A 58,670-nucleotide genomic window follows, 5' to 3' on the forward strand; every position below is an offset into this window, starting at 1 on the left:
CGAGCTCCAGGTCCAGGTTTCCAGTCAACCACGTCGGCAATTAATAATCCACTTTTTTCTTCTTTCTGCCTGATTCGGGAATCTAAACGAGCGGAATCCTTTCTCTGTACTGTTTGTACAATTAACTGTGGCACAACCACCCATTTTTATGTCTTTAATACAGTCAATAATAACATTGTTTTACAAGCATGCTCCACGGTAATGGATCAATTGCAGACGACTTTTGATCCAAGATGGCGGATGCGTCGGCTCCTTACTATAAGGGTCTTACCAAAAGTATTCTAAAGTTGAGATTTTAGAACTTCAATTGCGTTATAATTACCGGGGGTATGTTTAGATCCCTCCACCTAACATCATCAAAAGTCTCTAAAATTCATGAATACCATTTCTTCCCCTACCACTACCTGACATGGCCTACACTCCTGTCTTAGATTTTGCAAAATGTCTAGGAGAAGCCCTCCAATGTCCTCCAAACATCACCAAATAAAATCGACTAAAAGTGCCTTTTCGAAATTTCAGTTCGGATGAGTTTTTAGGAAGTGAATTTTGAACCACATTCCTTCCCCACCATTCCTTTCCCATTTACATTTTTAGAACTTCAATTCCGAAATATTGCCGGTGCAGACTCCCTCAAAGGAAGGGCAATCGCCCCTCCCTTGTGTCCGTCATTGTCTTGTAATTGCCATTTTCAATGAAATGGTCGACCGTTGGCTACTGGCAACCACTTATCTAGATATTTATTGCGACGTTTTAATGAATTTCTATATTTATTTTTATGACTAAGATCGTCCATAGTAAAACGTTTGCTCACTGACAAACACGTTTTTTTACAAAAAAAAAAAAAAAAAAAGAAAGAAAGAAAGAAATCCAAAGTGGTCAAAGTACCGCAGCTGTGTAAAAGTATCACAAACTATCAAATAGTAACAACGAAAATGTTACTTTCGTCTTTCTGTATTCTTTAGACAAGGGAAAAAAGCCATAAAACAGATGGGAAGTCTGTAATGACAGATTAAGCAGCATAAAAATAAAATATTTTATTGTTTCACAATTTTCCTTCGTGTCTGCCTACACACGAAAAGGCACTTTTACTTTTCAAACTATAAGAATAATGTTCCATTCTCCACAGCTATGCAAGCGATCTACACCTATACCTTTACTGTTACTTTTTGTCTTCTTAGCCTTAGCTTCTTTTAGTCATACTTCGGTGATTTACGCGCTACGCGTTGTCTAATATGTTTCTCTGTATTTCGTGGCAAAAATCAATTTTCAATGAACGCGGCGGCAATATTAAAGTTTTACAATTTTAAGTTTGGATTAATCTTACGATCCAGATTTTTTCTCTACTGACAATTTTTGAGCAGATACTTTGAAATATTTCTATTTTGAGTAGTAAGCATTGATAAGCGTTATAATTTGCTGCAACAAATACGCGAAGTAACAATGTAATAAGCTATATCTTTTATCAGTTGTGTTATGGAGGAATATTTGTCGTAAGATGTGGAAATCTTTAGTAATAAATTATTTTAATCTTTGTGAAGGACAGACGAACAAAAATGAAGGCATATTTTATCCCGTTTCCCATTCGTCTCAATTCGCTGAATTAATTTCTGACACTTTCTGCGGATTTACCATAAACTACTGCCCAGAAAATATTTTTTTTTTGTTTTTCGTTTTCTATCTTTCTGTGGAAATACATAAGTTGGATATGATTTCTTCATTTCAACATATCTTTTTTTAGATGTAGCTGGACATACAACTGCAGTCCAGCGTTGAATTTCCTTTTAGAAATTCAATATTTGCTCCAAAAGGATGTCAAGGAAATCCCATAATTAAGGTAAGATTTTTTTTTACTTAAACTCCATTAACTTGCAACAGATGTGGTCTTTTTTTTGTTTTTTTTTCCTTTTTAATCAAAGTTTGAGTTGAGTGCTAATGTTTCTTTCGCTCTGCCTTTTTTTTTTTGTCTTTCTTTTTAAAATTGTATTTGTATTGTAAAAAAAAAAAAAAACATGTTTACGTACGTCTCTTACAACAAGCGCATAATTTCGTGGATAGAGTTTCTTCAAATATTAGTAAAGCAAATGTGTAGCACAAAATACAGAAGTTTTCAAGTGGAATGAACATTTAACAATATAAACCTACAAATAATTGGAAGTTTATCCAGAACTAATGAACTTTCTTTCTCATATAAAAACACACTTTTAGATCATGCCAATACATTTTTATTAAGTATTTTACAATCAATGAAATCAAGATTTATTTTTAAACGGAAATAGCTATCTTTACTAACAATAAAGCGGAAAGTATCTCTGTCTGGATGTCTGAAGGATGTCTGTGACGCGCATAGCGCCTAGACCGTTCAGCCGCTTTTCATGAGATTTGGCGCAAAGTTAGTTTGTAGCATGGGGGTGTGCCCCTCGAAGCGATTTTTAGAAAATTCAAATTTATTATTTTTCTATTTCAATTTTAAGAACATTTCCCGGAGCAAAATTATCATAAAATGGACGAGTAAATTGTTATCATGACGTGGAATGGGAGAGCGAATGAACAAAGCCAATTGGTGAGAAATTCGTCATCCATTATTTGTAAATATACTGGCGAACCGAATGACCTTTTAATTTTCAACTACGAGCAAAGCCGTGCGGGTACCAATAGTTATAGAATAAAACTCATTTATTATAAGTGACTGCAGTTCAAACAATGCCAAAACTTCGCCATTTGCATTTATTTAAAGTAGAATTTCTGTTTTTTTTTTTTTTTTTGGTTTCATACGGGATTATATGGAGGAGGGATATTAATGAAATCAAAAATATATGATTTGAAAACTTAAAAAATTTGCTACTTTTGCAGGAAAGAAAAAAAAAATGCTTACATTTAAACGTGCTTATGTATATCCAAGCAAACATTATGCAGGAAAAACGTAGAATCAAGCTACAACAAAATGTGGAATGCTCATGAAGTCAAACCAAAAAGAGAAAATATACATATAATCCAACTGTAGCAATCAGTTCTATTGCCAAAGCACTACAAAACTTAAATGCACTTTGATTGATCAATATTAAAATGAAGAAGCATTTTTAGAAATTCTTTAACTAATAATGAGAACTAGTTTGGGTGCAGTGTGAAAGTGTGATAATTTTACTGGCTTTTGATCGGAGTTGCAAAATTAAGACATAGTCTGCGTCATGTGAAAATGAACACTTATTATGAACGAACGATCTGCTAATGAAAAAGGAATATCGTACAAAAAGCACAATTCTAAAGCTAATTGTGCCCAAAAGCTAATAATACTAATGTTGGCAAACGAGGATAAATTCAGTTTTATATACGGTTAATAATATTGAACAATTATTTCACATTTAAGAAAAAAATATTTTTAAATGTCCTCCTGTCGTGCGTAATCTTATATAATTAAAAACTGAGCGTATGTATCTATGTAGTCGTTTATGTATGTAGTCATCTATGTCCAGGGGTGATTGTGAGTTCATCAAAAAATACCTGAAAGTTTCAAAGCGAGAACGGGGGGGGGGGGTAATATTTGGCCCCTATTACTTAAGTGCACCTTTGCCATAGTTTTAAATAGTTCTGAGTCAAAATATTGTGTGCACATTTAATTAAATTTTTAATGGATTACAAAGTTACTTTTGAGCTGGTGTTATACAAATTATCTTGACATTTGTCCATCTTAAGGGATAGTTGTCCATCTTAAGACTCTTGCAGGTATATTTGATGAGTATCATATAATTTAAAATAAATTGCGGAGGTAGGCAGATAAAAGCAGAACGAAAAAAGAACATAATTCCGGTATTTTCAGACATGAAAATACCGGAAATACGTCCGAAAATACCGGAAATTCGGTAAAATACCGGACCACAATCACCCCTGTCTATGTCGAAGTTACTTCTCCCGAACAACAGTGAACTTACCATCGAACCAGGTATCGATGGATTCATAATCTTCCCGTCTTTGTGTTTGGCTATTTAACATAATCCTACAATGATAACTAGCAGATATATCAAAAACTGTTAATTATTACATTTAGATTTCGGCTTAAAATCCCTATTTTTCGAAGGCTTTCCTCCATTCAAATTATTATTGAGTGCTTCATCTCAACTGTCCGCAACAATACTTTTATTAAAATTTATATCGTGAAGAATATCATTGAGACGAAATATCTGTTGCCGTTTTTGTTTCTCGAATATGAACAAGTAAAATTCTTGATTTTGTTTTAAAGGCTTTTCTTGTAATCGGGGGATTTAAAATGTTTCCTTTTTTGGTATTTTTCCGCACTCTGCCGCAAAATTTTAGTGATGTTTTTCTTTTGTTGAAGCCTGACTATTAAACACGCGTCACATAACAAAACTTTTATTTCCGAGGTAAACCGTGCAAAGCCGGGCGACGCAGCTAGTTAGGCAATAAAAGTCGTTATAAATAGTTCATCACGTAATTTTTTCAACGATAAACTAGTTTTTTGAGCGAAACTCAATTTACTGCGCGTTTCGCGCGACAACCATTATGTTTTGAAAAACTGCAATAAAAATGGTATTTAACATAAAAGATTAAAACTTTTTATCATTTATTCTTATCCTTTCCCAGAATATATAAAAAAATACACTACATCTGTTTCCGGGCTCAGAAACCACAAAGTTTTGAATTATTAGATCTAATTTTGATAGATTTTCCTTTCTGTCTACCTTAGTATAGCATTGACATTTCAAAAAATTATTTGTATGTTAGTAGAAAATTTTTATTAATAGATGTTTTCTTTTTTTTTTTTTTTTTGTATTGTTAGTTTTGTTTATACGTGCATTTTGTGACAGTTATACACTCAAAAAATATTTTTTCTGAAGATCGTAGCCTCAAATTCTTCTGAAATGTTGTATATCTGACACTATGGATTCACCTTCAAGTATTTTTAAATCTGTTATTCATTTGCTTTATTTTTTTCCCGAGAACACAAGCTAAGATATTGTCTGAATTCAAGTATTTTATCAGGCGCGTTATTACCACGTCATAGCAGCTATAAGATAAAACTGACATTAGGCAACTCTCCAATTTTCGATTCCGTTTTATTCCCTTAGTGATTGCAAAAAAACACTCTTCTACGTTTTTTATAAAACCATTTCTCATAGACGAAGCTATGTTTCTTTAATGAAACGAGCTGATGTGTGCCTCACCTGACTTCCTTTTACTCCAATTTAATGTCATTTTCCCATTATTGGTAATTTTAATGTGATTCAATAGTTCAATCTCTAAATATCACCAACAATGTCCAAATTAAATACAGATTTTTAAAAAAAATCGCCAAATTTGTCGTCGCCGACCAAAAGACTGGCGATATACGCCAAGTGTCCGCCAAATTGTAACACCACTTGACTTTTGAGTTTACATCGAAATTAAACATGATTTCCTCCCAAAAAGGAGCAAAAAAACGCCCTTAAAAGCACCCGAGCAACCAAAAGGAGAGGTGCACAACTTGACCCCACTAGGAGTCTACGTACCAAATTTCAACTTTCTAGGACATACCATTCTTGAGTTAATGAACATACATACGCACATACATACGTACATGCAGACGTCACGAGAAAACGTATTGTACCTAACTCGGGAATCGTCAAAATGGATATTTCGCGTGTCTATACGTTCTTAGGCACTTATCCACGTGTGGTCGAGTCGAAAAAAAAACTCAACATTCATTCGAGGGTGAATAAAATGGAAATTAAGGTCGATTTTTGAGTGAAATTTTTTTTGCGAATACAATCACGGGACGCGGGAGCGTCCCGCCCCGCCAAGGAAACCAAACGCAGCAGCCAACAGGAGCAAATCCACCGCCTAAGACGAAAGGAAATAAAAGCGACCAAGAACAAGATTACACGACAGAACGAATTCGGGTTTTTTGGGTTTTTCATCCCTCTGTATCTCATCCCCATGAAGACCCCCCGGAGTTGATTTTTGGTACACTCAATCTCTAGGGGCCCCTGACGCCGTAAACCAAAATACAATCCCCTGGACCATCAGGGGGAGGAAGTATTAAAGTTATAAAATCGCTGTTCAAAAAAGTTTTCGCTTTCTTTGACAGGGCTACAGCCCAGGCGAAAAAAGGAATCAAGCTGAAATTTCGCACACACATTCCTTGTGTCCTACTGATGTGTCATTTGACACCCCCTCCCCTTCCCCCTCTTTTTTACCCCCTAAATTGTACCTTCCCGGGGTTCTATCACAGCCCCCCCTTGGGGCTACGGTAATGATTTTTTGTATTCATATTCTTGGGGAGTCATTGAGTACATATACAAAAATTCAACCCCCAGGGACATCATGGGACGGCGTAATTGAAATTTGAAAGTCACAAATTTTCCCTAAATTCTTATGTACTTACTCTCAGCTCATAGGGTTTGTTTATCTCGGACTGCAATTGCAAGGTTAGAACAGATCTAACAGTTTTTACAAAGTTGTCTTAGGAAATGAAATTCAGTCAAGATTACAACATATCCAACAGTTGCAACTAGACGTTAAATCGTGGATATGACAAATTTGCCACAGCGACTGCGCATGCGCGCGGATTTGGTTCATTGGACTTTCTGTTTTTAAGATTCCATGTTGTTTGTTTATATTTAAGCATAGAAAAAAATTAATGAATGAGATTAGAATGCTGTCCTCCCCCACCCCCCGAAATTTCCTTCCCCCTGTTTTTCTGTTTTGATATATTTATGGAGGAAAGAAATTTTAAATGTCGGCGCGAAACTGGGGCTAAACCATTACAATATTTTACGTGACAAAATATATGAAACTGTACGCATATGAATACGGCACATATAACTTTTTAATTGAAAGCGAAAAATAGCACTTTTTTATTGGTTTGCTTATTTTCTACATTAATGGATTTTTCACAAACAACACATAATGAATTGAAAATATATGAAATACGTGTGTGGATATCCGTGCTTTGCAGTAATTTGTTAGCTGAAAATGTTTTTGCAATTAATTTAAGCAAGACTTTTAATGAGCTTAGTCTGCGCACAACATGCGCATTCGCTATGGCAAATTTGGGATATCCGCGATTTGACATCGAGTAAAGTTGCATAGATCTTCTGACACATTCAAATTTAAAATATTTAATGGCTTAGTTTTTTTTTTTTTTTTTTGCTTGGTGATAACATGCGTTATTTCGTTTTTTAAATGAACTTTTAAACAAAACTAGGTATTAAACAAGACAAAGACTTCTATCAAGAAAAAGATAAATCACCAAACAATTAAAATTATCTCAAAAAACGTAAAATAATCCACGATTTAAGAAAAAATGTAATTAAACAAAAAGTGAAAAGCTAGATTAAAATAGCCCTCAAGCTGTAAAACATTTAAAGAAACCTTCATGAGAATGTTGAATAATCTGTCAAATAAAGAAACTGTAATAGAATTTATTGCGAAGTTGTAAAATACTCGAAAACAATATAATTTAAATATAGTATTTTATTATCCAAGAAGTTTTCTTTGCAACAGAGAGGATACAAGAATTGCAATAAAATTTAAACCGCCCAATTCTCGCAAAATGAACATAGAATCTTAATAGCCAGAAAATAATTTGACGTGAAATTAGGCTAGCCATTATTGTTCCTTAAAAACACAAAACAGCGTTGTTTCAATTGAAAATTTTCTGACTTGAAGTTCTCAATTCTCCCATCTTCAACTCCTCAGAAATATGGATAGATCTTTTAAATTGTTTATCTTGTTTGGCGAGAAGCTTTTTGCTCACCAAGCAACCACTTCACTTTGAAAAGCTTCCCGCCAAACAAGATAAACAATTTAAAAGATCTATCCATATTTCTGAGGAGTTGAAGGTGGGATGAGGTTCTAATGGAAGTAGCTGTGATGAAAAAGGAGAAGAGGGAGGATGATAGTTTGGCTGATACTTGGCGGGCAAACTAGATATCATAACTTTTTATGGCTGAGGGTTTTTGGGTTTACGATGCAGGTTTTCTTTTTTGTGCGGAAAAGTTAAAGGTTTTCTTGGCGGGGAAATTTTTACAACAGGGTTGTTTTTGATAAGATACTTCCTTTTTTGTAAAAGGAAAAAAAAAGATATATTCTGCACATTATTTTATCGCTTATGTGAAAAAATAATATTTAGTGGATGTAAACTTTTTTTTTCTTCAATGCTGGTATAATTTGTCAGATTTTTGTTTCTGAAAAGTTTCAAAATGAGTCGATTGTTTTAATGAGTTAATGCGTAACTTTTTTTGTGTGTAACAATCAGCACCAGGCTGGTTTTTTTAATCTAGTATTATAAAAAAAAAAATAACAACCAAAACGGTGATATTTAAACAGATCGTTCACTCTGATGGGAAAACACGGAAAAACTGTATTAGAAAAAAATGTACATATTCTGTGTCCCTTAGAAAGCGTCGAACTCAAATAGTTATGCAGTTTCACTTCAACAGTAGATCCGTTTGCTTTAAACCTGTTTTCGGAAAAGCTATTAGTCGATTAGGTCGAAAGGCAATGACACTAGAACACTTACTATGCATCCTATTGAATACGTCAAGTTTTGTTTTGTTTTGTCAGTCTAACGTCGTAGCGTCCTAAGAAACTTCCTGCAGCTTATATTGCTTATATCCTTAAAAATATCGACTTTGGATCAATCATCAATAGATCAGGTAATTAATTTACTTTGCTTTAAAGACTGGATTAAAGCTAAAATTTTACATAGGTAATGACTCATTCTGTTGCGATTTTCTTTATTAAAGAAAAACATTTGCTGTGCTATATTTTTCTGTGTCCTATGCGCGACAAAATTTATCGCCGAAACTTTTTTGTCATCGCATTCTAAAGTTTTTCATAAAAGCGACTGGGTTCATTACCCGCTTGAATGTACAGAGGTAGAGAACCTACTGCTCTAAAGCCACACGTGGCCTTTTTACAAGGAGACGGCACGACCGTGGGATCGGAGATTTGCGTTATTCTTTTTTCTGGTGAAAGAGGACCCCTAGTACCTTACGTGGTTAAAGTAATGCGACACAATACTTAGAATATTATGAGAAAAATCGATTTAAAGTCGCCATGGAGTCTCATAGACGCCTTATGAATTTAAAATGTCAATCCTCTGACGTGCCGCCGCTAGCCTAGTTGGTTAAGGCGCGATCTGGTTAAGGTGCTCTGCAGTTAAAGCGATCGAATCCCTCTCTGGACCTTTCTTTTTTTTCTCTTCTTCTTTTTTTTTTTTTTTTTTTGCTATCACAACAATTAGTGGTAACGCTTTTCTCCCCTATAGTACTTTCTGAAATTTATTTTTGCTAAAGAACGCAAACTTTTCCATTCACTGAAAAACATTCTTGCTCGATATCCTGTACGGTTTGTTTTGCCTAGTAAAGGTTTTTTACCTCTGGTCCCTTTACGGTTATAAGGGACACCTGCTCATAGGACATTCGGATCTTTTTTTTCTTTTTTTTTTTTTTTGTTATCACAGCAATTATTGAAAGATAATTTCTCTTCCCTGCATAATTTTTAAAAATTTATTTACATCATTTTTTAAAAAATATTTTCTTTTTCTTCCAGCAAAATAATTAAAACAATTCATATTTTTCATTCTAAAGTATGTGAGGAGGAATAATTTTTGCGACATCTTGCGCAACAAATGAAAGCGTATTTTTTACAATTGCAGGGAATTTGCAATATATCAGTAGAAAATTATTCCTTCATTAACATTCATGAAAATATTTCGAATAGTGGACAATTTAGACGCAAACCAGGCGTATTGAATCATGACTTGCAATATTGGTGACAATAATTGATGATGAATAATTGAAAGAATTTTTATACAATCTTCCCGGGAATTAATTTCTCTATTTTGCTGTAACAACTCGCTGCAATTTTGCAAGCGCTTTATGAAATTTTTGACTTGTCTGTAGAAGTAAACATTACAAGGTTGCACCAAGGGTACATGGATTCTTTTGGAATTTCCTCTCTTATTCCAGAAGAGCGAGCAACTTCTTCAGCCAACATTTTTAATTTTGATTGTACGATAACTTTGTGTTTAATGAAATAGACAAGTAGGTTCACGTTCACTACGAAATAGAAAAATTAACTGCAGTGCAATTCTCACAGGGTCGAGCAGTCTTATGCGCAGATGTCCATTATAATCGTAAGGGAACCTCAGGTCAAAAACCTTTACTAGGCAAAACAAACCATACAAAAGAATGAGCAAGAATGTTTTTCAGTGAGTGAAAACGTTTGCGATCTTTGGCAAACATAAATTTTAGAAAGTAATATGGGGTGAAAAGCGTTACCACTAATAGTTGTGATAGCCAAAAAAAGAAGGGGGAAAAAATAAGAGAAAAGAAAAAGGCCCAGAGTGGGATTCGACCGTGCTATCTCCCGCACAAGATCGCGCCTTAGCCAACTAGGCTAGAGGCGGCTTGTCTACATATAACATTTTAAACTCATAAGGCGCCTAGAAGACTCCATGGTAACTTTAAATCGATTTTTCTCATAATTTTCTGAGTATTTCGTCGTATTACTTTAACCACGTAAAGTACTAGGGGTCCTCTTTGACCAGAAAAAAAAATTGACGCAAATCACCGACTCCAAGGTCGTGCCGTCTCCTTGTTAGATTGTTTGTGAAGCCTTAATAAAAATTCTTATCATAATTCATATAAGACTGTATTGCTTTATCACTAAGATGTATATGTACATTCAGAACATTTCTCGGATCGAGTAAAATATTGGATGAGCTGAAAAATGAAAGCAAAAAATTGTTGAATACATAGATGTCTCGGATTCTATAACACAGGAATACACCAAAAGATTTTCGGATTTGCAGAAAATAAGAAGCACCTACGGAAATACAAACTGAATTATTTGAGTAAAGTTAAGTTAGGGGACCTTGTTTAAGGGATTGAACTTACTTTAAGATTTATTTCAAATCCCTTTTATTGGCTAATTAGGACTCTCCAAAAATGATGTAGAATCTCCTTATACATCCCCACGAAAACATTAATTATAGTTACTTTCCTTTTTTGGAAGTACTGGCCAGAAATTATTTTCCTTCATGGCAAAAATTAAATCCAACTTATTTAAGTAAACTACATATGCTGATGTGGTTGATCAATAAAAACTTCATGGTACAAAGTTAGATCTAAATATTACGTAACATTCAAGTGAGAAACGAAAGTAAAGACCTTAATAACTTTCACTGGATTTTAAAATTATTTTTTATGTGTAGTATTGATATACATGAGATTCTTTTAATTTGAATAACATTATTCTCATTGAGATATGGAATTGATTGATTTTGATGGTGATGTAATTTGATGGTGACGTTAAAAAAGAATATTCTAAACATTTCTACTTCGTTATTTTTATTTGAAGTTTCATTTAACAATGCGTTGTTTGGAAATACCAGACGGCGCGGTAATGACAGCCAGAGATTGCAGTTTTGTTCTTATTAGAACTCATCAGTCTGGAGCAGTGAATAACCGAGATAGAGGCATATGATATCCCATTGAAGCTGAGAGTGTAGCAGGGGCGGATTGAGGAGAGGGTTAAAGGGTCCGCTGCCCGCCTGTGACAAGACTTTTATTATGTGATTACTATTACTTCAATTTTTTTAGATCCGAAAATGTATTGGAAATAAGATTTTTTTTTTTTTTTTTTTTTTGTTGGTTCTGTAAGGAATTTCTTCTTAACGCGTCAAAACTCAAAAGGATTGACTGGGTTCATTTACTCGGTAATTGCTATTTTGAGATTTTTGTTCATTTTCAAAATAACAATAATTTCAAATGAGTTAAACGTTTTTTCAGAGCACCCTTCCACCTCAAACCAATATGTGTATTTGTGTATTGTTTATGCTTTTCCCACTATTTTATAACTGAAATCTCATCTATTCAAAGCTTACGGTAACGTGACCAGTAGGATGGTCACAAGGTACATGGGGGAAAAACTTTTTTCGACTAATCTTTTGCGGCATCCCCCCTAAAATGTGCCAATAGACTAGAAAATGTGATTTAGAAAGTTTCAAGTCATTTCGATGATATTAACACGTGCCGCAAAGAGGCTAAAGTTACGAAAATTGGCAATTTTTAGCAAAAAATCGTAGTTTTTCATCTGTAAAACCAAAATTATTCATCCTAGAAACTTCATTCTGGTCTCATTTTATAGTTATTTTATTCTCTTTAAGTCTAATCTCATCTAAATTCTGGTAAAAATTGATTGAACGCTATTCAGAATTTTGCAAGTCAGGTCGTAGCTAATATCCTCAAAATCGCCTAAAAAGAACGAATCATTATAATATAAATTGTATTGCTTCTTTTAGTTAATGGTTGTAACACCCTTACAAAATTAAGCTATCAGAGCAAAAATAGCAACATTATCAGAAATATATGCAGTGAAATCCTGTTACAACGAATACCGATACAACGAAATATTTGTTTCAACGAAAGAAATTTTTCAGCTCCGATTTGATTCCCATTACGTTGCTTGAATATCATTACTACTAATAACTCGTTACAAAGAAGAAAATTTCTGGTAATTTGAAATTCGTTGTAACAGAATTTCACTGTACTATAGTTATGTCTCTAAAACTCAAAGCTAAAACAAACAACTGCATGTAAAACTTATGAAATTAGCTGTAGAGGCCATAAATACGGAACGTTGCTTTCCTCCTCGATGGTCAGCTGTAAACACTAGCATAAAAATCTCAGTCCTGTAAGGGTTTTCGATCCCCCAGAGAAAGGAAAAACTACTATTCCCAGGAAAGTGGCCTGTGTTCTTAGACTTATTAGGGCTTTCGTTAAAATGACAGTCATTTTATGGCTCCTTTCTGTAGTACAAACCGGCGTTTTGTGAGTACAGTTGTTACAGAAAAAGTTTTTGTATTTAGCACCACATCTTAGATGTTGGTTTGAAAGCAATTTTGATTTGCAAAATAGGTACGTCCATTAGTCCTCAACCGGATGTTTTTCATGAATTTCAAGATGAATGGTATAGATAAGAGGCAATTCAAAGCAAGTATAGAAGATTAAAAACAAAGTAAGCAATCCAGGTGCAATTTCAAGCTTTCTTTTTGAGAAATAAAAACAGTAGCAGCTTAGGGAGGCCTATAAGAAGTTCATTCCACTTTGCTTAACTTATTTAGGGAGTCTTTCTCTAAGCAATGTTACTTTTCGAGTACCTGGCGCTATTCATCACACAAGATGGATGGCAAAGACCATATGACGTAGTGAGAAGCAAAGAGATGTAAGTGTATTTTTTAAAGTTCCTTATAAAATGCGTTTAAAGTGCAGATCCTAAGTAGGCTTTCATTGAACTTTTTTTCTAAATCATGCTATATAACAGTCCCTACCAGAGCTACTAGTACTATCTCTTGTCCCTAAGCAAATGAGACGTTCCCCTATTATTTGTAATGATTATCTCGAAAATTTAATTACATTCCTTTACTTCTCACTGCCTCGTATGCTCTTTAAAAATATATCTTCTCAGGGATTAGTTTTCCTTAATCGATTTAAAGATAAAAAGTATCGAAGATATTTGGTTGTTTATCAACAGTATTTACAGAAAAGTATGGTTTATTGTCTGTGATCCAGCTTTTGGTCTCCAACCAAGATCTACAGTTAGTAAAATCTTTGGTTCAATACAAGAGTATTAATTAAAATATTATAGGCACAGAACTACCTAACGTAATTACTCATTTGTGGTCCCTGAACTCAGAGAAGTTTGCATTTCCCTTTTTTGATGATACTTTAGGGATAGAAAAAGAGATCAAAACAAAGCAAGCTGCAAAATTAAAATCCAAAGTTGGAGATAATGAAGATGATTGTGATGATAGGGATACAAAAGCACAGCTCAAGCTGAAAGAAGCTTAGTTTATTGGACAAAGAAGTAGATTTTTTCATGTCTCCTCAAACTTTTTAAGAGCTACAATTTTTTACAGAAATTCGAAATCGATACAAAGTTTTTAAATACTGATCTTGATAAATAGTGTGAAAACCAATATTATATTAAAGCTAAAAAGATAGTATACAGTTTAAGGGTTGTCAATTGCACAGCTGAAACAGGTGTAAAAATTATTTCTAACTAACGACAGTTTCTATCATAAGTTATGTCCGAATGCAGGCACATTTTTCTACATTCATCAAAATACGTCATATCGAAGCCATTACCACTTTAACTTCTCAATGAAAAATAATAACATAATGATGTATAATTTAACAATGTAAGCAATAAAATGCATTAGATTTTTTTTTCTTTTTTTGTAATTTTTTAACTCTACTTTCTCTTCTGAACTACTTAGTTATTTTATTTTAAATAAGCAATTTGTTGCATTTAATTTTTAAAGTACCTTCAAATGAAGCCTTTTTAATGGATAAATTAAAATCAACAAAGAGCAAATAAATGTAGTTAAATATTGTAATACTTTTAGATCTTTGCATGAAAATTCCTTATTGATGATGTCTTCCATGGCCTGACCTGAAAAATGCCCAGTACCATTCTATAAATTTTGTTTAAAAAATGGATAAGATAACTCATCACGAAAATAAAGTTTCCTATAAAAATAGACCTGAACGAAGTTTCTAGGATGAAAAGTTTTGGTTTTAAAGAAGAAAAACTACGATTTTTTGCTAAAAATCACTGTTCTTCGTAACTTTGGCCTCTTTGCGTATGACTTTTGATGAAATTTTGAAAGAATATGATCTACGGCTTGTAGAGAAACCTAAGCTCTATGCTCCTTCCCAACTATTATTCCAATAGAGAGCGCTGCAAGCGCTTATTGAATTAAGTAAGTTGATTATGGAAAAATTTAGTGGCAACTCTGACAGTGGAAGAGAGGAAATAGATTTCGAAACACGAAGCGCAAGCTCCGTGGAAGTGAGTAATTCGCTGTTTAGAATAAATGATTTGGTTTAATCACCAATATGTAAATATGTACATAGTCTTCAATAAACATGTTAAGTTCACTTCGAGTCGTGATAACTTGAACCTATCACTGAACCACCGGATCTACATAGAATTGCACATTTTTTCCCACATGGTGCATCGGCATCGGAAAGATGAACTGGTAAACTTTTAGTAAGTAAAGCATTTGGATAGCATTTTTATGCGAAGACTGCAAAAGGTAGGAACTTTTGAGTTATTTACATTGTTGAAAATCATTGAAAATGGAACCAAAATCATTTATACAAAAAAGAACTGTTCTTCGCTCTTCTACTACGGTTATAGTAAAAAATGTTGATAAATACATAGAAGAAGAGCAAAATGAAGAACTAGAAAATTGTTTAGAACTGTTAAATAGCAAGGAGATAGAACTTGATAACTTAGATGAAAAAATACAAATTTTGATAGAAGACGAGAAGAAACTAGATTTTGATATAGAAACTTCCATGAATTATAAAGATAAAATAACTTTGACGAAATGTCGGATAAATCGTTATTTTAAGGAATTAGAGCAGCGAAATGAAAATAAAACGTCCATTAATAACGTATCAAATAATTCCTCTCTTATCGATGAAATTCGAAACCAAACACAAAGTAACGTACGGTTACCAAAAACTTCCATCCAAAAATTCAACGGTGATTACGGTGATTGGATAAATTTTTGGAATTCTTTCGAAGTAACTATTCACAAGAAAAATTCAACTATTTGAAAAGTTATTTGAGCGGAAATGCTGCTAGTGCTATAGAAGGTTTTTCGATTTCGGAAACAAACTATGATTCTGCGATAGACATTCTCAAAAATAGATTTGGTCAAAATGACTTGATAATTAACACGCACATTTCCAATCTCTTGAGTTTGACCCCGGTACAAAGCTCAAATGAAGTTACGAAATTAAGAAAATTATATGATAAAATTAACGTACAAATAAGAAGCCTTTTTTCACTCAACGTCCAACCCGAGAGTTACGCGAATATGTTAATTCCTGTTTTGATGAAAGTGATTCCTGCTGATATCGCTCTAGAATTTCACCGCAATAGAGAGAATTCAACCAATATAGATTTGAATGCATTTCTAAACTTTCTCCGTTCGGAGATAGAATCTCGGGAAAAAATCGCTAGAATAAAACTTCCGCCTTCGAATAGCAATGAACAGATTAACACAAGTACTTTGAATAATAAGCAGTTCAGAAAGATCCCTTCCAGATCACAGCACTTTACAGAAAACAGATGTCCTTCAACACATGAGCTAATTGCTAAAACGTCAATAAATCTTGACAAGTGTATATTTGGCTCAGAAGATCACGAGTCGGAAAAATGCGTAAATCTCAACGTGGATGAAAAAAGGAATGTATTGCGGGGGGATGGCAGGTGTTACTTATGCCTTAGAATGGGGAAAATCACAGAATATCTGCTTGCCACTTTAAGGCAACTAAGCGTTGCAAAATTTGCAAAGGAGCTCATTCCGAGGCGATTTGTTATAAATCTCATTCAAAGTTAAAATATAATGACACCGACAAAAAAGAAGCAAGTTCACTTTCGAGAAATAATGATAATCAATTTGAAAAAAATAAGGAAATCATTTCTGCCGTATCACATTCTAAATCCAATTCGATGCTTTTGCAAACTTGCTCGGTAAAAGTCAAAACAAAACAAGGCATAAGTTATCCGCGTCTTCTTTTGGACAATGGAAGCATGAAGTCTTTCATTACACAAGAATTAGCTAATAAATTAGATCTTGAAGTAATTAGAAAAGAAAAATTATCGGTTTACACTTTTGGAATTACTGCGCCAATTCAAAAGACTTACGACGTCATTAGATTAGTACTTGAACATAGAAGTTCCCCTAATTCTAGAATAGAAGTTGAATTATTGGTAACCGATCACATATTAGGTTCGGACATTCCTCCGCCAAAATCAAAAGAAATTAGACAAAATAAACTGCTACGAAATTTGATATTAGCGGATTCTCTTGACAGTCAACAACCTGTTGGCATTTTGATCGGAGCAGATTATTACTACAATATAGTAACGGGTCACATTAAACGTTTGAACAAAAATCTTGTCGCTGTAGAAACTATTTTTGGCTGGAGCCTACAAGGACGAGAAGGAGAAGATAACTTTACTTTATCATTTAATGTGATAGTAGAGGAAGATTTAATCTCGAAACAAATAGAAAAATTTTGAGATTTGGAAAATTCCGGACTCATATGCGAAAATCAAAATTATAATTCAACCGAAAATGAAATCCTCAAACAGTTCGAATCTGATGTAGTATACGAAGATTGTCGGTATAAAGTTAAATTACCATGGAAAAGTGACACATCAAGATTGGATGATAATAGAGAAATCGCGGAACAAAGGTTCAACCGACTTAGAAATCGATTCAAAAAAAATCCGCAACTATTTTCTGAATACCAAAACATAATACAAGATTACTTGAAACAGAATATAATTGAACCCGTCACAGACGAAACAGATAAGGAAAATATCGTGTTTTATTTGCCTCATGGGGAAGTAATACGTGAAGATAGAACCACAAGCAAATTGCGAATTGTTTTTGATGCGTCATCACATGACTCAAACTCCGAATCTTTAAATGACTGTCTCCACGTTGGCCCAAATTTGTATCCGGAGATATTCGAAATTCTGTTAAGATTTAGATATTATCCAGTAGCATTTACTGCAGATATAAAGCAAGCGTTCTTACAGATTCTCTTAGATAAAGAAGATCGAGACGTAACCAGGTTTTTCTCCACTGACTCCCCCACCAGTGACAATATCATGCCTCTTGTTTATCGCTTTTCAACAATTCTTTTCGGATTAAATAGCTCATCATTTTTACTATCAGCAACTCTCAAACATCACTTTAAAAAGTATAAACAACTCTACCCTGAAACAGTTAGTATTTTAGAAAATAATGTTTATGTAGATGATGTAATTTTAAGTCGAGACACAGTCAGAGAAGCCTTGACTACTTCTTTGGAAACAATCCACATATTCAAGGAAGCGAGCATGCAACTACACAAATGGCATACTAATTCGAGAGAATTACATGAACTTTGGAAAAAAGAAGGCATAATTTCAAATGCAAATTTTCAAATTTCTGATGCTGAAAACACCTCCTTAAAAGTTTTGGGCATGGCGTGGGATAATTCCAGGGATTTACTGTATTTTGATATTCGAAGCCTATTGTCATTTTTATCGAAGCCAATTGAGACAAAAAGGTTTATTCTACAAGTGTTAGGACGAATTTTTGACCCAATAGGAATTTTGGGACCCTTCACTGTAAGAATCAAACTCTTGATTCAGAAGATTTGGGCATCACATATAGATTGGGACGAGCCACTTCCTGAAGATTTGATCTCCCTATGGAGAAAATGGTGCGAAGAGTTGCATCAAATGAATAAATTCAAAATCCCTCGACATTATTTTTTTGAAAGTTTGTGCTTAGACATTGGAAATATCGAATTACATTGCTTCTCAGACGCTAGCACAGTGGCATATGGTACAGTTGCGTACTTACGTTTCAAGACGAATGATAAAGAAATTCAAACGACGTTCATTGCTTCCAAAAATAGGGTAACGCCATTGAAAATACTCACCTTACCCAGATTAGAACTAATGGGGGCATTACTATCTGCCAAACTGGGAAATAATATAGTGAGAATTTTGAATTTAAATATTCCTTGTTATTTTTGGACCGATTCAAGCATAACGTATTTTTGGATCAAGAAACAGCCCGATGCATTTAAACCCTTTGTTAAGAATCGTGTTCAGGATATTCAGAAGTTGACGTCACCAAATAATTGGGGACACTGCAGAAGTTGTGATAATCCAGCGGACTTAGTCAGCCGTGGAGCAAAGATCTCAAAGTTGATTAATGAACCCCTTTGGACACAAGGTCCACCTTGGTTGAGACTTTCGCCTGACCATTGGCCAAAATTGATCCATGAGAAAATAGTAGAAGAATCTCAGCTAGAATATAGAAAAAAATCCCTGGAGACACATGAACTTGAATGTATAGTCGAAAATAGAGAAGACCCAGTTGATTTATCCAAATATAGTGACTTAGAAAAGTTGTTAATGGTTACAGCATGGACAAAACGCTTTATCGCGAAATTGAGAAAATCTAGTAACATACAAGGAGCTCTAATTACAGAAGAGCTACAAGAAGCAGAAAATTTATTGATACGATGTGAACAAAAGAGACACTTTGGAGAAGAATTAAAATCTTTAAGTGTGGGTAATTCGGTTGAAAAGAATTCCCCGTTGTACAATTTCGCCCCCTACATCGATGAAAAGCAAGTCATGAGATTAGGAGGAAGATTGGAGTTCTCAGAGTTTTCTTTGGATAATAAACATCCAGTCATCTTGCCTACAAACTCCGCGCTAACAAGACTGATAGTACTTAAAGAGCATGAAAAAAAAATGCACGGAGGTACATCTGCTACTCTAGCCAAATTTAGATCTCGCTTCGGGATCCCGAAGGGGCGCCAGTTAATTAAAAAGATCATCAAAAAATGCCTGATTTGCCAGAAATATTTAGCCAAACCAGCAGATCAATTGACAGCGCCTTTACCGAAAGATAGAATCCAAGAGTCACCACCATTTTCCATTTGCGGAATTGATTTTGCGGGACCTGTATATGTAAAGAACTACAAAGATATGCAAAAGTCGTATATTGTTTTGTTTACCTGCGCAGTAACTCGTGCCGTACATCTTGAACTTGTGTCAAACATGTCGACACAAGCCTTTTTACTTGTATTCAGAAGATTCTTAAGTAGAAGAGGGAATTGCAAAATCATTTATTCCGATAATGCTAAGACGTTTAAGAAAGCTGAAGAAGAAATGAGAAAGTTTTCTAAAATATTGGAAGATGATACATTTAAAAATTTCATAGCTAAAGAAAGAACACAATGGAAATACATCATCGAAAGAGCCGCATGGTGGGGAGGATTCTATGAACGCCTTGTTAAATCGGTTAAGGAATGTTTGCGAAAAGTAATAGGAAAAGCCCTTCTGACGTTCGAGGAAATGACAACGCTTCTAACAGAAGTGGAAACAGTTTTGAACTCGCGCCCACTATCTTACACCTACAACGAGATAGATGAACCTGAAGCATTAACTCCCTTACATTTTTTAAATTATGCAAAGAATGACCACAGCTATCCAGTTCACTTCTCTGATCTCATCGCCAAAACTTCTCCTGACCAATTGAGAAGAAGAAAGGAGTATCAGACAAAACTGTTAAAGAACATTTGGCTGAAATGGAAAACCCAATATCTTCTAGATTTAAGAACTGTACATCGCTTGGATTGCAGTAAAGAAGGAAAATCTCTCAAGATAGGGGACGTGGTACTTCTCGAAGGAAGTAACAAAAATAAGTTCTTGTGGCCTTTAGGTATTATTACAGAACTCTTTAAAGGACGTGATGGACTTGTTCGTGCCTGCACAGTTAAGACAAAGGACGGACAATACAGGAGGCCGATACAACTAGTGTATCCTTTGGAAATGATCAATGGACAGTGAAAAAAAAAAAACTTTTGGAACTTTAATTTTTTTTTCTTTCCTATATATTAGTTAAACGATTTGATAGTTTAGAACTTTAATTTCTTTATTTTTGATTTTTGAATTTATCTAATTATTTTTCATTTGATATTCATTACTTATTGAAAAGCATAATAATTTGAATATGGTATTATTTGTTTCTCTAAATACTTTTTTATATTGCTATATTTATTTTTGTTGTGTAAAATTGTTATTGTTATATTTCAATATATTTTGATTACAAAGAAAATGTAAACTCGAGGAGTTTAGGTGGGGAGTGTGTAGGGAAACCTAAGCTCTATGCTCCTTCCCAACTATTATTCCAATAGAGAGCGCTGCAAGCGCTTATTGAATTAAGTAAGTTGATTATGGAAAAATTTAGTGGCAACTCTGACAGTGGAAGAGAGGAAATAGATTTCGAAACACGAAGCGCAAGCTCCGTGGAAGCGAGTAATTCGCTGTTTAGGATAAATGATTTGGTTTAATCACCAATATGTAAATATGTACATAGTCTTCAATAAACATGTTAAGTTCACTTCGAGTCGTGATAACTTGAACCTATCACTGAACCACCGGATCTACATAGAATTGCACATTTTTTCCCACACGGCTATGCCATTGGAAAAAATTAGAGGAGAAGGGAATATTATAAAAGGTTTTGATCTCTTTTGTGGGGGAGGGGGGTACTCCATCACCTTTGAGGGGCTTAATTGATACTTTTTACGTAGGAGCTATAGCTGGCCTTTGAGAATTGATCCCCATTACAAAAATTTCTGGATCTGCCACTGGAGTGTAGCTAGAGCAAATCTATTTTACCAGCGGGTGTCCGCATCATGGTGCAGTTCGTTTCGTGAATTGAAGGCAAAGCTTGGGTATTTCGCAATAAGTAACCGCCCTAAGCCAGGACTACGGAAGAACTACATGCAAAATATCGTAGCAATAACACGAATAATAACTAAGTTTAGTACTTAAATTTTCAAATGCAGTCGGATTTTTTGGTTAGTTATCATTCAAAATATTAGTATGCGTCAGTAAAAAAAAGGTGTTCATAATAGAGTAACACCTAGCATTATTTTCATTCATTGAATTCTTAATTTGAAGAAGATAGTTTGACTCTTTGATTTGAAAAGCCAAAAGTTATAAAGGTTTAACTTTGCAAATAATTCGTTAAAAACAAGTTTTATTTCTTTAAAGTTTTCTCTTGAAAGTGTCAATGGGAATGTAGAGATTTCATTTTATTAGAATTCATCAACAGTATTTTTTTTTTTCACTTTCTGAACGATAATAAAAGGCTTTTTTTTTCAGACAAAGATGGCAACAGATCAAGTTCTTGGAGTGACAGATTGGGTCATTTTATCCCTGATGCTCATAATTTCTGCAGGAATTGGCGTGTTCTTCCACTTCTTTGGAAAAAAGCAGAAAACAACAGATGACTTTCTTTTGGCGGGAAAGAACATGTCCATTTTCCCGGTTTCATTCTCATTAATGGCCACTTTCATGTCAGCTGCCACAGTCATTGGAATTCCGACTGACATCTATCTATTCGGGACTCACGTAGCTTTCAAAACAGTTGGTTTTTGTATTGGTTTAGTATTGACGTCATATATCTTCTTGCCAGTGTACTTCCAAATGCAAGCCACAACAGCATATGAGGTATAAAAGCCAGAAATGTCCGTCATTTCTGTTCCACTATGTTGTTAAAGATTTTCTTAAGCGGTTTAGTCACTAAAGTAAGAACTAACAACGTTGTTTGCATTCCTATTGGTTCATTATAGGTTTACTAGTGGTATCCGCACGGCTTTGCCCGTAGTAGAAAATTAAAAGGTCCTTTGGTTCGCCTGTATATTTACAAAAAATGGACGATGAATTTCTCGCCAATTTGCTATGTTAAATGGCTTGCTTATGATACGGTTCCACGTTATGATAATTCCGTAATTTACTATTCCACGTTGTGATAATTTGCTCAGTAATTTTTTTTTTTTATTGGAATAGAAAAAGAACAAAATCGAATTTCCGAAAATTTACTTCGAGGTGCACACCCCCATGCTACAAACTAACTTTGTGCCAAATTTCATGAAAATCGGCCGAACAGTCTAGGCGCTATACGCGTCACAGATATCCAGACAGACAGACAGAGTTCCAGATAGACTAAGATTTTGTCGGATGTCTTTTCATCCAAAAGCTCATTACCTTTTGCATTGAAAAAGGCGTTCCTTGTAACGCCGAAACACGTGTCTGCAGTAATCCGCAATTTGTGCTTTTTGACGTTGTTATTTCTTACTTTACTTTTCAGCACAAAAATATTTATTTATCTTGTTTATCTCGTTTAGTCATTAAAAAAAAAAAAAAAGTTTTGTCAATTTCCTTTAGTTAAAAATAGTCTCATATATTTAACTTTTATTACTCTTAGTGTCTAAACTTTTACTTGTCTTACAATCAACCATCAGACATGTATTGTCTAACTTTCAAATTATATTTGCCTATCTTGTAATTTTCGTATATTGTTTTCCAGTGATTTTTAAGTCTCGCTCTCAAAGCTTAAACCACATGATAAGTATCCAACAATCAACTGCTCATTAAAAGAAAAGTAAAATGGATTTCAATTTACCAATTTTTCTCCACGAAAATTCTGAACAAGTGAGGAAGCAGAATAAGGCAATGCAGTCTATTAAGGACATTTTTTGATGTAAGACAGTAAAAAATTGCTAGATTGCGATTATATCGTCATGAGAGAGCTTAATTGATGATAAAGCGTTTCCAGCAGGCATTTGATTATCAACGGGCAAATTTATAGCAATAAGTATTACAAAATAGTTTTGTCCAAAACTCCTAATCTTATTTTAAGGTATATGTTTCTTCTTCATGGTGCAGTTGCAAAAAATGCTAATTCTTCTAAAAAGCTTAATGCTTGCAGTGGACGAATTCAAAAAGAAAAATATCCTTGTTTAATGTCATGTTTTCCTATTGATAACCTTAGAAAAGTAGGTTGAATCCCTCAAGTGTCATGATGTTTATTCATTGAGTAACTGTATCCAAATCGAAAGATTATTGGTCAACTTATAAGGCTTTCCAATTAAACTTACAAAGTAACGTTCTCTGTGTTGTCCTCTTCGAATCTGCAGGAATAAAGTATTATACAATAATTTATTTGGTGTTTTCATATTGTGTATTGTGAGGGAGAAATATTTTACTTGGTTTCAACCCGAATTTAAATTTTGATTCAAAAGATTTTGCAACCAAAATTACCTGTTTTTAAGCATTCATAAAAAGTAGATTTTTCAGCGAGTAATCAACAGAATGTATTCAAAAATATATAAATTAATGCGATAGATTTAAAATTATTTAATTCATTAAGGAGTCTCCACGAGCGGGGGTGGATTATGTCACAGCTTAAATACATGGGGAAGGATGATTTTACAGACTTTTAAATCTTATTGTGTGGACTATCGTTCTTGGGAGCTGCTACATATAGTAGTTGAGGTTAATGTGCCATCCTTTTTCGGGGAATGGCACCCCTGATTTATCTTAGATTTATTGCACTTATTGAAGATATTTATGTATTAAAAATGTGAAAACATTAAAAATTTGACTTCACTTTGACTTGATTATTTTAATGCCCAGTGACGCATGAGGCCGCTAACTTGACGTTCCATCCATCTCGGTTTAGTTCCACCTCTTTGGAACTCCCCAACTTGGCCAACCAAAGGCATTAACATTAACAACAGTATCCTAATAGTTCAATGTCACAAAAAATTTCTGATGTAGAATTTATAATTAAAAAATTAACTATATTCATTTAGTAATATTCGCATTGAATTTTGATATTAAATTCAATTTGTGACAGAAAATTTGGTTAGAAAACATGAATTATAATATCTTCATTTGAGACAGTGCGAAGCAAAAGGATGTAAGAGGAAATTTTTAGGTTTTGAGTAAAAGGCGATTTTAAAAATAATTTCCTGGGAAGTCTTTCACTGATTTTTTTTTTTTTTTCGCCGCAGCACCTACCAGGGCTATTAGTACTATAAGAACGATCACTTCGTGACCGATTTTTATGTTCCCCCGAGAAAAGAAAGGTTTAAAGATAAGGTCCTAGGCAGAGCCTCATTTAAAAGTTTTCAAAGTTATGCTGCATAACAGTACCGACCAGGGCTGTTAGTACCATCTCTTAACCCAAACCGGGGGGAGGCGGGGGGGGAAGGGGAGGTTTATCTACCATGTGTACTGGTTATCTTCCAATTTTTAATTTTGCCATTTACATCCCTTTGCTTCTCACTGCATCAATTATAATCTATGCTTATTTCACCTGTATTAAGCGAACACTCAATTATTAACATTAACTCTTAGCCCTATAAATTAAATATTAGTTATATTAATTAATAACTTTGACCAGAAAAGTGTGGTTTTCCAGAAAAAATATTTTATTCGGAGCCAGGTAAAAATGTCAAGAGTTATATGAAATATGTGTTGTCTCACAGGAAAGGATTGTTGGTTTCTTCAGCAATCATGAGCAATTGAAAATGTAACTTAAAGATTTAAATTAGTATTAAAACTCCACTATCTCACCTTCTCTTCTGCATTGTTTAGTACCTCGAGAGAAGATTCGGAAGAGTTGCTAGAAAACTGTGCTCATTAACATTTGTCCTACACATGGTAAGTTTGTAAAATATTTTATTTCGATATTTATACTAGATTTAAAGTGTGCAAAAAAAAAAAAAAAAAAAAAACACGATTGACGATTTTATTTAAATCGGAGTTTCAACAACAGAAAGTTTTCTTCATTTTATAAATTTAAGTGTTATTTTATTACTTTTGCTTTGTATGAATATGTAAAATTTGTTTGAAAAAGGTAATTAAAAACTATTTCACTAAAAGATATTACTTTTATAATGATATGTTAGTAGGGGAACATGGGGCAAAGTGAAATGGTGAAATATTTACTCTGCTTTTAGCTCCACCTAGCTGATATTATTTTAACCATGTAGTACCATATGTAGCCTATTCCAGTCAGAAAAAAAATACCTCCGAAGATTAAAGCATTTGGTAATACAGGCAATTTTTAAAAAATGAAACTCATTTTTGCAATATTTTGTTGTAAGTCAAAAAAAAGTTTTCTTACGATAAAATGATAAAGTTATTGCTACGATCATTTGAAATATCAATTGAGACCTCGTAATATTCATCACAGTATTAATTTAGTTAATGGTAAGCTAATTTGTATTTTAAATAAATTGTGCAATTAGTCAAGTACATCCGGGGCAAAGTGAAATAGTTTGTTTCGTTTACTCACTCAATCATTTAATCTAAATCACTTACGTGTTCATTTATTAATTAATCCATTTACATTCCTTCATTTAGTAATTCACTTATTTATTCATTTATACTTTTTTTCCTATTCATTCATTCTTTTACTCCCTTATTTATTTTTCTTTATATATCAATTGATTTCATTTAATTATTTGTAAGGGTTTTTTTTTCATTATCTTTTCATTTATTCATTCGACCTTTTATTTACTGATTCTTTCGATCAGAAACATGTTTTTTAACCAAATTGAGAATTCTTTAGAAAAATATGTTATTTTTCACTTTGCCCCATTTTTAAGACTCAAATTTACTGCCAAAAATAAAAAATACTGTTTCGACGCAAGTTTTATTCTAAAATACAATGTTCTTTCGTTATGTATCGTAATTAAACAAATTTCCGTTTTTTTCATTTTGAAATTAGTAAGTGATCTCAACCGTTTCACTTTGCCCCAAAATGAAAAATCGGAAATTTGTTTTCATTCCTCTACATATTTATTAAATACAAGCAATTTTTTAACTCCTTTTTGTAGGTACTTTATGTTCCCGTTGCTCTTTATGCACCGTCGTTAGCATTGAGTGCAGTGACCAACGTATCTACATTTATGTCTGTCATCTTGATTGGAGCAGTCTGTACATTTTATTGTGCTTTGGTGAGAAATAAGTAATTATATCATTAGCAGAAAATGCACAAAAAGTAAATGATATTCAATAAAAGTCCAGCAATAACTTTATTTTCTGCTTTGGATTTTTGGCTATTGATAAGATATTATTTACCAGCTTGTCCAGCACAGAAACATTCCTTTCACTACTGAAAGTTTTTTACCATCTCCAAATCGAAAAGAAACACATTTCTCATTGGCTTTTAGAAAACTCTAAATACAAAATATTTACTGAAAGACTATGTTTTCAGTAATGTCCTGACAGAATGTTTAGAGATTATCACATTTCCTGCCATGAACATCATGGCACATATTTCAAAGGAATTTGGAATAATAACTTTTGTTACTTCTGCAATGACTTTAAATTAGTATTTGTCTCTTTGGGGTATGATTTTAGTTTTTCTAAAACATGGTTTGACTTTAGTTTTCTTTAAAATGTTCTTTTAAAACATGGATACTTCGCGATTTTTTTTTCTTTGGTTAAAGTGTGATTACTAACGTACTTTGTACATAGGGGCCATTTATTAATTACGTAAGGATGAGTTTGGCAATTTTTGACCCCTCTCCCTCAATGTAAGGGTTCGTAAGATTTTTCAAACCGTCCCCTCTATTCTTACGTAAGATTCCATTTCGTTTTTAAATAATAAAATAACGAATTTTATATAACTGGAATCGAAATTAAATTCACTATTATTAAAATAAACTTTTTTGTGCTAAGAAATATTTTCCAAAAAGTTGGAATCTGGACAGAATGTTTTTTTGATATTTCTTCTGTATATGATACGATATAAAACATGCGATCCATAGTGCGATTCTTTTATTATATTTTACACAATTCATTCTTTGTAAAACAAATAAAAAACAGCTCATCTTAATACGTTTTTACCTTCCAGATGCAAATTAAATATAATCCCTGTCAAACCACTTGACCACGCGATTTCAACTGTAAAATATCGAATTGGAAAATATTACGTAAGAATGCGTTTGAAGCCCCCCCCCCAAATTAGGGTATGTAGAGATTTTTCCCACCCCCTCCCCCTCGAGACTCTTACGTAATTAATGAATGGCGAATTAGAGTCATTTGTTTTGTTTCAGTACGGCATGGCACCTCGGAAATCATGTATACGTATATTATTATAAAGGAACGTGTTAATAGGATGTGTGTTAAATGCAAATTATCTTATTTCAGGGCGGTATGAAAGCGGTTTTGTGGACCGATGCTTTTCAAGGTATTCTTATGTTCGTGGGTATTTTTGGAAGCATAACCATAGGTTGTATTGATGTTGGAGGGATTAGGAAGGTGTTTGAAATTGCGAAAAAGGGAGGAAGACTTGTTGTTCCAGGGTAAGGATGTTTATTTGTTGTGATCATAAAGGTAAATGAAAATATAAACATGCATTCCGAAGAATTGCAATAGGATTTCAGTTATGTATAGCTCACATTGATTACAGAATTCCTGTATCTGTTGTTTTGTTAAACGTTTATTTAAACTTTTTTTTCACCTGAAATATTGCAAAACTAAGAGCAAATAATTTATTAATCCTAATAAAATGTGATCAAGATTAGTTTATCAACTGTATTTCATCAAAACAACTCCGTGTTTGCCTAACAAAATACACTTAAAAAACATTAGTTGTACATTTTTCGCGAGTGACACATACATATTATATGCAGGGTGTTCCCGTTTATCCTGCAAGACCGCAATTTTCGCAACCGTTTGTCCTAGATGCATACTTCCGATTGCAAAAATGTTCAAAATCAGATGCAGAGTTAAGATATTGAAAGTTTAACACAAAACAGAAATGAGAAAAAAAATACAAAATTTACCTTTTAGTATTGGCTCTAGTTCCCCTAACTTATGTTTAGAGAAATAATCTCCACTGGGCAATATTACTAGCAGAAAAAACTTTACATTTGTGACACCAAAACTCCAGGATATATTCTAGTTTAAAGTTTTAAAGGACCATGGAAAAGATACGATTTGAACTTATTACCCTTTCAGAAGAATAAAAGATTGTCGAAGTAAAAAAAAAAGATCGAATTTTTATTTTTAATTTCTCTTCAAAAAAAAAAAAAAAATGCTAATGTTATGCTGCGAAAGGCGAAAAAAAAAAAAAAAAAAACACAACAGAAACTCGCACAACTTGAAAAGACACACTTTATGCACATATAATTATCTCCACCTAAAAGGTGTTATTCATGGCGATTGTTAAGTAGTGGTAGCTTTGTTTCATAAGTCAGCGATAATCGCTCGAGCCAAAATCAAAATTATTATTCAATGGATATTATTAACCTAAATATAAGTTAGGGGACCTAGGGTTCGCAAAATAGTCAAATTATGTAATTTTTGAGTCTTTTTTTTTTTCAGTTTCAAACTTTCAATATTTTAAACCTGAATTTGATTTTGAACATTTTTGTCCTTGGAAGTTTGCATCTATGATTAAAGATTGCGAAAAAAAGGTCTTGCAGTTTAAACAGGAACACTCTTTATATAGATAACTGATTTTCTTTGGTCAGGTTATTTAAAATTTAAGCCAGAAATATCTGGAAACATAATTATGTAAAAATGAGCAAAACCACTTAAAATGTTGTTATCTTGACTATTTTCAGATGGGAATTCGATCCTACTGCACGTTACACAATGTGGAACATGATAATATCAAGTATAATGGCACCCATGGTAACATATGGAGCAAATCAAGTGCAAGTGCAAAGATTATTGACTGTAAGAAACGTTTCAAGGTCCAGAAAGTAAGTCGTCTCTGAAGAAATGTGAGTATAAGTACTATAATTCTGAATAAATAGATTTTATTTTTGTCGTCGCTAGTATAGACTCTCTATAGTTAACTTCATCAGTAAATGTCCTGTTTCTCATTTGTTTTTTCAATTAACTATTATGCTACATTTTATAGAATCCTCATGTACCTCGATAAAAAATGATGATTTATTCTTTAACCCACAACCAGAAACAAAAAAAAGAATAATAATTAGTTCGTATTTTAATTAAAAAGATCACACAATACGCAAATTTAAATTGACATTATAAAGCCCTTATTTTTAAGCATTTTCCGAAAGCCGTTTATTTTAAAAGGCATAAACTACGATCAAAAGGCATAAACTACGAAAAGGCATAACCTACGATCAAAATATTATAATGGCTTTTTTGTTCATTCGCAATCAGTACTAAAGGATGTTCAATCTATATTTCTTTTGGAAGTAATATAACAAAAACATTTAAGTTGGAAATTGTTCGACATAGAAATGGACGTTAAAGCTTTAGTTAAGGAGATAAAATATGGAAATTCATTAAATTAAAAATAAATGAGTGATACGTAATATTTCAAACGAGAAATCAAAATTCTAAGAAAAAATTATACCTAGCATGAACATCTTGTAAAAGGAAAAATAATAAATAAAATAAGCGCATTTTTACTTTAAACCATTAAAATTATTAAATCTCCAAAAACTTTTTGAAACAGTTGAATATTAAGCTTCACATGAGTTAAGCAACAACTAAGAGACATTTCATACTAACGATTTTTAGGATTATATGTTTCAAGACGAAATTCCGAAAGAGTTTGGGGACTCGCAACAATTCTCTGAAACATAGTTAAGATTGGATCCTGTGACCGATAAACTCTAAATCATCTATGAAGTAAAATAAACTTACCAAAAATAAACACATTGGTAATTGATATTGAACTTCGATAAAACGGATGAAAATGGTAAAGCAAATCAACTACTATAAGCATAATCCAAATATTAATTACGATAAACATTTCTTGGAATCTCCCAAACAGTAATAGTTATGATAATCCAATATCTGTTCCTTTCTTTTTTCAATAAAATGAGCTTGAAATCAATGCCACTAAGTGGCAGAAAATTGAACTCTATTCTTGCCCTGAAAACTAAAACAATACCCTTTAAGAAAAATATGTATTTGTTTTAAAACAAATAGACGAAATTGAACCTAACGTGTTCATTTTATTTATTTATTTATTTTGAGAGAGAGGGGAAAAAAGCATTTTCTCCTTCCCATAACCATTTTACATGAAATACACTGCCAACTCAGTTATTCCAACTGCCGAGGACTGCAGTTTTGTGCTTATTATCACTCATCCGCCAGGCATAGGAAGTGACTGAGCTAAAGGTACGAAACCTTTTAATAAAGCCAAGAGTGCCAAACAAACTGGTAGCTAATATAAAATTAACACTGAGCAGACGAGTGACCGAAGCAATGGTTCGGTTCAACTCGAAGATTGAAGACAAGGCATAGTATTTTCAGTAAGTTACCGCCCTACAGCCAGGGCTAAGCAGAAATACATGAAATACACCGCCAGCTCAGTCATTCCAGCCGAGGACTGCAGTTTCTTGCTTATTAGCACTCATCAGCCCGGCATAGGAACTGCAGTCCTCGGCTGGAATTGGTATGTAGGTGGAATTATGAAATACTCTTAGTGTCGAGTTTTACGAGAAGGGATTTTCCAGCATAAATTGCCATATTTAACAAGTGTGCAAGGAACATTTTGAGGTGCGCTATTTAAGTACTTATTTCAATTTGAAGTATTTCTCTTTCATTCTATTATAATCATTTTATTTTTAGGGCTCTTATAATAAGTCTTCCACTATGGTGCTCATTTTACTTACTAAATTGTCTATCTGGTATTGTAATCTATGCCTTTTTCTCCAATTGTGACCCTATGACGTCTCCAGAAAAGCCCATCTCTGCTCCAGATCAGGTAAGTTATTTATTAGAATAGATAATAGAGGGAAATCGACAATTTTTAATCAAACAATATGCCGTTGTTCAGGAGCTACATGACTCAACATTGTTTATTTCATATGATTAGTTAATATTTCTCAACATAATCTTGCAGGATTCTGCATCTGCAACTATATTGATCTTTATGAACTCCCCTCCCCCTTTAACGACCTTTATGAAACATATATCCCCTAAGTTTTAAAGTTTTACAAAAATCATTACATTAACTGTCAAATACAAGTGAACTATTTAGGGGTAAAATGAAAAGCGGGGCAAAGTGAAATGACAAAATATTTTCAGCTTGCAGCGCCATCTATCTAGCATAATTTGGATCATGTTCTTAAACACATAGATGATTTTAGAAAGCCAATAAATGGCTCTAAAGACCCAAGTATATAATAATGTAATTTTCAAAATTTGACGCACATATTGCAGTATTTGTGACTTATCAAAAATATTTTCTTGTAACTACAGTATTTATTAAGTATTGTCTGAGACTACTGATGTCTAGGGCAATTTTATTTAGTTAATATTACTCATGTTAGATTTTAAATGTTTTGTACGGTCTGTCAAGTAAAAAAGATTATTTAGTTTCATTATTCATTCATCTGCTAAATCACTTAAGTACACATTAATTCATTTATTCATTTACATTCCTTCAATTCTTTATTCTTGATTCAATTATTTATTTATTTTTTGCATACATTAAGTCATTTATTTATTTATTAGTAGCTTTACTATGTCATTTGATGAAAAATGTCTGTTATAACCAGAAATAGAGAATATTTCTTAAGAATAATAGTTTATTTTTCTCTTTGCCCCGTAAAAAGTGAAAATTTCTTATTTTTTTAATGTACAAATGTACTGCCAAAAATGAAAACAAAAATGTCTATGTCAATTTTATTATAAAATACTTTGACCTTTTGTTATGTACAGTAATTTTCAAAACAAATTTTCATCTAGCTCATTTTGAAAAATATTAGTCATCTTAACTATTTCCCTTTGCCCCACAATCAATAACAATATACATTATCATTTTTTAAAATATAATTGAAACACCAGACTTATAATTTCAGCTAACAGCAGGGCCGGACTGAACTGTTAAAACGGCCCGGGCGTTTACACAAAATCGGCCCTCATCTCAGGGATAAATCTACCCCCCCCCCCCGCCCCATGTACACAATCTTTCAAGTTTAAGGGTTTTTTTGAAAATGGTAGGAAAAAGAGCAATAAAATGAATGCAGGTCGCAAAGTCAAAACTAGGGGAGTGTATGAGTTTGGTGGTACGTCAATTTTTAACGAATTTTAACACAGAGAGAGAGAGCGAGAAAGATTTCAGCTTCTGGTTTAAGACGTTGTCATTGCAAGGCTGAAATGTTAGCAACATAAACCAAATCATAAGTGTAATATTCTCACAGACATAGGGAGCTCGGGAATTTCTCCTCCAGGTAGTTTCCGAAATTGTAGTTTTATAAACGCCATTTTGGACAATCTTTAAGCTAGTGTGTTTGTGTGTGTGGTGGGAGAGGGGGGGGGGGGGTTTGAAAGCCCTCGCTCGTATTTTTTCGAAATTGAAACTAGGTTAAAAGTTAGGATCTCTATCGGAAAATTTTCAAAATTGTAGTTCTAAAAACTCAGTTTCAGACGATCTTTGATGGTGTTTGGGGAAAAGAGATTTGGAGGCCCTCCTCCGGAAATGTTTTGAAATAGGATTCTGAAAGGATTTCGAAATAGAATGGAGGAGTTTTCTGATAGTCTCTTCCCGGAATTTTTCCGAAATTGTAGTTTCAAAAGCGCTGTTTTAGAATGCCTTTGTACTGTTCGTGAGGGGAGAGGTTTGAGGGCCCGACAATTTTTTGAACCTGAAATTTCAAACACGCAGTTGGGTGATTCTCCGAAATCCTAATAATATTATGTCCCAGGAGCCGAACACAAGGATTGTTTGACCTAGATTTTTTTTCTTTTTTTTAATAGTTGGAAATATTTTTTGCGATGTTATTCCATTCTTATTAAAACAATAACTCATTTATTTCTCCCCAAAAAAATTTTTGAACCCCCAGAAAGTCACTCTTTTGGCGTGTCCTCATTCGTTTCTCAAGTACCGTAAAACCGTACAACATTAGACCAGGGTTGCAACTTTAGACTATTGAAGGAATCTGGTAGTATGTGCCATGTAGTGGTCGTTAGAGTAAAACTACAGTTTTAAAAAAAATCAGTAGGTTCGCAAGTGTTGTACAGAGAAGTTCATGTTGTTTACCCCAAGCTCCAGTGTTATCATTCTCGTGTCAACATTCATTTGTGTTGGGAGGTTTTCTGAAATTTTTGCTTCAACTTTCAAAGTCTCATTCGAAACCTATATTTGCCGATTGAACTTTCCGGAGGTTAGTTTATTACTTTATTATATAGATATTTAAGATGATCTATCTATATCGGCGAATCCTGATGTTGTTTTGTTTATCTGCCGTTTCGAAGTAAATAAAATCCGGGAATTCGAGAGGCAACTTTAGACCACCCATTTTTACTATCGTTTGTCAATATTTTGTGTTGTCTTGAGCAGCTTTTTTAGTTTTCGGGTTTTCTTTAGTTTTAAACATGAATCCAGGGAAAAGAAAGAAGATAGGCGACCATCCTTACCTCAACTATTCGCCTGATTTAATGGAAAAGGTGATCCACGAAATAGGAACAACCAAATTTCAACAAGGAAAACAAAACAGTTTAAATATTGGTGTTGGCCTCATTCCCCCGATGTCATTAAAATAAAAAAAAGAAACAAAAAGATTATTGCAACAACGAAGAAACCTACACAATTGAGACAAAATTTGTATCAATTCCTTATAAAAAAATATAATCAAAGATGCCCTTGTAAAATAAAATAATAAAATCCATCAGTAGGTACCTATTAATTGCTTTTCATACTATCTAACGTTCATATTTATGTATCTGAATAAACCATATTATTTTTCACAATTGATTTTATTTAAGAGAACCTGAAATTGACTCAAAAAGTATAAAGCAATTTATAAATCGGAAAAAGTAAGTACATTTTTTTTTTTTACAATTTTTGCAGTGTACGGGATTGGAACAGAACGATTTATGCATTGTAACTTTAGACCGGAGTGGTTTAGCGGTGCATATCAAGGAAAATATGAGGCGGTCTAAAGTTGTCACCCGCATGTGCAAACTTTATCCCGATATACAAAAAATTCCCCCTCCCTTTGTGTGTAATTTAGAATTTTTTCGAAGCGTCACACTACAGCTGAAATGTATGGTAGTGTATGGTTAAATGCAAGGGCGCTCATATGCAAAATTTCTAGGGGGGGGAGGCTCGGATATTTTCCTCATGGTTTACCAATATATTTTCCCCATAGAAACCAATTTCAGTACAGAAGAGAGTTATTAAAATTTGACATTTATAATAACTTATTCAAAAATTGCTGAAGAAGAAATGATTTTACATTTTCACAAAGAAAAAGTACTAAAAGCAAGTAAGTTCTATTTTCAAAGGGGAGGCTTGAGCCCCCGCCCCCCCATTTGGACGCCCTTGGTTAAATGCACAACCTTTTTTAGCAAATAATGATGAAAATATGAAAAAAAATACACATATAAAGTTGTCCAAAGTTGTACGGTTTTACGATTCACTTAAATTATCTAAAAATTTTACATCAACATTCCACAAACTTAATTTGTAGTACTAAATTACGCATACTTAAAGGTGTAAAAAAACATTCTTTAAGTAAATGTAATTATTTAAATAATCGAGGAACATCATTTTAAAGTTTTTCTGCAGGTTCTCATGTCTTTCTCCAGTTCTAGGAATAAGATCAATTATTATAGATTTAAAAAAAGGAATTTTTAATCTGCCATTTTGTTGGATTTTTTGAGTATTTTGTTAATATGATTTGTCTTGTTGGATTCTTTGAGTATTTTGTTAATATGATCTGTCTGTTGTTCTTACTAAAACTTTGAAGTTCACAAATGGGTATGTAACATATTTTTGCTGTAATTCTTCTGGACAACATTTCTATGTTAAAGAAACGAAAAGAAAAATTCTACTCATAGTATGTAGTCGAATTCAGAGGTTGAAATAGAAAAATAACATTATTTACCTTGATTATAATCCTGGGCTTACGTAACAAGCAAATTGCAAGGAAAATAATATTGTCCAGGAGAAAAAAAAAGTCATACTCCAGGGAGGGAAAAAAAAACTCTCCTAGCATTATTTATAACGCACTTGTAGTACATTTAGTAGAATAGAATTTATTTCAAAACCATTATTTAGAAAATAAGGTAATGATTAAAAAAAAAAAAAACTGAATTTATCAAACGATAAATAAAAAATGTAGCAAGAACGAACCTTTCAAAAATAGATTTCTTGGTTATACATTTTTTAAATTTTAATGTTGCTCGAGTAAGTAAATGTGAAGTTGCTTTAAACTTCTGGCTTAGATAAATTAGCATACAACTTTCTAGAATTTGGTAAATACTTTTCTAAACTAGAGAATTCAAAATAACTAACACTAGAACTCAATGTGAAAATAGTTATTAATTTGCTGGTTTAGAATTTCAGCACATCAATTGAATTTTTTTCTTAAAAAAACTGTCTATTATTAGGGATGTAAGATATTCAGAGCAAATATACGGAAAAACCTATATAAGGACCGGGACTCGAAGAAATGTTCGTTATTAGGGAGTGTCTGTTATGGGAGGTTTTACATAGATTTTGTTTTGTCATGCAATAACATGCTTTTTGGTTTAGGTTACAGTTACTTCCTATTACTATAATTAAATTTTTGATAACCTTTGATGAAACTTACTGTTTGTCACTCTCCTGGTGTGTGAAAATTTGACCCCCAGTTTGAGGGGCGTAGGATAGTTAAAGTGAGTTCCCTCTATTTTCCCCATAATAAGTTTTCAGATTTTTTGAATCATTTTTATTTTAAAAATGTTTGTGATTGAAAATGTCAGGTATTTGGAGAAGCACTCTTGTAGATGATCTGCAATGATGTTATGACTAGAGGGGGTTCAAAGGCTCTTCCATAGAAATTATGGTTAAAACCGTAGTGGAAATCCCACCCTCAGTTTTTCCTCTTCAAAGCAATTGGACGGCTTTGCATCTATTTGGAGTACAAAGTTGTCTGCGGCCCCAAATAAAAGAACTTTTAACATTTTAGACTGAGGTGGCGTACTTAGCAAATGATACCTTAGGTCTTTTTTCAACTTTTTTAACTTCTCAATAGCATACCTCCTGAATCTCTCGATTAAATTTTTTTTTAACATTCAAACACTTAGATCAACTGGGGTGCATACTTAGTGCAATATTTTAAAACTCTCCCACTGTATTTGAACTTTTTTTTCTATCAAAAATATATTTCAGTGGCTCCTGTTTTTATTGAGCAATTACGATTGCTTATTGTTCTCATTTGACTGTTTTGATGTCCTATCTTTTTATTTTCCCACCGCCACCCTCCGCGGCATCACCGTCGATCAGGTCCTCACGATGCTGCTCCTGTAGCGAAAGTCGTCTCCAGGTTGCATCCGTGTCATACACACACGCGCATACATAAACAACTATACACACACACACACACACACGCACACACACACACACACGCACACACACACACACACGCACACACACACACACAAACACACACAAATACACACACACATACACACAACTATCCACACTTTGATGCCTGCACACAGAAACAAACACAGATGCCTACACACACATTCACATACCCCCCCCCCACACACACATTCATATACACAACTACCCACACACTTATGCCAGCACACAGACACAAACACACATGCCTACACACCTATACACATGCCCCCTACACACAAACACACAACCCCCCACACACAAACACACACGCCTACATACACACACTCGTGATTGCGAAAAACATAATTTGAATGCAAGATGTCAAAATTCAAATTATTTTTTTTTATTTAGCTGTGATTTTCGTGATGATATTTTATGTAAACTATAAAATATGTCTGAGGCCCCTATGAATCTATCAATTTTATTTATCTATTCATTTTTTTTAACTGAAGCTTACCACGAGTTTACACTATATACTATTTTTCTTTCATTGAAAAATTTTAAACGTACATTTGGTAACCTTTGGTTAGGTAACTTTAATATTACAGTATTTTGGATGATTCTATTTTAAGATTACACTATATTTTAAAATTTTGCAGAACAAATACTTTTTGTTACTTTTATTCATTTATTATTACTATTCTAATTTCGTAACACTGTGATGGCCTTCTTTTTTTGTGCATTACTAAAATATAATTAGAATGGAATTCTAAAGGGGGGGTATCACTCTCTACACCCCTTTGAAGACGGCCCTGAAGTACACTCAGGCCCGTCGAGAGGCCATCTCAGCCTAGTCGGCAACCAGAGGCCTGCATTGGAACCGCATAGGAGGCTCGAAAATCAACAGACAGTGCCCCCCACCTTTGCTCACCGCGGTCCTGAGTACACTCAAAAAATACCTTATCGTAGGCACTTCTGGTATTAAACTTATATCCAGTACCTGGTTGCCTCTCAAGGTCCCAAGACTCTATTAAACGTAGGCCAGGTACCGGCACCACCAAATTTGATGTTTCTTCAAATTTGTCTTTTTTAAGAGAGTGCTGCAAGTAAAAAAAAAAAGTGGGGAGCTTAAACACAAATCGCTACCAGCCCCGCGACCCTCCGGCCCTTCGGGCGAACGCCCGACTGCCCGATTGCCCAGTCCGGCCCTGGCTAACAGCCAGAAATACATATGTATTTTTTAAAAAATATATTTTTCTTTTTAAGTACCGAAAGTTTTAATACTTTTCTTTGAAGCTTATGATCCTTAAAAGGTTGATGCTTAAATTAATAATGAAAATAATGTAAACGCCTTCAGGAGGACCAAGCAGTTTTTTTTTACGCCTTGCCTTGAATTCAGTTTTAAAAAAGTATCTGTATTATTAAACACTTCGTGTTTCTTGAATAGCTCGTTTCTTTCTCCTGCATTTAAACAACGTACATTTACAATTAAACACTGTCAGCAAAAAAAAAAAAAACTCTGTAAACTATTTGTTTCTCAGTTCTTTTTTTTAATATAGCATATTTAAGTTACGTTATGATTTTATGACATTCTCTTAAAAAAGAATTCGATTTTCAAAAATAGTACTACAGCTCAAGCCTTATTTTCTAATTTTTTAAAATTTTAGCTTGTCCCATATTTTGTGATGACAACTCTACATCGATATCCTGGATTAGCTGGACTTTGCATTTGTGGAATATTCAGCGCTTCTTTGAGCACTGTGTCTTCATCAGTGAATTCATTGACAGCAGTAACTATGCAGGATCTCATTCGTCCTTTCTTCATCAACAACAAGAAATTCACTGAAAGAACTTCTACTTTACTTTCAAAAATTATCAGTAAGTCTTAACGTTATCACTTTTTCAAATTAAATACGTCAGACATATTTGTTCCACGATCCATAGTCAATGGTCATTTGTTGTTAATTTTAAAATCAAATTTTATGGTAAGTGAACTAGTATTCAGCTAGTCTCAAGTTAGCCACAGTGACATAAAACTCGTAAGGAATACAAACCGTGTAAACTTTTAAATTGTATAACATCTCATTCTTCAAACTTTAGTCCTAGATGTACATTTCTGATTGCAAAAATGGTCAAAATATTGAGTGAGATACGTGACCTATGTGGTTCCAGTTTAAATGCATAGGGATCTATGGTTTAAGACACGAAGGAAGAAATAATACAGAGTTCTTTCGTAAAAACGATGTAATAATTGTTTTTGTAAGTTTAATGACGCTTTTAAGTCTTGTACTACATGTTATTGAAGTTCAATTATTTATGTCCCTCAAGATAAATGAAAACGAAATGCCTCAGTACTGGTTTCACACGTGGCTAAGCGTAAGCAATAAATTTCAAAGCATTTTTGCTAGAGCATGTTCTAGTGTACAAAATAACTTGATTTTTGAGTAAAAAATTTGCTATTTCGTAAATAATTAGGTGAGATGGCATTAGAAAACAAAAAGGTCGAAAGTTTTACTAAGTTTCTGTTGTTACTACAACTTATAACAAAACCAACAATATAGGTCTAAGAAAGGCTGATTTTTAAAAGGGGAGGCCTTAATTTAAATTGTTGAGAGGGGTGAAGTTCTCAATTCGACGAATTGAGCCGAATGTGTTGGTGTATCTTCGAAAAAGATACATTCGAGCGATTAAAAACTTCAGTCTTTCAATTATGTCACCAAAATTGCAGAATCGTCAGACAAAATTTTCCAAATAAAGAAGAGAAGACCTTCCATGACCTCTCATCAGGGTGTACCTGGCAACCGGTGCTGCTTAGGTACCGGTCTACCACAGCATTTTTTCCCTGGGATATGTGGCCGTAAATGGCGACATATTAAAAAAAATACTGATACCGAACTCTTTCTAAAGTTGGATAGACACCGTTGTGCTGGAAAAGTAAAATAAAAAATAACAACGCTTTAATATCACAAAATTTCAGATTACTGCATACTCGAGTTTCGGAGCTGTTTTTAGTTTTTTTCGGATGTCTTTTCATCCACAAACCGACTTATTTTGCAACAAAAAAAGATTGCTAGTAACTCCAAAACAAGTGCATACAGTAATCTGCAATTTTGTGCAGATTACTGTATGCACTTGTTTTTTCTTTACTTTACTGCATATTTAATAAGACTGTTTTTTAATAACAGTTCAAATACTTCGGTCGACTACAATCATTAGTAACTATTGCATTTTTTACAGCCCTGTTTTACGGTACTCTTGGTACAGTTTTAGCTTTTTCCGTATCCAAGTTCGGAAACTTAGTAAAAGTAACCTTCCTTCTGTTTGGACTTCTGGGTGGCCCAGTGATGGCAATGTTTTTTCTCGGAATGATGACTCGAAGAGCAAACGAAAAGGTAATACCAAATTGCAGTTTTGAACAGTCTTTAATATATACTCAACGTGGGTTCTAAGCATTTTTTTCTGATATCAAGTTATTTTTCTTTTATTATGCCAAAGGAAAAAAAAAAGTCAAAACGGAAAAAATGAAATATAACGCAAACGAACGTGACGATATATTTTGGAACTTGTCTTTTAGTTGCATAGCGTTACGTACAGCCAAGCCCGCTTATTAAAATATCGGTTAAAAGAATATCCCACTTAATGTAATACTTTTGCAATGTACCGAACCGTTGAAGTCTTTTAATCCAGTTTAATAGGATATCCCGCTTATTAGAATATTTTTTGTGAAAATTAGCTATTCCATTAAGCAGGCTCAACTGTATACAAAATTAAAAACTTGAATTAATTATATGAATCTTAACTGATATTTCTTGGTTCAAGCATTTAGTTTTATTTCTTTGTGTGTGTGATTTTTAGGGAGTAATCGTGGGGTTGTTGGTTTCACTTGCCTTAACCTCCTGGATAAGTTTTGGATCCCCTGAGCCTCCAGAACGACCAAAAGTTCTTCCTGTTTCTTTGAAAAGCTGCAATAATTTGGAAGCATCAAACTCAACACTAAAAATGCAATACAACTCCGTGGTTCCCGACATAAACACGAGAAACATGGACAACAATTCAATGATTTTCAACATAAACGAAGATTTCTCTACGACAGTCGCTCATGAGTAAGTTTACTGATTCTCAGTATTTTACTCGTATGTTTTCTTAATATTAATACAGCACTATGGCTGCTTGCATAATTAAAGAATTTAGTGAGTTCATATTTATACCATAGCAAGCCATTTGAAAGAAGTACTGAAATGTCGTAAGAAATCTTTTAAAATTTTTAGAAAGAAGTTCTCCGTGCACAAAATCTCCTTCATGTGGATAGGTCCGATTGGATTTTTGACTTGCGCTGTGATAGCATACCTTTGCAGCATACTGTTTATTGCTTTTGGTGGTAAGTAATTTATAGATTTTGTTTCTAAATGTATTACAAGTTTGTTAAACTTCTAAACGATGAAATTGATTAGTTTTATCTCCCATTGTATTTTTTAGTAAGATTTTAACCGAGTATTCTGGACATCGTTTAAAAAACTATAGAACGTTTAATAGTTCAGTTCGGGACGCCTATTACTTTAACTAGTGAATTACGCACAGCTTTGTATACTTTATAAATGGTATGAAAACATCACAGCTGGTTTTCCCATCAAACTGACTGTGCTAACACTATTGAAGACAAGTTAAGTTTTTTACGGATGCACGTCATATCCATCTAGACCAGAGTACAAAGTCTAGCGCACACAGTTCCACAGTTTATCCAAAAATTATTTGCAGTTCTTGCTGTCACAATGTCTTACGTTTTCTAAAAGTTCTTGGAAGTCTCCATAGGTGCGAATTCTCCTGTTTTTGGACTTTGCTTGGTCTCTCGGTTCGATGTCACTGACAAGCGCTACTCTCCGCACTGCTCTGAAAAAAATTGTCTGGCGCTGTGACAGCAACTCTCTAAGCAGTCAATTTGTTGCCGTCCCTGACTAAATGGGCGAACAGTTTTTTGACAGATTGCTAGTTTAGATTAAATCTATGAGCAACTTTACGCACGTGCTAAACTTTGGTCGTAACCTCTTCGCCCTTTCTGTTCAACCACTTGCTCGGTCACGTAGCCCAGTCGACCTTGGTCTAGCCTGACCAGGATGAAATCATTTATATACAGTATAAAATAGTACAATTTAAACTGTCGAAATCAATGTTCTCAATATATCGCAAACCGGCACGGAAAGTGACACAGCACAAAATTTGGGGAAAACGTACTAGCTACTATATTAAATCTGAATGTAATGCTCTTTCTAGTCACAAAACTCGCATTGAGTTTGCTTCATAACTGGTGCGTGGTGGCGTAAAAACAGTATAACCTGTAGCGAGTGCAGGGCTTTGCTTGCCCCTTTCCGCTTTGGTTCGTTGAAGATTTGGTAAACTCATCTGATTAATTTTAAGATCCTTTATTTACACATTTATTCTCTAATCTACTATACAATATCTACACAATAATCAGCATAAATCATAATGCACAACATGAAAGATCAACTACCGGTCAGAGCCAGCGCTCAACACTGCTGCTCTCTCTCAGACCTCAGTCACCTCTCTCAAACATCCCTTCTTCGCTCCTCCGCACCCGAGCACCAGGCTGAGGTAATCGTGCGACCAGGAGAGAGGGGTCGAAAAATGTCTCTGTTGGGGTGCCGGACACTACATAACCAATAATGGCACATTAAAATTTTATAATTTAGTAGAAATGTTTTCGAACTTTAAGTACGCATTTTTAATTTAGATAACAAAATGTAACCTGTAAACTTCCCATCACAATTTTTTGACCACATTTTGTAATATTTGAGACTAAATATCGAAAACTATTATTGTGTAAAACATTTATTTTCACCATTATCCTTTTTCTCCTCAGTTACGTCACTGTTCTTGCCGGTATGAGTTATATGGAAAGCAAAACTAAACCTTTAATAGCCCTCTTGTGGCCATCACTAGAAAAAAAATCTCAGAAACCTTTTTTAAGTAGATAGTAATTTTTCTGAAAATACCAGAAATGTCCTGTAAAAACCCGATTTCCTATGCGTTACGAAACGTTTTTGAAACAGTAAGAAACATATCAGGAAGTTGCGTTACTGTGCTGCGCATGTGAAAAAGCAAGCTCTGAAGAACAGGTTAAAGGTGGTGAGGAGACAGGCAACGCCTCTGAAGTACACCGCCGAGGCAACCGCCGAGGCGCAGGCGTCGAACAGGGGTGGAACTCCCTAGCTTGAATTATATTATGTGACAGTAAATGTTGATTGTATTGCAATAATTTATCTACACAACCTATAAATTGTGGGTTTTCTTTTTATAAGCCTGCACGCAAGAGATTCCTGACGAATTGTTAAGTCCGGTGTTCAAGTTCTTCTCACGTAAAATTTCACAGCCAATTGAGAAGCAGACTAATAATAATGAAATGGTAAGTTTATTTTTTGTTGAATTCAATCTAACCATCAAGTTTCAGATCAGGCCCAGGTAAAAAGTGTTCATTGTTTTAAAATACTTTTTACGCTAGCGTTATTCTTTGATCAAAATATAAGAAAAAAAAAGAAACACACTTCACTTGCATTCCTAATTTATAATTCAATTAAGCCAAAAAAAAAAAAAATTCTTAAAAACGTATGTTATTACTAGTCAAATTTAAGTCATATTGATAATAACCAAATCTATTAACTTTTATTTATGTTCCTCTTCTCGTATATTATGCTTATACAAGAGAAGAACATAATATAAGTTAATAGATTAGGTTAGATTTTAGATATTTTTATGCACTATTTTTTCTCACACATACTTTTATGATAAACCCCGCAGTGTTAGTCATTAAGTTATAGGATTTAAATATTAGTCATCAAACATAGGGGGATAATCCAAGAAAAGCTCGTGCCCTATTTGGATTTGTAAGTGGAAGAAATACCATTTACTACTGTGAAGCAGCTAACTACATTAGAAAGTTACCTGCTTTCTAGAAGCCCTTTTTATTATATTTTACTCGCACATTTAAATTAATTTAATGCTACTTAATAAAGTGGTTCGAAAAACTCGATTCTATATACTTCGGAATTTCGGAACCTCTCAAAAGTTGCAGTTTGATATCTGCAATTGGGAGAAAATAAGCAAAAAAATCTGCGTTGACACCTTCAGTTCGCGCATGAGGGTGAAATTTTGAAAAAATAGTTAAGAATTGAATTTTTCAAAGTTTTAAAATTATTTTTCCCTAATTTTTATAGCGCAACAACCATAACTTATTCGTATATAGCGTAGTTTGAACCTAAAAAATGTTTTGCAGCTTTTACATAAGATCTTTATTTCGCACATACGCCTTGAATTGGGCTAAAATTGCCTAAAATTTGAAATTGAATTATGCACGCCTAAAGATCTTATAAAAAGCTATAAAATATTTTTTTATTTTCAAACTACTCTATATACTGGTAATTTATGGTTGTTGCACTGTAAAAATTAGAAAAAAAATCTTTTAAAAATTTTTGAGAAATTCAATTTTTAACATTTTTTTGTTTTTAATTTTCAGCCTCATGCGCGAACTGAAGATGTTAACTCAGAATTTGTTTTTATTTTCCCCCAATTGCGGATATCAAACTTCAACTTTTGAGAGGTAACGCGATTCCGAAATTTAAAAAACACGATTTTTTCGAACCACCCTACTACTTAAGTGTTTTAAGGACGTTAGGTTGGCGTGCAAAACTGTTTTGAACAAAAAAAATTTTCCACCTGCTGTCTATACAAACACTGTATACAAAGCAAAAATGATGCTCAAAACTGATGCTTACTACAATAATTTTGAATTTTAAAGTTTTGAGTATTTAAAAGAATTAATTACGTTTATAACATTTTATTGATGCTGACGAAAGCGATTTTATATTATTGCTACTTAAAAACTATTTTAAATGAGTACACATTTATGTTGCGTAAAAAGTATCCATTTAAAAATACTTTATATTACAAATGTATTCATTATTTTTCAGGAACGCAATGGATTAAAACTAAAGGAATTTAACAGCAAAAACAATGAGATGTCAAGTCGATTGTAATAATTGAAGTTTTCCAATGTGTCTGAAATAAGGACAACGAACATTTTTATCATTGAACATTATTACTATTTATTCATTCAGTATTACTTATTGCATCCAGCAAGTATCTAGAATCACTGGGATTTGAAAATCCTGGATGCCAAGAATTGTTTGGGATGAAGAGTTTGACATGTTTTGAGGACCTCAATATAAGTGTGAAAACTTGTGTGCAGCTATGGATTCGAGAAAAGAAAAACATATAATGTCTTTTCATTTAAATACTGTTTACATTGAGGGTAATAAATTAAACTTTGTTAAAAAAACCTTTCTGATTGAAAAAAAAATCGACTTTCACTTGTCCAAGTTTTATGCGTTGGTACTAAAAGTGTATCTCAACCGTTTTTCAAACAATGGCGGATCCAGAAATGTTTCAAGGAGAGGGCGGTTGATTTGTTAACTTACCTTTTACTATGAATCAGAAGATACATGCTTGGGAAGGGGGAGAAGGTTTTCACAGCATTTTTATCTAGAAAACTAAAGTATAGAGATTTATCAAAAGTGGTCCCCTAACTTATTCTTTCCCTTTTCCGTTGAAAAAGCTGTTCTAAAATTACATTGTAGAGCTTAAATTTTGTAATAATTCTGGGGGAATGTTTCGAAATTCCATCTCCGTAGCATCATCGAAAATCGTCTAAAAAATGCTTCTTTGAAACTTTTAATTTCGAAAAGTTCCGATCTGAACCCCCTTTTTTCCTTTAAGGTCATAAAAAATGGCCTACACTTGAGCTTTAGAACTTCAATTTAGAAAAACTGCAGGTGTAGGATCCCTCAAGAAAGGGGCACTCGCCTCCATTGCCCCCCCCCCTCTTGTATCCCTCCTTGTTTTCAAAGCAGTGACTTTTATATAAGGAGTATTTTCTTGGCTAAGTACGATAGAGGGCCGTAACCCGACATCCGTTACAGGGAGGATTTTACCAACACATGACTTATGAAATTCATACATCAAGTTTGATTTCATTCGTATATTCTACTGATTTCTGTTACAATAGATTATTTAAATAAGGCGAGGCTACTTTAAGGGATTTAGCATCAGCAAATGTAAAAGGTGACGCGTCTGTAAAAGAGAGAACGAAAATCTGATATATGTCTACATTATATAACTTTACCCATATTAAACATTCGATGCCTTTTGAATAACTCAAAAGAATCGATGCATGTGCCCATATGTGCGCATTCTTAATAAATTTTCTTAAATTCAGATTTTTGACACTTACAAAATGTGTTAAATACCAAGTTTGATACTTTTAGATTTTAAGAATTTTAATGTTCTTGTTGAGTCTTTAAACGTGAAAAATAACATTAGACAGTGACTTTAAATACTACTTATGATATTTATTCCTGAAAGCAATCACAAAAAAAAAAATAATAATAGTAATAATAATAAAATAAAGCCATGAAAAATATTTTATTCAAGCATCATTTTTCTGAACGTGGATGAAGACTTAGTTCCATGACGCCAGTAGTTAGAAAATTGACGCGCACTCTTAGGGTTCTCCGCATCAGCAATGCGGAAATTTCTGACGATTGTAATCAAGAAAAGGAAGGTCTCCATGATGACCAAAGGGTCTCCAGTACAAGCTCATTTTTCCTAAAACATATTATGAACAAATTAATAAAATTGAGATAGTGAGAAGTAAAAGAATGTAAGTGGCAAAATTAAAAATTTGGAGATAACCAGTACTCTCCCTGTCTGGGGGCAAGAGATGGGGCTAGTAGCTCTAGTAAGTTCTGTTATACAGTATGTTTCAGAAGAAAAAAAAATTAATGAATACATACCTAGGAATTTAGCTTTGAACGTGTTTTACGAAATTCCGATCAGCAAATTTTTGTGTGACGGAAGTTTCTTAGTTGCTGTTAAAAACAATGAAAAACATACAGTAAATAACTTTAATTAGAAAAGACACGCAGTGGGATTGTGGAGTACATCGGTTTGAAAATAAGCGGGTTTATGATAACATGGTCGCTTCGCGAAAAGGGACTGAATAAGTAGCTAGCGGATTGGTTTACATTTTAATTCACTTTGGACTGCAACTTGAAAATCGTGTTTCATGAACAATATCTAAATTAAAACTATAAGTTAAAATTAGCAACCATTTGAGATTCAGAACAATGTTTTGAATCAAAATACATCCCAAGATCTTTAGCGAGAAGCTAAAAAGCTCAGAATACATCGGCGCCATTTTCGGCTTCAGTTTATTAGTATAGCGGTACCTCTCTATTTCATTGTATGATAAAAAAAATAAAAGTAATTACTAAGTTAAAATACTTCCTTTTTTTAAATGTTGCCAAAAACAATAAAAAATATTAGTAACTATTATCGTTTTCATAAATGCACTTAAAAAATTAATTTCGAGGCTGAACTTAAGCAGGCATATGTTTCTGGATTGAAACTTTCAAATACTGCAGGCGTCTTTGATTCAAGTCAGTTCATCAGTTTAAAAGCGTAACCCACATTGTACCATTATTTTTCATTGTTTTTAGGGAGCAATCAAATAGTGGATTTCTAGTATTGTTTAGTTTTCTGGTAATTGTTTTTTTTTCATTAAAATGTGAAATTTTGCTGTAAATGTACTTCAGTCAGGCGCAGAAAGAATAAGAGCGTGACATGAGAGAAAATGTATGGGTGAAGTGACAGTTCAGAGTGTAAAAAAAATCTAAGATTGAAAAAAGCACTTCTATCGTGTGATTTTGCAACACACATTTTTTTTCCTTCTCGTTTTTTCATGAAAATAATGTATAATACTACATTCACTGGAAATATAGATTAGATTTAAAATATTCCTACGCTTAAAAGCATTCCTGTATACTTCAAGAGTATCAGTTCAGTAACTCGGTACATTTCTTATAAACATAATGCTGCCATTGCTAAATGAAAGTGCATCAAATGCTATAGGTCTAACCTGTTATTTTTCACGTAGAAACGGTATTCACAAAAGCATTAAAATTTTAACCTAAACTACTATTGTCGGAAATATTTTAGCTAGCTAGTTTTTAAGTTGCTAGCTAAAGTATTTCCTATCGTTTAGCTAGCAGCTTAAAAACTAGCTAGCTAGTTTTTAAGCTGCTCATTAGTAAGCGTTTGAAATTGTAGCACCTACACATTTACGTCAATTGACCATCCAGAATCACGTTTAGCTGGTTTTGTCATGTCGTTTGTACGTGCATACTCACATACTCAAATACCATTAGCAATGAAGCATTGAAATTTGCATGTAGGATCTGAATAGCTTTCCGTTGTACACCTTTCTTTGCATGAATGTTTGATATGATGATTGTGCTTCAATGTAAAACAAAATTATCTTTATGAATTCATAACAACAATACCTTACGTCAAAATGTCGGCGAAATATGACGAAGTTCAAAATTGCAATGAATTAACTGAAAGAGTTATAATTACAATAGATACACTCGTTATTCGATTTTGACCAATCCGTTTTCTTGAAAATTGAAAATAAAGCTAAACACATGCACTTAAAATTAATCAGTACATAAGCGTTGGAGTCACTTATAGGGTCTGGTTACTGAATAGTCCAACTAGACAGTAGCCTAGGGTCCGCGCTCTTCGGTGACCCCCAAATAGCTGAAACTGCTTTAGCAAAAGGCTAAAACTGTAAGATTTACCAAGAATGGCGGCAGAAACGTGTTTGGTTTGAAGTCTCTAGATACCTTATACGGACCCTAATCACTGATGCAACCAGGGCATATGTCAACATAAAAAGAAGATAATAATGCTGGTCTAATGCTATTTTGGTGTGTTCCTGGCTTTGGAACAAAGTAAATAATAATTAATTCGTAAACAATTGCGAAAAAATGAAATTTTAAAATGTAATATTGTGAATTAAATAATACAAATAATAAAATAAATATCTTACCAAAACCAAAGATAACAGGTAATTCCTGCCTTTGTTGCTCTGGCTTCGTCATAAAACGTTAATGGTCAAATTTAGAAGGATTTGCAAAGTTTCTGGATCCTGATTTATCGACCAGACGTTTTGGAACCTTTGGGAATTCTGTGTCCTCTCAAAGTTGTTTCTTTTGCAAGGCAATAAAAATGAAATTGAGCGCTGCATATTTCCTTTCACGCATTTTTTATACACACCTTTGCTTACAAAATAATATTTTCTCAAATATCAAGGTTTGCTGGTTATTAGATTTGAAGCTATATGTTTAATAATAATTGGTACATCTGAATCATGTAAAACATTTAGGATTGAGAAAAATATTTGCTCTTAGATGGTTGAGGGAATTTATCTGAAATCGTGTTAATTTCTGTAAGAAAAATAAATGGCATTCCACAGTACCCTCTTCTGACCTTGATTTATCTTACTACGTTACTGAACTTTTCTAATGTTTTCTTTCATTTTCTCTAACTTCATTTTTACCCTAGTTTACAAATATTCAAAATGTATATGGGTGAATATGCGCTATTCGAATTTCAACTGCGATAGAATTTTTTTAGTCAAAACATATTATATTTTTGTTATCGTATGCTTTTTGAGTAAAGAATATTGTATTTTTTGTGGCTCACACAGTCAATTCTCGATAACTGTTTTATTTTAGCATTTGAAGCTAAAAGTAGTTAAAAGTGACCTCCTTTTTTTTTCTATTTTTTATGCACACACTTTTAACGTTCTTTTTTAAACAACCTGGCAGAATGTATTTTACTATAATCATACACTTAATTGAACATCAACACATATTTTGTCAGAGAAGAAGAAAAATTGAAAAATATTTATTAACATTACAAAAAAATATTCATTTTCACGTGACATAATAATTATGTCATCCACATCTGGCGAAATTAAAATGCTCTAATTTAAAGTTAAAATTGCTAAAAGATGTACTTGACCAGCGTAATAACCAGCGTAATACAGACTTAAGTTAAAAGCAAGCTAATGGGGTTGATTAAAATTCAAATAATAGTGCATCTTGCTCTTAGCACTGCTACAAAGCATGTTTGAGCCATTCATTTCGGTATTTCTCCTGGTACGTATATATCTTTTAACTTTATTGTTACCTAAATGTACGTTTATACAATGCAATGTTTATTGTGTGGAATTCACGTATTACGTTCAATTTCAGGTAAAAAGAAAGCGTGATGTTGTTTTTATAGATTACTAGCTGTACCCGACGCGCGTTGCTACGCCAACAAAAAAATACATCATTATACTGATTTTCATGACAATCGGTTGAACGGGGCAAAAGTTGCTACTTTGCAGTGCCACCTGGTGGCGAGTGGCTTCAATGAGCATATTATGCACCTTCTCCGTGGAAAAATACATATATATAGCAATTTTCATAATAATCGGTCCAGGTATCAAGTGAAGCCGTGACTCTACTAAAATTTTGTACTCACGCAGTTTGCAAGATCAATCAATCGCTAAAAATATCAAATAGAAAAAGTTTTAAATCCCCCCGTTGCATGAAAAGCCATAAAACAATAAAGAAAGAATTTATTTGTTCAAACTCAAGAAAAATGGCAACAGCTAACTTCTTATCAATGAGATCTTTCACGCGAATTAATTTCTGCAGCCGATAATTTTATTCGTATTTATCCAATGGATTGTGACTTAAATTGGAATAAAAAAGGAAATATCGATCGAATTTTTTTCGAACTGGTCTATAAACATTCCCAGTACCAAAAATAACAAACGGTGAAAGTTTCAGCAAAATCTGCCGGTTAGTTTTTGAGTTCATGGATGACATACAGCCAACATTCATTTATATATATATAGATATGGGAATTTGTCACTCCTCTATCTGTTTGAAAGATAATAGTGTAGCCTCCTGAAGACACATTTTCCCCGTTTGCCTATAAAATTCAAAAAAGTTCAAACATCATCTAGCCTTCATCTTTGCAAATACAAAAATAACGACAAAAAGAGAATAAATGGATTTTAAACTAAACAGAAAATTTGTCTTTGGGAACGCAAAAAAAAAAAAAAAAAAATATTTACCGTATATTCACCCATATATATGCGGTGAAGGGTTACCTTTTTAGAGTTACTCAAATTCAGAGTCTTTTTTAAAAATACAATTACAACTGCTTTTCTTAAATACTGCATAAGACTAGTACTCCCAACTAAAGCAGATAGCAGCATCAATTACAAAACGTCATCAAGTTTTGTTTAATTTTTCGAAATCATATTCCCCCTCAATTTTTACAATTGACTTCGTTAAGTAATTTGAAGCCGTCCCAACTGCAAGCTACAATAGAGGGTTACCTCGAGCTCCGGTGTTATGTACCCATTACATTTACTTTTATTCTCCCATACATCACTTTTAGATAAATGAAAAAATCTAATGTCTTTGATTTCTTTTGGGGCGTTGATTCGTGCTATGCCTCGTTAGTTCTAAAAATATCTCTTTGAGAGAATTTTTTGAAACCTTGAAAAAATTGCCCTCGAATTGTAAAAGAGGCTTGTCAATTTTGATCAGAAAGTTGCATACAACTTGTCTCTCTGTTACAAACAGTACAATTTAATAGACAGCAACATTCAAAAACTGTGTGCAAACCCTCATAATCGCAGCCGTATTTAGTCAAAAGTACATGAAAGTTACTTCTTTGGCGTTATCATATAATATTTTGACTACTAATAGACTTTTCAATAGAGCAAGATTTTAATTTAAAAAATCCATTAAAATATCAAATCCGTCAACAATAAAATTAAACTTTTTAAAATGTAAACAAATCTATCAAACAAATGCATCAAACTTTTTTTTAAATGCATAGGTTCCATTAAAGTGCGAAATTAAAGCAAACAGGGAGGCTCTGTATATATATTTCTATGTTTGGGAAACGTCCCGGATTACTTCCGGGTAACGTTTCAGGTTTTCGAGGGTTTACACCAGGCTCTTGTGAAAAACAAGTTTTTTTTTTTGCAAAAAAGTTTCCTGAATCGCAACAACTTCTACGAATGCTGATTTTACATCGTTGGGAAAAACATTTTTGCCTACCAGTATTAAAATATATTAGGCTTATTTATTGGTTATTTCTCTTTCAGCGTAGTTACGGCCTCTCTGGATTGACTGAACTCCATTCAAGGGCAGTCTCCGGATGTTTTTGCCTTCTTTAGACGAATTGATTTCAATTTCATCTTAGATTCGCCCATCTTGCTATGGGAGCTTTCCTGTAAGCTAGTACTATGCACATAATTAGTTTTCTTTGAAGCACTTGAGTTAGTGCCAGCATTGGTTGGAAAGGTTTCTGAATTTTCCAGAAAGATTCCAGGCCAATTTCAGGAAAATTACTAAACTTTAGCACGAAATTATCTTGTTTTTCGCAAGTTATGTTATTGGTGAAAATTGGCCCATTAGTTTCCCATTATTCCCCAGGAACGTTTTTGAATCGAATTTACAGTGTATTAATTTCTGTGTATTCCTGTCTGTGTGCTTCTGTAACCATATGTCCTATGGACTGGCACTACCTACCAGGTCAATAGTGAAACCAGGACATCCAGGGGAAGCCATTACGCTTGTCTCACTCTTTTAAACCGGAAGGGGCCAGACATAGTGGTAAAAAACATTAAAATCATTAATTATCACAGGTATTGAGCCACCGCAGGTGGCGAAGGGGGATTGGTGATCGAAACGAGCACAGGGTTGAGCCCTCTAGTTAGTTAAATTATTTTGACTTGGAAGAAAATGAACAAAATGCTATTTGCTAATGCAAACCTATTCAATACGTTTTCCAAAATGTTACTAAAATTGAAGCTTTTAAAAAGAAGAAAGTGGAGCACATATTTTTTCAGATGAAAATGAGAAAACTTTGTACCATTTGAAGTAAATAAGACAATATGCTAAAGCGAGTAAATCTCTCTTCAAAGCAATCAGATTTCTGCACATAAGCCTCTCGTAACGCCTTCGCCTTTCCCAGATGAATCATGAGGTTGCCCATGTAAGTGAAACTGAACACGTCTCCATATTTACGGCTGTGTTCTTGGAGCTGTAAATGGCAGTTATCATGTGTTAGCTCAGGAAACAGTCCGAAATAAGGAAGATCTCTTGGACCTGGTAGCACATTGCTGTTCTTTCGAATAAAGTCAACAGGAGTGCTGCTCCAGCAGCAACCAGAGAATATGGCGATAGATCAGCAACGCTTGGGATCATTTTAAAATTTCACTGTAGCAGTTATCTGGAAAAAGAAGTATCATTAATGATTTGAGCAATTAAATTTATATATAATTACACCAAAAATTATATATAAAAAAGAGGGTTTTTATTTTTCAGCCTTCTGTATCTGTGTGTGTATTCGACTCATTAAAGGATTGGACTCTTTTACACAATATCTATTTTTCCCAAAACGGAACCGCTTGTGTTGAAAGGTGGTCTATGCTATAAAGAGAAAACAAAATATATGGAGCAAATTTTTAATGTCAAAAACCAATTCCCATACCTTTTGTTCAAACATCTAATAAGAGATCGCTACTTCATTTGAAAATATTCAACATTTAAATACAGATGGCGCCAGATGCAAAGTTGTCCTTTTCATTAATGTCAACCAAAACCTTTCTTTGTTTAAAAATACTAATATTAATTGTTCGTTCTGCAAAGAAACGAATAATACTATGGAATACTTAGCCTCTTTTACCAACACTCGTTGTCTACACATTTCCGAATTATGGTGTCGTAATCTTGATGTTAGGTTTATAAACTCAATGAGATTCTCCTCAGCCGCCCGGGAGTTGTGGCGTGCTCCTGTAATCCAGCTGCTTGGAGGGCGAGGCTGTCGGACGGAGTGAAGTTGGGAGTTCTGGCCTCAGTCGCTCTATGTCGATCAGGCGTCCGCACTAAGCACGGTGTCGATATGGTTGGCCCGGGGGAGCCCGGGCCCACCAGGTCGCCCTAAGGAGGAGCGGACCGGCCCAGGGCGGAAACGCAGCAGGCAAAAGCTCCCGCACGGTGCAGTAGTGGGATAGCGCCTGTGAATAGGTGGTTGTGGTCAGCCCAGTCAAGATATCTGGACGCAGTCTCATTTTTTGGAAAATAATAATAAACAATTTTTAAACGTCTCTTTTTCAAAGAATGAAAATTCAAAATTCCTTCAGATGGACAGAATGAGTAGTGTTTAAAGATGTTCAAGGGAGCTAGCTCTCCCTGAAAACTGACATCTGCTCCCTAATCATTATTTAGAATTACGAAAAGAGATTAAAATACAATATGTAAATCGCGAAAATTGAAGCATTATCAACACGGAAAACTAATTTTATGTTTTTTTTTATAAATTGCGTTACTTTTGTTGATGGAGAAAATATTTTAAAATCACGGCATGTCGGCTGATCACGTGAAAAGTTCAGTACGCGTATTGTTCATTATTTTTATGCATGGAAAATTGAATAACACAAACTAAGAATTTATTTTCAAACATTTTCTATAGTATTTGCAATTTTCATATTATAAAAAACTGAAATAGACAATACCAAAAGGTGACAATAGATATTAGCCTATATAGCTTTATGTCGTATCTATATCAGGGCCGCGGAGAGTCGATGCGGGCATCTTGTCAGTGAAGCCGCCGAGTCCCCTCCCAGAAAATAAAAGAAAAAAAAGAAAAAAATTCAAAACAGCTTACTAGAAAACAATCAACACTATTTTAAGTGCCACAAAAATAAGTACTAAAAAAGTAAATTAAACTTGATCTTAACGTTTTTGCTTAGTTGAAGCTCCCCCCCCCCTATTTTCTTCCTTTCTTTTTTTCTCCTTTTTCCTTCCTTCCTTTCTTTTTTTTTTTTTAGCGTTAGCATCGCCGCACCTTCCCCCTCCAAATCCCGGGCTCCTAGTTTCGGACTAGCTTGACAAGGCTTCTCGTCGGGCCCGACCTATTTCACTTACAAAACAGCAGTTTTGTTTCGTTTTAACTCTCAAACTTTGTTTAGGTATTTTTTTAAGTTTGAATACATTTCTATTATCAGTATAAGATAAATATTTTTAACTGTCAGTGAATTCCACTTAAGAAAAAGTTCTTTCTTTCTGTTGCTTTCACTTTTTTTTAATAAATAATTAAACGTATTAATTTTGTGATTCAGAAATTGATACTTTTTTAAAAGAATTATTTGAGGGAAAACATTCGAATGACATTATTATATGATTTTATGACGTTATGACAGCGAAATTTAAAAAATATAAAAAACTTTTATCTCACTTTTTAATCTACGTCACTGAATGTTAAACAAATAAAGAAAACTAAGAATAAAAAATCATGTTCGAAAATTTTGATTAAAATCAATGCTGTCACTTCGACCAATGTTGATTTTGCACAACATGTTTCGGTGACTTTACTTAATAACTTTCCTAGTTTAAAAGTTGTAAGTACTTCTATCTCTTTCTCACGCTCCCTTTGTGTGCGCTTGAAGATTTTCAATCACGAAATAAGAATAGTGACTAGCCGCCGAAGCGGCTAGATTAGTTGACTGAGGCGCCGTCCTCGGCCAAGCCGCCTACGGCGGCTTGCGCAATAGGGTGGAGAGAAAAAAAAAAGAAAAATATACAAAGCCTATATGCGGAAAAGTTGCCTATTTATCATACAAAATTTCAGTTAAATCAAATAATGTCTTTAGCTGCCCATTTGACTTTGAATTTTAGCAATTTGCCTGATTTTTCACCAAACTGTCGAAAATGAAATGATAAAATATAATTACCTCTCATTTGAAACTTTGAGTGTTTGAAATGAAACTCTTGATAAATAAGTACTTAATATACAGGGTGTCCCAAAAGGTCGTTTACAAACTTAACATGCAGGTCTGTCATATCATGATGAACAAGATTTACATAGGAACATGTGCTTGCAAACGCAATGTTGGCGCACTACATGCACTAAAGCCAGACACTAACGGATACACGACATGTCGCATATCTCTTACACAAAGACGATTTTACCCAACATTTTAGTTTTTATGGAAAGCTTGAAGCAATTGTTAAAATTTGCGTCCCGCCAGCTCTCAAATTCACGTTGCAATGACAACGCAGCTATCGGTGAAATCTTCTCGGAATGGATCGTTATTACGACGTCGCTTACTAAGAGTCGTTGCGACTCGTGTATGGCAGCTAATGGCAACAAATTTCAACAACAGCTATCAACCTTCCTTGACAACTAAAATGTTGTGTAAAATCGTTTTTGTGTAATAAATATGCGACATGTTGTGCATCCGTTAGTGTCTGACTTTGTGTGTATGTAGTGCGCCAGCATTGTGTTTGCGAACGTATGTTACTATGTAAATCTTGTTAATCATGATATGACAGACAAGCATGTTAAGTTTGTAAACGACCTTTTGGGACACCCTGTATCGTTAGTTGAATTACCTAGGTGATTGCGTAATTGCTTTCAAACGTGCATTAAGCGCGCTAATCGCACATGCTCTAACAGCTCACTTTCTTATTGCATTCACTGGCATCTACTGCGTTCTTTGTTCTAGTTGGTTGTCTCTCTCTTTTAAAGTATTCATTTAGTTGGAATTATTTAAAACCATTAAAATTATTACTTCAAATACAAATGAAGACCCTGTTTTTACATATAATTAACTTGAAAGTAGAAAAACACAATTATAAGTCAAGGTTTTTCTTCAGCATCCTAAATGAGAATTAAACTTCCAAATGTAGCCTCCAAATATAGCATGATGACTCTGGTAGATCAGCGTCAATTCTTCTTAATGCTGCTTTAAAAGGTATATAAGTTTGGTAAGATCTCATCTTTAATCATTAGTATGCTGTTCAGTTTCAGTCTCCTTATTCGAAGAAAGGTATTTTTTCATTGTAAAGGGCTCTTACAAGGGCTTCTAGGCTATTAAGAGGACTTTTATATTTAGATAATGGTGCCAGACTTAAAAGCCTTGATATGTATAGCCTGGAGCAAAGAAGAGTCAGATGGGACATGATTCAGTTGCTTAAATTAATCAATATGAAAGATGTTAATGGGTTTTAAATATTTGCATGGAAAGCCGGACAAGGGGTCATTGTTTTAAGCTATTCAAATCTCAGGCTAATCTGGAAATTAGGAAAAAATATTGTTTTTGTAGGGTTTTGGGCGTTTGGAACAGTTTACTGGAAGCAACTTTAATGAGTAAGGGGGTAGATAGCTTTAAGAGAGTCATTGATCTTCATTGGGGACTAACTCACCTAGGACCAGCCAAGCTGGGCCCGGTTGCTGGTTTGGTCGTTTGGTTGCCTGTAGCTGATCGTCACATTTGTATTTGAATAATTGCTAAAGAAGATTCCTCTAAAGAAGTCAGTCGTCGCAAAATCAGAAGGAAAAGAAGAAAAATACCCGTTGACTGGAAACGAAAAATGAGGAATTACACTTTTCATAAGAAAATGCTGTACTTTGACAGTCGAATTTGCAATATTTTGATTCAAATTCAGTAATGAAAAAATAAAGCTAGAAAGACAACTGAAGACCAAGTTGTTTTACTGTCACAACTTAAATCAAAGTATGATATCCTTGTAACTCTTATGTCTGATCGCTCTCATAACATTAAAATACACATATTAACGCTCTGTAGTTTAAGTGCTAAAAGTTGTCAATACAGGCTTTAAAAGTGGAGTCATAAGAAAAATTGAGATTTCTATTGGACATACTTTGCAATGATTTATTTATTAATTTTATACAAATGAATTACAAATACGCCATTTACTCCAGCATTTGAATAGAAATAACAGCTGGGCCAAAAGAATATGGTTTAGAAATTGGGGAAACACTAGAGTCCTTCGACGATATGACTGTAGTAAACTTTAAAAAATTAGATATATCTTTGGCAGAGGTTGCCCCGGATAAACTTAGTACAGGTCAATGGTATATCTACAAAATGCGGAAGGGAATTACAAACGAAAATATTTCATTCTGCTTGTTAAGAAAGACTACAGTAATTGCAGAAGGTTAACGACAACAAATAGAACTTTTTGGTTTTGAGAAAATGCCCATCAGAGAACGTGAAATTATCAACAGAATATGTTGTTAGAGTATATACTTTAATAATATTAAATATAAATTATCACGTCGGATTGAGGTGAATAATTTTATAATTTACAGTGTAATAAAATAACGGAGTCATGCCAAGAAAACATTCTGTTGTCCATGCTGGCCAACAATATGAAACGTTCGAGAGAGATGGGCCTTCAACAGCATAACAGTTTAAAATGGAATGACTAAATTTGATAACTATGTTTAAGAGTTCAAGAATCTTACAATAAATTTCAGTGCGGATAACTATTTGATATAATTGACTGGAATTTAGTTGCACTTATAAAATTTGACGCTGATCTCCTTTACGATACTAAAGAAAAACTTTGACATATCATTGCGTTTATTTTTAATTTCAAGCTGTTTGCATGCAAAAACAGCGTCTTCATTTATATTTGAAGAAATAATTTTAATGGTTTGAAATGATTCAAACTAAATGAACTACTTTAAAAGAGAGAGACAACCAACTAGAAGAAAGAGCACTGTGGATACGAGTAAACGCAAATAAGAAAGTGCGCTGGTAGAACATGTGCGGTTAGCGCGCTTAATACAATTTTGAAAGCAAATTCGCAATTACCTAGGTAATTCAACTAACCATATATTAAGTATTTGTTTATCAAGAATTTCATTTCAAGTACACAAAGTTTTAAATGAGAGGCAACTATATTTTATTCTTCTACTTTCGCTAGTTTGGTGAAAAATCAAGCTAATTACTTAAAATTCAAAGTCAAATGGGCAGCTAAAGATATTATTTGATTTAGCTGAAATTTTGTATGATACATATGCTTGGTAAGAGGCAACTTTTCCGCATACAGGCTTTACATATTTCTCAATTTAGTTTTTTTTTCACTCTACCCTATTGCACAATCCACCTCCGTTGGGTTGTTGG

At 33.7% G+C, this 58,670-nt stretch overlaps 2 protein-coding genes across 3 annotated transcripts; both read left to right on the forward strand.

The window, feature by feature from the left end:
• Positions 1–1,252: 1,252 nt before the first annotated feature.
• On the forward strand, positions 1,253–45,058 carry LOC129221264 (putative sodium-dependent multivitamin transporter). 2 transcript variants are annotated; one of them, XM_054855719.1, is made up of 14 exons: positions 1,253–1,389; positions 1,739–1,834; positions 21,775–22,122; positions 25,057–25,122; positions 26,304–26,423; positions 27,622–27,776; positions 29,043–29,183; positions 31,036–31,171; positions 38,413–38,623; positions 39,983–40,137; positions 40,601–40,848; positions 41,014–41,123; positions 43,060–43,163; positions 44,725–45,058. In XM_054855719.1, the coding sequence occupies exons 3-14, from the start codon at positions 21,781–21,783 to the stop codon at positions 44,788–44,790; spliced, it is 1,854 nt and encodes a 617-aa protein (XP_054711694.1). In that variant the 5' UTR covers positions 1,253–1,389; positions 1,739–1,834; positions 21,775–21,780; the 3' UTR covers positions 44,791–45,058. The 2 variants fall into 2 exon arrangements, 1 of the variants encoding a protein (XP_054711694.1); XR_008580491.1 differs by lacking the exon at positions 44,725–45,058 and having other exon boundaries at positions 40,601–40,852; positions 41,018–41,123; positions 43,060–43,080.
• On the forward strand, positions 16,615–20,451 carry LOC129220912 (uncharacterized). The gene is made up of 4 exons (XM_054855347.1): positions 16,615–17,064; positions 17,179–18,302; positions 18,363–19,702; positions 19,823–20,451. Exons 1-4 carry the CDS (start codon positions 16,615–16,617, stop codon positions 20,449–20,451), a joined length of 3,543 nt encoding a protein of 1,180 aa, XP_054711322.1.
• Positions 45,059–58,670: the final 13,612 nt, after the last annotated feature.

This window comes from Uloborus diversus, chromosome 4 (assembly GCF_026930045.1).
Source record: "Uloborus diversus isolate 005 chromosome 4, Udiv.v.3.1, whole genome shotgun sequence".
Classification (NCBI taxonomy): domain Eukaryota; kingdom Metazoa; phylum Arthropoda; class Arachnida; order Araneae; family Uloboridae; genus Uloborus; species Uloborus diversus.

Coding starts and splice junctions, on each gene's coding strand:
- LOC129220912 (XM_054855347.1), top strand. CDS start 16,615: ATGAAGTCTTTCATTACACAAGAATTAGCTAATAAATTAGATCTTGAA. Junction 18,303..18,362: donor ATCTCCCTATGGAGAAAATG/GTGCGAAGAGTT, acceptor TTTTTTTGAAAG/TTTGTGCTTAGACATTGGAA. Junction 19,703..19,822: donor TGTATTCAGAAGATTCTTAA/GTAGAAGAGGGA, acceptor AAAATTTCATAG/CTAAAGAAAGAACACAATGG.
- LOC129221264 (XM_054855719.1), top strand. CDS start 21,781: ATGGCAACAGATCAAGTTCTTGGAGTGACAGATTGGGTCATTTTATCC. Junction 27,777..29,042: donor GGAAGACTTGTTGTTCCAGG/GTAAGGATGTTT, acceptor GACTATTTTCAG/ATGGGAATTCGATCCTACTG. Junction 41,124..43,059: donor ACTGTTTATTGCTTTTGGTG/GTAAGTAATTTA, acceptor TCTTTTTATAAG/CCTGCACGCAAGAGATTCCT.